The 72,089-nt window shown below is 39.0% G+C and overlaps 3 protein-coding genes across 3 annotated transcripts; 2 read left to right on the top strand and 1 right to left on the bottom strand.

The window, feature by feature from the left end:
- Positions 1-25,972: 25,972 nt before the first annotated feature.
- Positions 25,973-26,956, top strand: LOC137817098 (uncharacterized protein At5g64816). Its single transcript, XM_068620326.1, has 2 exons — positions 25,973-26,109; positions 26,355-26,956. The coding sequence occupies exon 2, from the start codon at positions 26,409-26,411 to the stop codon at positions 26,784-26,786; it is 378 nt and encodes a 125-aa protein (XP_068476427.1). The 5' UTR covers positions 25,973-26,109; positions 26,355-26,408; the 3' UTR covers positions 26,787-26,956.
- Positions 26,957-32,004: 5,048 nt separating this feature from the next.
- Positions 32,005-36,414, bottom strand: LOC137817097 (uncharacterized). The gene is made up of 3 exons (XM_068620325.1): positions 35,460-36,414; positions 33,135-34,856; positions 32,005-32,526 (listed from the first exon to the last, which is right to left on the bottom strand). Exons 2-3 carry the CDS (start codon positions 34,788-34,790, stop codon positions 32,356-32,358), a joined length of 1,827 nt encoding a protein of 608 aa, XP_068476426.1. The 5' UTR covers positions 34,791-34,856; positions 35,460-36,414; the 3' UTR covers positions 32,005-32,355.
- Positions 36,415-39,241: 2,827 nt separating this feature from the next.
- Positions 39,242-44,666, top strand: LOC137817113 (uncharacterized). Its single transcript, XM_068620343.1, has 3 exons — positions 39,242-39,314; positions 43,710-44,253; positions 44,321-44,666. The coding sequence occupies exons 1-3, from the start codon at positions 39,242-39,244 to the stop codon at positions 44,664-44,666; spliced, it is 963 nt and encodes a 320-aa protein (XP_068476444.1).
- The last annotated feature ends 27,423 nt before the right edge of the window (positions 44,667-72,089 follow it).

The raw sequence follows: 72,089 nt of genomic DNA, 5'->3' as shown, positions 1-72,089 counted from the left end.
AAGTTTTAAAGTCCTCATCGTATTTCCGCGATCGAAGGCACCAGCGATAATTAAAGACCTCAACGCTCTCGTGCGTCTTGAGGCGAGAAAGAGAAAAAGTCTTTAGTGCATCCAGGGGGAGGAGATGTACACCCTGGGCAAGTTGAGGTACCAGATAAAGTCCTCCTCGACTTTGAGTGAGTGCAGGCAAGATAAAGTCTTCCTCGACTTTGAGCGAGTGCAGGCAAGAGAAAGTCCTTCTCACCTCCGAGTGAGTTCAGGCAAGAAAAAGTCCTTCTCGCCTTTGAGCGAGTTCAGGCAAGATAAAGTCCTCCTCGACTTTGAGCGAGTGCAGGCAAAAGAAAGTCCTTCTCACCTCCGAGTGAGTTCAGGCAAAAAAAAAAGTCCTTCTCGCCTTTGAGCGAGTTCAGGCAAGATAAAGTCCTTCTCGACCTTGAGCGAGCGCAGGCGAGAATAGAAGAAGTCCTCCTCGCCTTGAGCGAGTGCAGGCGAGAACAGATTGAAAGACCTCTCTGCACAAGTAGATAGAGGCAAGGTTAAAAGTCCTCAGTGCATCCAAGGGGGAGGAGATGTACGCCCTGGGCAAGTTGAGGCACCAGAAAAAGTCCTTCTCACCTCAGAGTGAGTTCAGGCAAGATGAACTGAAAAGTCAGGGGTGTTCGTGACCTTAAACGGTGGGGAGGGAAGGAAAACGCCTTTCCCCCTTTAAGTGAAACATCAATATTGACTTAGTAAGACCAGAGAAAGCTTCCACGCTTATAGGTGGTGTGAAGGCAGATGAAATCCTTCTCGTCCTGAACGAGTTCAGGTATGGCGTGAAGGGTGAAAGAAGTTTAAAAGATAGCTAAGGTAGGTTCAAAGAGAACACCTCGCTATCCAGCTCATTGTTCTGAAACTCAGGGAGGTGGAGAAGGATCCGAAAGGCGCCTCTACCCCCCAGATGAGGGAACAATAGTCAAGTTATGAAGGCAAAGAAAGTTTACATCGCCAGAACCCTACGGCAATCAGAAGAGTCCCAGGCGATGACGAGAGTAAAGGTTAACCTTGCCGGGCAGATCAGGTAAACTGTATTGTGATACCAGTTTAAGTTGAAACCTGCTTCCTAGTAAGTAGATTATGTTGAGGTTTATTGCCTTAAGTTTGCAAGTTGTATTAAATGTCATCGTTTGAGAGTTAATAGTTGCTCAAGTTTTACTTTGAGTTAACAGTTTGACAAATTGTTATGAGATTAACAGTTTGCTCAAGCTTAAAGCAGTGAGTAAATGGTTGAGCCCGGGTATTGCTGAGTTAGTTTGTTTAAGCAAGTTTTACCGGTTATATTGATTAACCACACAGTGAGTAAGAATATTCAAAGAGAAGTATCAGAAAACAGCTTCCCAGCATTAAAAGTTATACAAGAGTGGCTATTCAAGTTTGAACACGAATGTGATCAAGTACATAAGCAGAAGAATTATATATAAAGTTTTTACAAACAAAAATGAGCGCCAAGTCTCAAAAAATGGAGGGAGGTAGTTAGTCTTCAGAGGGCACGATCTTCCCTTCCACCACCTCGTTACAGATTGATACCATGGAGAGGTCGAGCTCGGGGTATTGGCATGAGACTTGCTCCAAAGCGGCGTCGAACCCAGCGGCAAGGACTTGGGCGGAGCTTTGCTCGAGCTCTTCGGTTTGTTTCTTCAGCTCGTTGGTTTGTTTCTTCATCTCTTCAGTTTCCTCGCGAGCTCGATCAAGGTCTTCAGCAACCTTTTTGCCTTCGTCCCGAGCATAGGCCAGCTCTCCAGCGATCTTCGTGGCCTCCTCTCGAGCTTTCGCGAGCTCAGCCACGGTGTCGTCCCTCTCCTTTTCAACCTTCCCAAGGAGCACCTCCCAATCTGCTGACCTCTTTTCAAGGTTTTCCACCTTGGTCGCATCTGCTTTCATGCAGCCTCCAAGTTGGCCACCTTGAGCCTGTAAGGACCAGTTTGCTCTCCAACTCGATCTTCTCTTGAGCTTGGAGGTGCAGTTTTTGGCGCAGATCAGAGGCCTCCTTACGCGCGCCTCTTAGTTCAGCGTCCATGGCGTCCTCCAGCCTAGAATGGTCGATCTCCGCCATCATCAGATTGCAAGAAAGCTTTTCCGCCTCAATCCTTATCAGGCGGTTTGACTCCTTAAGCGCTGAATTCTCATCTTGGAGCTTCTTGTTGGAGTCCTTCACAGCCTTCGATACAATCGAGGGGAGATCCTCCGCCATCATCTTCAGCTTGGCTGTGAAGGGCCCAAGATCTCTTCGATGGAGGGTGGGAGGCTTGAGTTTGTTGCTGATGGAGGTGCTGGAGGAGCTTGGTGCTGACTTTCACCACCACCCTCTTGAGTTTGTAGCGCAAGGGGGGCTTCTTGGCGTGATGGTGAGGTTGGAGATTCGGTTATGAGTATTGGCGAGTTGTGAGCACCCTCATCTCCTCCTGGTGCGGCCCCAGCAATAGAGGTGGTTGAAAGAGGACCCTCTCCAGCAGATACGAACGGTGTGGAGGCGCTTGGAGGGTTCTCTATGAAGTTGGGGTCGCTGCTTTCGGGGGGTGCGACAGCCAAGGGTGTTGCTTGGACTGGTTGTGTTGGAGCTGGAGGTGAGGGCGGTGTTGGAGTTGGGAGTGCAGGTGGTGAAGAGGGAGCCACCCTTGTTCTCTTGGTGACGAGGCATCCTCAGTCGCCTCATCATCCTCTTCTTCCTGTACCACCTGAGGAGTCTTTCTTTTTGGTTTCCTCAAGATAAGCTTTTTCCTTTGAGGGGTGGGTAGTACCCCAGAAGAGGTTGCACCTCGGGGCGGGGTTTTGTCTTGAGTAGCGGCGATCGCCACCACTGGGTTAGGCACGGCTTGGGAGCCCGCCGCTAGCTTATGGGATTGGGCGATCGCCCTCAATTCTGCTAATTTCCCTTTTCCCAACATATTATCTGCATGAGGTAAAGAACAGTTGAGCAATCAAAACAGAATCAGATAATATAAGCATATTTATGCAGAGACAACATAAGCAATACATAGATGGAAAGATCATACTCAACACAGAGTAATAGAATGCCAAAGTAGAGTGGGGAAGACACTAAGTTAAGTATTAACTTGAAGTGAAGAGCTTGGTGTGGAGGTAGGAGCTAACCTATGTGTATTTCGAGTTGGCTTTCGAAGAACTCGTAGGGAATGATTGAGGCAGTGGGGAAGGTGATGTTGGCGGCAGCTACACTCTTCCAGAAGAGGCAAAGGTCCTTGTCCAATTCCCCCATGTTGTCAGGGCTCCTTGGTCTTTTGAAGTTGTCCTTAGCGTCCTTGTCCCCCTTGTGTACCCAATATAAGGGGAAGCCGTCGAGCAGTGAAGGATCTTGGTCGTTTTGGCATACCTTCACGAACTTCCCCTTCCAGTCTTTGTAAGACCGCTGGAAGATTGAGAAGATGGATCTCCCAGCAATCCGTTCCGACTGACCCAGAGGCGATCTCCATGGTTTTTTTTGCCTCAAATAAGAAGAGAAAGACGTCGACTGAGGCCGGTAACAGCAGATGTGCACAAAGAATTTGGAATGCCCTTACAAACGCCCAGCTGTTGGGATGAAGCTGGGCGGGGGCGATATTGAGCTCGGTTAGCAGCTCTCTCTCGAAGCGGGTAAAAGGAAGCCTAAGCTTCACTTTCTTGAACACGGGGGTGTAGATGAAGCAGAACAAGTCGTCGTTGCTCCCTTTATCGTCCGCACAGACCGGTTCACCCGGGAAGCAGGGCAGCACGGCCACTTTGCTATCATGCTCTTTACGGAAGGAAAGGTCGAGCTGGTCTCCTTTCCTTAGTCGGTGCACACCCAACTCCGTGTTTATTGAAGAAGTCTCTTTTAACAAGGTTGGGGTGGCCCAAGGGTAGAGTTCCTTGTAGTCTTTTGGAGGTAGGGAGGCTCCTCCTGCGATCGGCGGAGTTGCCTGAGTGGGATTGGCGTGAGAAGAAGTAGGCCTCTCAGCCTGGTTAGAAGGAGAACTAGAGACTCGTGCGGATTGCGCGCTGGTGGATGATTTGCCCCAGGAGCAACCCTACGTGCTTCGGGTGGAGGGTTTCGCGACGAAGAAGGAGGGTTCGCGGTGGACTTTGTGTGAGCCATCGCAAGAACTGCAAGGGAAAAAGAAAAGGGATGAAACGAAGATCACAGAGAACGACTCGATTGAGGACGAAGGAGGAAGAACGAACGAACAAGAGTTCGCTGGGATAAACGTTACGAGGAACGAAGTCTTAGGTTACGAGAAAAGGAGAAAAGGAAAAAACAGCCCACAACGTATGCTTTAGACAGATAATGGATGATGCAAACCATTAAAATGCAGCAAATATCCATAGAAGAAGTAAAAGGGTTACCTTTTTGTGATCGGATGAGTGTTGAAGGAAGTTGGAGATTGAGAGTGACGAGAAGCTTTGTGGTTCGCAGAGAAAATACTTAGAACGTTTGAGAGTGCAGAAAGATGATGGAACAGTGGAAGCGCAAAAGGTTTGAGGGTTTTTGGAACGTTTTCGGAAGCGCAAACGACAGCTGAAGACCGTTGATGAAGTCAGTGTCGAGTGATTAAAAAAGGGGGTTTGGTGGAGCGTCAGAAAGGCAGAGGGTACGAACGTACGGAAATCCGTACCAGCGCCACGTAGATTGACGATGACGTGACCTCTTAGTCTTTTCGCTGGACAAGTCTCAGCTTAAGACTGGGGGGCTTGTGTACCGACCAGGTAGTCGGGAGTGATGACGTGGCAGCAAGCGATAATATAGGTGTGTTGAGCGGAACGCCTGGCTGACAGAAGGGAAGTACATCGGGAAGTCTGTGTAGTCCCCAATCGTTAAGTTGGCGTTCTCCGATCTCTAGCATATTTAACTGGCAATCACCAGGCTTGTGTCTTAGTCGCGTATGTGTGCTTAGGCGACCAAATGGTCAGAGACCGCCGAAAGAGGGACATCGTCGAAGGATCAGGAAGGCTTGTTCAGGGCCTTCAAAGGGCACGAGTACGAAGGACGAAGTTATCAGATGATCTTTCTCTAGCCAGAGGTCGAGGCAAGGGAACAGTTTACCAGAACATGCATGATGTGCAAGTAATGCAGATCGTGATAGCGGCAGGCGAGACCACAAAGAAGGTGTGCATGGTGACACCCCGTGCTCGCCACTATAAGAGATCGCGCTCCAAGGCAGTTATGCACCGAGTTACTCCTTGCATGGGTAACTTAGTCGAACAGCCTGAAGAGTAGAAGTGACGCTCAAGTAGAGGACGCTCCAGATGGTGACACGTGTGCAGCTGGATGCGAGCCTCGTGTCCTGAGGTGTAACTGGTGATTCCATCACTGACTTGAGCGTCGGAGCGCGATCGGCCGCAGCGGCGTCACTCTGTCTTTTTCAGGTTCTTTAGGAGAATCGAGGTATGAAGGACGGAAGCTAGTATAGTGCAAAGCCGATCCAGAGGGAGATACCTTTGATGTGGCAAGACTCTTGCACTCGAGTCAACCGGCAGGATCAGGTAGAAATGTAAAGTAAACTCAAGAGAGACATGAACAACTCGAGTCCTAGTCAATCCCTTCTTTTAAACTTATTACTTGGGAAAGACAATCATCGCAAGATCTTTGCCTGGCACCATTTTAGAACATATGTCTTTATTTCGAGACCTTCGTTAGACGATGACTGTTTCTTCTTGTACCTCCATAGGTTTTTCTGCTGCCACCCCAATATGAAAATACCTCTTTAACCTTCTTGTGTCATCTCATAAAATAGCAAAATAGCTTTCGGATTATGTAATCTATACATATATTTAAAAGAAAAGAGACTTCTGGATTATGTAATTGGATTATGTAATTCGGAAGCTAAAAAAAACTTTCAGATTACATAATTCGACCTAAAAATGAGTTAATCCGGAAGTTAATTATGAATTTAAAAAAAAACTTCCAGATTACATAATTTGAAATATTACATAGGGGTATTTTTGGAAACTTTAACATTCTTGTGTCACCCCATAAAATAGTTTTTGGATTATGTAATCTATACATACATTTAAAAGAGACTTCCGGATTATGTAATTCGGAAACTAAAAAGAACTTTCAGAATACATAATTCGATCTGAAATCGAAAAAAGAGTTTTGGATTATGTAATTCAGAAGTTAATTATGAATTTAAAAAAAAAAACTTTCAGATTACATAATTCGGAATATTAGGGGTATTTTTGAAAATATGAAAATGTACGGAGATGGAAGAAGAATATATGGAGATGCAGGAAGAAACAGCCTGCAGAGACATGTAAGGTTTCTACTCATCTTGCCCGTGTAAAATCATGGGCCTGGCCCAATGATATTTATATCAAATATTATGACTAATGTCATCTTTCAATCTTTAGTTGGCCCGTGTAAAATCATGGGCCTGACCAATAGTTGATATTTATATCAAATATTATGACTAAAGACAGATCAATATCATGACTAAAGACAAAAGATAAATATAAATATATATATATATACAAATATATATATATATATATATATATCAAAATAAATATATATATATACACAAATATAAATATATATATACACAAATATATATATATATATATATATATATATATATACTTTTAACTCATATTTACACTATATTCTAAGATCTTACTTGAGCGTCAGTTCTTACTAATTTACGTGTTGGAGTAGCTCTCTCATTTTCTGAGAGCCTATGAAGTTTGCAGATGATCATTTGGAGGAGTTTAACCGACCTCAATTTAAGAACATGGTCAAAAGACTTACTAATTTACGCATCGAAGTAGCCTCTCATTTCCTTAGAGCCTATGAAGTTTGCAGGTGACCATTTGGTGGAGTTTAACCAACCTTAACTTAAGAAAGTGACTATTTGGTGGAGTTTAACTGACCTCAACTTAAAAACATGGTCGTTGGTGGAGTTTAACCGACCTCAACTTAAGAAGATGAGCATTTGGTGGAGTTTAACCGACCTCAACTTAAGAACATGGTTGGAAGACGTCCCTCTTGGAAGAATACTAGTTCTAAAATTCAATAGATTCCTTTCATTTTTATTTTATTTTTTATGCAAGACTCCTAGTTTTTTACCAATTATAAACCTATTGTAATAATCTCGACATTTCTACATAACATTGCGCAAGAAAAAAAAAACTCTCTCCACTCGACATTACATGACCTCCATTCGACAGTGGTCATACATCTCTCTTAATAAGCCTTCGTTTAGGAATGTTCCTTAACACCCTATACATAGATCCTTCTACCAACATCTATAACCAGACAACTCAATACATTATGTTGATGCAAGAAAAAATATAATGAAGACCTTCGCCCCTTTCCACCTCTGAACAACCTTTCAAAAAAAGATGAACTTAAAGGTTTGAAAGCCACTCCTTTGAATGCAACTCGAAATGTGGTCTTGCGAGAAGCTTGCAACCTTGAGTTAGTGTGACTCCTACCTCTATCGACCAATCACCCTTCTACCAACTTAACTAAAATGTGTACTATAATCATAAGATGAGCCACACCATGTAAGAGTGTTTCAATATTTGAGACCTAATTGAAGAGTTGGTACGATGAAGTTCTCTTAGTCATTTCGTATCATTGGCACAACCCGGCTTCGACACACAATATGGTTGAAGTCGGTGTCGGGGCCAGTAGAAAGGAGACTGAGAAAAAGGCTTTTGCAGCAGATTCCAAGAGTAGGGTTGAATATCCCAAAAGAAAAAGGAGCTAGAGCATAGTAAAGGGACCAAACTCATCAAAATCCTAGCTAGGTAAAAGTCAAAATAAATACCATCATATGAGACTTCACCGATGAAGGACCATCAAGCTCAGTTCAAAAGAGACATCTTAAACCATCGTTTTATTCACAAGGCTTTTCCTCTCTTTTGTCTTCAACTAATATCTAAAGAGTTTTATTCACAATGTTATTGTTCCCCCTTTCATCTCTATACTCCATAATTCTAATTCAATAAAAACAATTAATTTTCACATTAAAATTGGTTATAAAATTTAAAGTAATTTTAAATAAAGATCGAGATAATCTCAACATTCAACCAACCAAAACATCTAATCTAATATAAAAAAAACAATCGAAACATTCTAAAAATAACATTCAATCAAAACAATCTAAAAATGAATGTTGGCAATAAAAATTAATATAGAGAAGATATAAATTAAAAAGGACATTCAATCAAAACAATATGAATATATGCAATAGGAATTAATATCGGCAATTTGTGAGAAAACTAAATCAACAACGAAATTAACTTCTAATTAAATATATTAAATTTTTAATCAAATTTATTAAATGTTAACTTCTAATTAAATGTATTAAACTCAATCAAATCTATTAAATGTTAATTTTTGACCCAATCAAATATATTAATCCGTCTAAAGCCTATTTACAGATACCAATGCAATTTTATAAATACACGGACATTCTCAATATGTGAGAAAACTAAAATAACATATGATGACATACGAAGTTAATTTCTAATTAAATATATTAAACTCTTAATCAAATTTATGAAATATTAACTTATAATCCATAATTAAATATATTAAACCGTTTAAGGTTTATTTAAGGAAAGTAGTACAATTTTATAAATACAATAAATTCGAATTTTTTAAATTACAAAAATAACATTAATTTGTATAAATTTATTCTACTTACTTAAGTTTTGGAATATGTACCGTCCCGTATTCGGGCGTTGACAAAGTCAAGGTCAAAGTCAACGCCTGGAGTCAAACTCAACACAAGGCGTCGTCTGGGTGAAGAGACACCAAGTGCCAGCGTCGCCAAGAGGAAGCGTCGCCAAGGCAAGGCGTCGCCTAGGTGAAAGCGTTGCCAAGGCAAGGCGTCGCCTAACCAGGGCGTCGCCAAGATCAAATATCATTAAGTCAAGGCAATCACAGTACGGTTTCCCGATACCCATGGGTAGGAAAGACCATGGAGGGAGCGACGCCGTGGGAAGGCCTCAGGTTCCGATAATCCGGGGTGGTGATAAAGAGAAGGAAAAGGTGGCTTCAAGGCCATAGTGACAGCACCAGTGTATGGCAGCCCGACTCGTGAAGTACCCCTGCCGCCCCAGAGACGCCTTTGGGACAGATACGACTCAAGGGGAGGGTCACGCCCAGGGTAGCCAGGCGCAGGGTACGAGAGGAAGGCAGATACGCTCTCAAAGTGAGTGACTAGATGATTGGGGGCACGAGTTGGCACCCAAAAAAGTCATCCCTTGCGCAGTAGCACTCCCAAACAGGAGGACTCACACGTAGAAACGTCCCCAGATGGGCAGAAACGTCCCCAGATGGGCAGAAACGTCCCCAGGTGGGGTCATGGCGCGGTGAGGCCCTCCACGTGTACGACGGCCAGGTCAGAATAGAAACACCATTTAGTCAGGTACCAGGTAATTAAAGTCATTTAATACAGTTTCTGTTTCGAGCGTTTAAGGTACTATAAAGGCTCCCAAGCGTTTCAACGTCTTAAATGCGCTACGTTTTCTAATTAGACGCGCTAATTGAGTGCGTTACGTTTTATGATTAAAAGTGCTTTAAGGCGCTTTAAATGCTTGGGTAGTTTAAATAGCGCTGAGAATGTTGGAAACAGGGTTCGAACTTTTGGCAAATTTCCCAGAAACTCTCTAGTTGCTTGCTCGAGCCTTGAGGTTACGCACCTAGGGAAAGATTTTTGCTAGAAGGAGAAATATACACTAGACACAGTTTCCTTTTACCACCTTCAGAGTGCCATACGCGGTGCTCCGATACGGAGGTGCACAGTTTTTTGTGTTTCTTGCTGGCTGACTTGAGCGTCGGAGTGCAAACGGCTGCTAGGGCGCCCTTTTGTCCTTCTTTGTAGGATTTCACAGGTAACCGGTGGGAAGGAGTCCCTAGCTGACGGTTGAGGTCGCGCACGAAGACGTCCCAGGTCAACCGGACGGAATATTTGGCGCCCACCGTGGGGCCGATATAAAACATCAGTCCCATCACAAGTTCGAGAAGATCTACCAAGTTGTAGTAACGTTGGAGGAGGTTTGGAGAGACCGTGACAATGACCACCACAAGACGGGGTACTGCGCGCGCGGCCCCAGCAGAACTATTCATGCAACAGGTCCTGGAGATAATACGGGGGCTGCAGGAGGATATGGCGGAGTCCAAGCTGGAACAGGAACGCATGCAAGCAGATCTCGAAGCTTCGCATGAGAGGAATGAAGAGCTCCGTCGTGTAAATGAGGAGTTGCGTCGGGGTCTGCGAAATAATCGGGGGCAACGTGAACATGACGAGATGGAGAACCATTCCCCGCCAAGGGAGTTTTCCACTCCCTTCTCGCAGGAGATTCTGGATGCAGTGATCCCGAACACGTTTGCGGGGCCCAAGGTGATCTTTACCGGGATGGAGGACCCTGAGACGCACCTCGCTGCATTTCACACACAGATGGTCCTGGTAGGCGGCTCTGACGCTGCCAAGTGTAAGCTCTTTATGAGCACCTTGACTGGGATGGCTATGGACTGGTTCATCAGCCTCCCGAAAGGTCGGTCATATCACCTCTTTCCGACAACTGTCACGATTGTTCAGGGAACAATACCTAGCAAACAAGGTCCCGCCGCCGGTCTCCTACGATTTGTTTGATGTGAAACAGTATCAAGGAGAAACCCTAAAGGAATACATCAATCGCTTCGGGGCCCAAGTGGTAAAACAGAGGAACCTATGATTGTGTACGCGTTCGTGAAAGGCGTATGCCCCGGTCCTTTTGGAGAATCAATCATTCGCAACCGCCCTAGGACTTTTGCTGAACTGCGGCGTCGGGCGGTAGAACATATCGCTTCTGAAGGAGAGGTGTGCATGAAGCGCACCAGCGTCGTACCCTCACGCCTGAGGGGACTGGCGCGAGCTCAACCCGCCAGGGTCAATGAGACCTCGACGGGACGGAAGAAACCAGATGGGAGACGCCTCTACGAGGCCAGAAAGCCCCAGCCCCGGGGTCCTGAGTAAATATTTCGTAGTAGCCTCATTAGACCGTACATCTTTCTTGGTATATCCAGATAGTAGATAGGAACATAAACTGAAACATTCTAGAGCTACAAAGATAGGCAACAACCGTCAAATAAATAACAAGCACCACGTCGAAGGTCTTATTAGCTTCCTTGCTACGCTCGGATGAAGAATACTAAACCGGTATTTCTTGCTTTTTGCTATCAATTTTACCGTGAAATTCAATTAACGAGTCACACACTAAGCATGGCAATACTATCTAAAATGATTCATTTTATTTTTTAGTCGATTCAATCTTATAAAATAGATCAATTTTGGAGAATTAAAATCCAGTAATTTTGTATTTTTTTATAAAATCAATATAGGACATTGAATAATTTAATCGAAAAAAGACATGGAGATGCAGGAGCCGGATCGACCCATAAATAAATGATAGGCCAGAGGGATGGGCTCATTCGACTAATTAGTGATCCCTGGCCCTACCTAAGGATGTACTGCCTCTGGCTCGCATTCCGTCCCAGTTCCTTACCTCCTTTGGGTGGGGATAATCAATGACTTGCTCTAATGCACCTTTTACCTAGCCCTGTCATTCTTCATTTCCCCGCTTCTTTGTTTTCTTTGTCATCCCACTTTACCAGAGGAGTGGGAGTGGTGACTGTTTGAAGGATAATCAAAATTGCCTTTCTTTCGATCTACTTCCTCAATGTACAACTGGGCTGGGGGAGGACTTGTGCAATAAAAAAAAAATAGGAAGATTCTATGAATATCCCGGTAAAGACTCTTCTCAAATACGCAGTTGCCAGATTACACTAAACGAAGCCATTTGAAGTGTGCTAATGAAACCTTCTTTATAAAGAGGAGATGCCATAGGGTGCCCCGAGGATTAGAGCCAAGAAATATACATCACATCGATCTAGTTTCTGGTCCAGCCCAAATATCAAAATAACATTGCCATAAATATAGAAAATAGTATTTCCATTTATTTATCAAAAGAGGAGTATTCTTTAAAACCAGAATTGTCCATTGTAGCACGTGTGTCGCCCAGGGCATAAGGGGCATGATGACTTGACGTCATCCTCACCTTCCTCCGGCTTATCACCGGCAGTCTGTTCAGGGTTCCAAACTCAATCTTGGCAACTAAACACGAGGGTTGCGCTCGTTGCGGGACTTAACCCAACGTCTTCGAACCTGTGTAGACACCTCAACGAACTCATGTGGACACTCCTTAGCCCGAGCCGAGGACAATCTCTCTCAAATACACATTAAGATGTTGACCCGTTTTTCTTTTCTTTGCTGATTCCTCTCAATGAAATTTCCCATGTTGCAACAATCAGTTTATCGTCCGTTTTTTCATTTTATCTCGAGGTCAGGGGGAATGCCGCGGGACTATGGGAGTCGAACCCAATTCTGCCAAAACCCCCAACAAAAACAAGATGGAAACTGGCATACCAGTCTCATTTTCTAACGACTATTAAACCTGAATTACTACAATCACTAAAAGGTGGACTAACTAGCGAAAGAAAAATAGAACCAGATTCAACCTACCCTTTATAGCTCCTATTTTTTTTTCTTCCAATAAATTCGAAAAAATCACCCATCAAATATTGAATGACTGAGCACTCAAATCCTATCGCGAGTCTTGATACATAGTATCTTAAGTCCTTTCCACAACCACCTGGCTCCGGGTGGACCATACTCCACCTTTCGTCCAGTGGGTAGCTCCTGCCCCTAGCTCAGACTTCTACTTAAAAAAAAGGTGGTTGGACCTATGCCTACTATGTCTGTGAGGAAGTTGGGCTTCTACATCTTGATTAACCGGGTGACTCGTGGGATGAAATAAGAGTTCAAACGAAGCAGACTTCCCGGTCACTAATCACGATCAGTCATTTTGACTCTCACTGCTAAAAATTCGAGCAAAACGCTGTGGATACACTTTTTAATGCTTTCACCGAAAGTGTCAAAAAACTTACGGTAACACATCATTTTCCCTGCCGGAAAACTGGACATATTCCAATATAGTCGAGCAGGTAATTCATCGCCTTAGTAAGCTATTGCCTCACCAACTAGCTAATCAGACGCGAGCCCCTCCTCGGACGGATTCCTCCTTTTGCTCCTCAGCCTACGGGGTATTAGCAACCGTTTCCAGCTGTTGTTCCCCTCCCAAGGGTAGGTTCTTACGCGCCTTCTCACGCATTTTACAAATCTTCGACTACCCTACAGTTAACAACAAGGAGAAAGGCAAAGGCTTTGATTCCTGAACTCAGGTAGCTCAAGCAGAAGCAAGAAAGAAGAAAGTAAGGCGCACTCAATCAAAGCTGCCTTTAACAAAAACAAACTGAAAACCTAGATTCTTGCTAAATAGTTCCTTTTTCTTATCTCTTTATGCTCGAAATCGTACTCATTCGACATCGAATTTCATGGGCTGGGCATACCTTCTTTAGCTTAGCTCATTTTTCTCTTTCTTTTACTTAGATAGAGGAAGATCCCCGTAACTTCGGGAGAAGGGGTGCCTCCTCACAAAGGGGGTCGCAGTGACCAGGCCCGGGCGACTGTTTACCAAAAACATAGGTCTCCGCAAAGTCGTAAGACCATGTATGGGGGCTGACGCCTGCCCAGTGCCGGAAGGTCAAGGAAGTTGGGCAGGGTCAGTTAAATCGTCTGCAGGTACATAAACTGCTTGAATAGAAGTTATGGACCCTTCTTTGGTAGAAGTGATTCTTTCTTGTAAAGAACCCATTTCAGTACTAAGAGTGGGTTGATAACCCACAGCAGAGGGCATTCGACCCAATAAAGCAGATACTTTAGATCCTGCTTGTACGAAGGAAACTCCCAGTCAGCAACAGGTACGAGTCTTCCTTTCTCGAATTGAGGAGCTAAAGCAGCCCTTTCTTGAGAGATAGGGGAATGTACTGATTGGTAAAGGGCCAGTAACCTTGGAGGATGCCATGGCTCCACAACCTCGCTCTGATACCTGGTGTCACTTATAGCTTGCCTAGCTCGAGCTCGAGACTGACAGGGCAGGGCAGGGCAACCTGTCTTCTTTTTGATTGTTTTTTTGAATAATAAGAGGCTCTCTCATGTGAAGCTAACATGGCTGGCTACATACAAGTATAGCCAAATCAAGATGAGACGTGACGGACGGTCAGAGGCCGCAGCGGGACTATCATAGGAAAGCCAGCGGGAGGCGATAGCCCGGCCAGAGAAAGAACGAGGCCGGCGAGATACAATTTTGTGGTGGATTTGAAGGACCTGATCATCGTGCCTAATATAGCTGAGAGATTGAGGCGACCGCGAAGTCCGATAAGGTGTTGGGGCCTCGGAAAGACTCTTGGTGTGAGTTCCACGAGGCTTTCGGTCACCACATTGATAACTGCCTGTCGTTGGGTTACCAGCTGGATGAGCTGGTGAGAACCGGGTTTTTGAAGGATTATGTCGCAGAGCCCACAACGACCGCCACCTTGCCGTCGCCAGCGGAAGAACAAGCACACGAGACGCCGGTTCTCGGCGAGGTTCATACCATAGCTGGGGGATTTTCTGGCGGAGGACCCACCGCCTCCCAACGAAAGAAATACGCGAGGGGGGTCAACTCGATCGAAGAAAGAATCTCGGGTGAGCCGTGGGAGTCGGACCTCGTATTCACGAGAGGGGATCTCCGAGACGTGGTGCCGCACGACAATGACCCCGTGGTCATTTCAGTTGTCACAGCTGGGAGAAAGGTGCACAGAGTTCTTGTCGACCAGGGAAGTTCAGCAGACGTCATGTTCTGGTCGACATTCAATAAGTTGTGGTTATCCCTCGACCTTTTGAGGCCCTACACAGGATGCCTGTATGGGTTTGTGGACAACCAGGTGGAAGTCCGAGGCTACCTGGAGTTGAGGACTACGTTCACGGACGGAGAGGCCTCGCGTACCGAAAGCATCCGGTACTTGGTCGTGAACGCCAGCTCCGCTTACAACATCTTGTTGGGCAGGCCTGCGTTGAACCCGTTGAACGCAGTAGCCTCCACACGCCATATGAAGATGAAGCTGCTGGACCTCAGTGGCAAGGTGATAATCATCAAGTCAGACCAGGAGGAGGCAAGGAAATGCTATGAGAACAGCCTGAAAACGAAGAGAGGCGTGTTCATGGTGTATGAGCGTCCGCCGTGTGCAGACACGACGATGATTGAGGCGACGCCCGCGGCGTCAACGCCTAACGAGGCCATACCCGCGAGGGTGACGCCAGAAACAGATGCACCCATGGAGGAAGGCCTGGGCGACGCGGTGCCCGTGGAAGAGGCGGCGCCCGTCGAGGATGATAGCAGGGAACAACCGGCGGCTAACGCCGTGGAGAGGGAGATTGGCGACAAAACGTTTAGGTTGGGAAGTTTGCTGAGCCTAGAAGAACAGAAAAGGGTGGCAGAAGTGATTTCGCGCCACCTGGATGCCTTCGCATGGTCCGCCTTGGACATGCCCGGAATCGACCCTGATTTCCTGTGTCATCACCTCAGCATGGACGCCACGGTCCGCCCAGTGCGCCAAAGAAGGAGAAAGTTTAACGAGGAGAGACAGCAGGTGGTAAAGGATGAAACACAGAAGCTGTTGAGTGCTGGCCACATTAGGGAGATTCAATACCCCGAGTGGCTGGCCAACGTCGTCTTGGTGAAAAAGGCGAATGGAAAGTGGAGGATGTGCGTGGACTTCACGGACTTGAATAAGGCGTGCCCGAAGGACTCGTACCCACTGCCCAGCATCGACGCGTTGGTGGATAGTGCATCCGGCAGCAAGGTGCTGAGCTTCCTGGACGCATTCTCAGGGTACAACCAGATCAAGATGCACCCGAGAGATGAGAGTAAAACTGCATTCATGACTGAGACTTGCAGTTACTGTTATAAGGTGATGCTTTTTGGGCTGAAAAACGCGGGCGCCACATACCAAAGGTTAATGGACAAGGTCCTGGCGCCCATGCTAGGGAGGAATGTGTACGCCTACGTAGATGACATGGTGGTGGCGTCGCAGGATAGGGCACAACACATGGCAGACCTGGAGGAGTTGTTCGTCACAATATCCAAGTACCGCCTCAAGTTAAACCCTGAGAAGTGTGTTTTCGGGGTAGAGGCCGGTAAGTTCTTGGGTTTTATGCTCACAGAGAGGGGGATAGAAGCGAACCCCGACAAATGCGCAACGATTATCGCCATGCGAAGCCCGACGTCGGTAAAGGAAGTGCAGCAGCTGACCGGGCGGATGGCGGCACTTTCAAGGTTTGTTTCCGCCGGGGGAGAGAAGGGGCACCCATATTTTCAGTGCCTCAAGAGAAATAGTCGTTTTGCATGGACTGAGGAATGCGAAGCGGCTTTCATTAAGTTGAAGGAGTACCTGGCGACGCCACCGGTCCTCTGCAAATCGGTAACAGGTGTGCCCCTCCGACTATATTTTACGGTAACGGAACAGGCTATCAGCTCTGTGTTAGTCCAAGAGCAGGACCAGAGTCAAAAGCCCATCTATTTCGTGAGCAAGGCATTACAAGGCACTGAGACGAGATACCAAGCGCTGGAGAAGGCAGCGTTAGCGGTGGTGTTTTCAGCCAGGAGGCTCCGTCATTACTTCCACAGCTTTACGGTGGTAGTGATGACAAACCTCCCTATACAGAAGGTGCTGTAGAAGCCTGACGTGGTGGGAAGAATGGTGCGCTGGGCGGTGGAGCTGTCAGAATTCGACATTCAGTATGAGCCTAGAGGATCCATCAAAGGGCAAGTGTACGCAGATTTTATAGCGGAACTTTCGCCCGGAGGTGAGCAAGAGGTGGAAGTGGGCTCGCAGTGGCTGCTCTCGGTTGATGGCTCTTCCAACCAACAAGGGAGTGGTGCGGGAATAGTCTTGGAGGGACCCAACGGCGTACTGATTGAGAAAGCTCTGCGCTTCGCCTTCAAGGCAAGTAACAATCAGGCGGAATACGAAGCCCTGATAGCAGGAATGTTTTTGGCCAAGGAGATGGGCGCGCAGAACCTCCTGGTGAAAAGCGATTCCCAGCTGATTACGGGGCAGGTGTCGGGTGAGTTCCAGGCGAAGGACCCACAGATGGCGGCGTACCTAAGATACGTCCAACTATTGAAGGGAGCATTTAACGCTCTTGAGCTGATACATGTCCCAAGGGAGCAGAATGCCAGAGCCGACCTGCTTGCCAAGCTGGCCAGCTCAGGCAAGGGGGGTAGGCAGAGGACAGTGATCCAGGAGACGCTCAAAGCTCCGCGTAAATTCGTGGAAGATAACAGGGTGAATGTCCTCCAGATCTGCACATCAAGAGAGAGTCCAAGGAATCATCGTTCTCTGACCCAAGATACGCTGAAGACGCCCCGCATCAGCACGTACGTGGACATGCCTGAAGAAGGAAGGCAAATGCAAGTATGTGTCCTAACCGAGGGAGACACCTGGATGACGCCATACAAACGGTACCTGGCGGATGGGACTCTCCCAGTGGAGCCGGAAGAGGGTAAGAAGGTCAAAAGAAACTCTGGTGGATGGGGTGTTGTTCAGACATGGGTTCACGCACCCTATCCTAACGTGCGTAAGTGGCGACGAGTGTACCAGGATAATGGCGGAGCTCCACGAAGGCATTTGCGGGAGCCACGTAGGAGGAAGGTCCTTAGCCTCCAAGGTAATACGCGCAGGGTTCTTCTGGCCGACAGTAAAAGAGGACTGCGCGCGACACACCCAGCGCTGCAGGCAATGCCAAAAGCACGCTGACTGGCACAAGGCGCCGCCAGAAGAACTGCGATCCATATATAGCCCATGGCCTTTTCATACATGGGGAATCGACATCCTGGGGCCGTTCCCACTGGCGATAAGGCAGATGAAGTATTTGATCGTGGCCATCGAGTACTTCACCAAGTGGATAGAGGCAGAGCTCGTGGCACAGATTACTGCGCACAAGGTACAGCACTTTGTGTGGAAGAACATTGTGTGCCGCTTTGGCGTACCTAGGCGCTTGATATCCAATAACGGGACCCAGTTTGCCAGTCAGCAGTTGAGAAATCTGTGCGCTGAGGTAGGTATCAAGCAAGTGTTCGCATCAGTCGAACACCCCCAGACCAACGGGCAAGTGGAGTCAGCAAACAGAGTTCTGCTGAGGGGGTTAAAGAGAAGGTTGGAGAAGGCCAAAGGGGCGTGGGCGGAGGAAGTTCCAAGGATCGTATGGGCATACCACACCACGCCCCAATCTTCTACCATGGAGACGCCTTTCAGTTTGGTGTACGGGTCGGACATGATGATCCTGGTAGAAATACATGAAAGCTCACCACGTTTTCAAAACTTTGTGGCGGAGGAATCCAACGAAGAAAGGCGGGTAAACCTGGATCTACTAGACGAAGCCAGGGAAGAAGCCAGGATAAAAGCTGAAGCGATGAAGAGAAGAGTAGAGCGGCAATATAGCTCTAAGGTAAAGCCGCGATAGTTTCAGATTGGCGACCTAGTTATGAGGAAAGTCCACCCATACGAGCTGGAGAATAAGCTGTCTCCCAAGTGGACCGGACCCTTTAGAGTTACCGAGGCTAAGGGCAACGGTTCATACAGCCTGGAGACCTTGGATGGAGGTCCCATCCCGCGCAGTTGGAATGCAGCCAACGTGAAGTTTTATTTTAGTTGACTTATGTAAAACAGCTATGTAACAGTTTTGATAAAGGGGACGCTCTTTTTCCCCTTCCGGGGTTTTTTAATGAGGTCACCCAAATAAAAGAAAAAACAAGTTTGAGAAAAAGCCGTGCCTTGGTTTTCAGTCTTTATCTTTCTCCGTTTGAAGTAGTGTGAGGCGTCGCTAATAAAAGGGGCGTCGCCAAGAAAGAAGGCGTCGCCAAGAAAGAAGGCGTCGCCAATAAAGAAGGCGTCGCCCAGAAGAAAGGCGTCGCCAAGAAGAAAGGTGTCGCCTGAGTGCAGGCGCCGTTAAGGAACATGACGGAGGAAAAGCGCACAATATATGAGACGTATGCAAAGTAAAGCGGCGTTGCAAAAACCAAGTATGGTATAGTAAAGTTGATGTTACAAGCAGTGTTCGATACAAATGGGAGTAATGCGAATAGGGCAAACATTACAACTCATGCAAAACGCGAAAATAACCACTCTTCAGTGGCCATCGGAGTCAGCACGGGAAGAAGACGAAGCCCCGCTCTCAGTCCGCAAAGCTCGGGTAAGTCGCGTCCTCCGCTCTTGGTTGATTTTCGATCCTGCACCAAGGAAGATGAACGTGTCAGAGACACCATGAAGCAAAACACACCCAGATAGAGAATGATAAAGGCGGAAGTTTCTAGGGCAGTAACTCATACCTATATACTTTTCGAGAGTTCCGGCGTTGAACTCCAAACTTATCAAGGTGGCGGAGTCAAAACCTCCCGCCTCAGCGAGAATCCGGCAAACCACCTGGTCATTTGGGGCAAGCTTCTTGAAGGGTTTGGATTTGAGGGCCCTCGTCTCCCTCACCCAGTACAGTGGAAAACCATCCAGGGCGGAGGGAACGAGATCAGAACAGCAGACCTTGAAGAACCGGCCTTTCCACTCAGTAAAGGAGGTCTGGAAAGGGGTCAGGAGAACTCTGCCAGGAACGTTACTGAGAGTTACCCAGAGGTTGTGCCTTTGCCTCTTATCTCGAAGAAGTGAAGAAAGAGGTCAACCGAGGGTGCACAACCCAGAAACCCGAAAAGGATGTCAAAGGCTTTAACAAAAGCCCAGCTGTTGGGGTATAACTGGGCCGTAGCGACATTGATCTCCGTCAGCAGTTCCTTCTCAAACCTGGAGAAGGGCAGGCGCACGCCGATGGTTTTGAAAACCACCTGATAGAAGTAAAAGAAGGGGACCCCGTCGTTGGCCCGTTCATCTCCGCATACTGGCTCCCCTAGAGTGCAAGGAAGCACAGCAATGTCGTCATCATGCCTCCTCGCGAAGGCACGGTGATTATAGAAGCATGAATCCCCTTTGTGTTCCCTTATGGCCCTGGTGGAGAGTAAGCAGGAGCATTCGTCAAGAAGCTCCCTCGAAGCCCAAGGATACAGGTCCTTGGGGTTGACCCTGGGGGGAGTAGCACGAGAAGACATTCTTGAACAGAATCAGGGAGGTTTGAAGTTTTGGCAAGGGTAAAACGCTGGTGGGATCGAACACTGGAAGAACTCTTCGCGAGAGGAGAAAGGGTGCAGGTAGGTTACGAAAGGCGCAAAAATGATGAGGGCAGTTTCAAAGTTTTGAAGAATTAAATATTGCGGTTAGAGCGCCAAACGACGCAAATGGAAGTATTGCAGTTAGAGCACTAAACGACGCGAATGGATGCACCGCAGTGGCAGAAGATGGAAGGATGGCCCTGACACCACTGGTTAAACTCAAAAAACGTCGTATCGACAGAATGCCCAATGGTACGATGCGCCGTCGAGAGTGGGTCAGGGGCACAGTAGGAGTCAGGACCAAGTCGAATGACTGAATGTCCCATCAGCCATACAAGAAGCGCCACGTGGATGGCACAGGCGAAACCTTGAACTCTTCGCTGTCCTCAGGCGTCGACCAGGGCCAAGGTCAAAGTCAATGCCAAGGTAAAGATGATGCCCAAGGCGACGCCAGCATGAGACGCTCGAGGCGTCGCCAGGAAAGACGCAAAGGGCGACGCCAGCATGAGACGTTGCGGGCGTCGCCAACCCAAATATCAGCAGTGCCGCCTCCCCGATACCCACAGGTAGGAAAGACTGTGGAGGGAGACGAAATCGAAGAAAGCAAAGCTAGTTAGCGGCGTCGCCTCCCCGATACCCACAGGTAGGAAAGACTGTGGAGGGAGACGAGATCGCCAAACGCCAGCAAGTCACTGACAGGGTTGTTCCCCGATACCTATGGGAAGGAAAAACCATGAAGGGAACGACCCCCCTCCCCCAGAGCACTCGGCGTTTTAAACACCCGGGGACGATACGACGCTGCTGTGGCAGGCCTCTCCTTAGGCGTGGGCGCCGGGCACTAAGAATCAAGGGACGGATCGCTTTGGTGTTAGAGACACCCCGTGGACGATACGGCCCCGTTAGGCAAGCCTCTCCATGGGCGTGGGCATCGATGCATGACCTTCCCCGGACATACAAGGTCGCCCAACGCAATGAAAGAAACAGGTATAGTACAGGCAAACGACCGAAGCACGTGAAGGCAAAGAATGAGAGTAAGATCACACAGGCAGAATTCTATATCGCGACGGCACGAAAGTAATCATACAAAAACCCAGAGTTGTAACAAGAGTGCAGACGATTCAAAGAATTACAAGTTTATCAAAGAAGGTTAAAACAAGTGTAAAGGAATGAACTGATGATCAAGGGTGGCGGTTCAATCGTCCATCTCCAGGGGCACGACTTTTCCATCAACAATGTGGTGAGTGGAATCGCAGTTGGAAATGTCGATCCCCGGATTCATGCAGACAGCTTGGGCCAGAGCCTCCTGGAATCCCTCCTCGAAAGTGCCCGCCATGTCCTGGATGAGGGTCTTTTTGTCCTTCTCTAGCTCCTCAATGGTGGCGTCCCCAGAAGCTACCTGCTTCTCCAAAGCCTCCTTCTCCACGCGGAGTCGGCTGACCTCGACTTGCAGTTTGTCGTAGTCAGCCTGGAGAAGGCCCATAGCTTTGGCCTGGGTAGCCATTTCCCCTTCCATCCGCTCCATGCGTCAGCTTGCTCACAGCAGCGGGCCTTCAAGTCTTTTTGAACTTCTTCGTAAGCTTCGACTATGTCTTGAAGGCTCGTTACCGGGCGTAAGTCGGACTGGAGCTCCACCGCCTCTGCCAGTTGTTCCTCAGCCTCTGCTTTGGACTCTTACGCCTGCTTCAGGGTGGTTTGGTAAGCCTCGTTTTGGCGTCCCAGAGTTTTCTTTTCCTCCTCCAGGGCAGCTACCCTTGTTTCCAAGGCCTGGAGGGTTTGAGCTTGCAGAACAGCGTTTCTAGCCTGGGCGCGCCATTCAAGGGCCACCGCCAAGAAGGCCCCCAAGTAGAAAGGCATGCCCTCCTTCCTGTCGGTGCCCTCTGGCATTGTTCCACCACTGAAGCCCCTCATCAGATGCATGATTGGAGGAGGGATGGCGATAAAATCGGGGGCGACAGCGACGGGGGCAGGAGAAGCAGAGACCTCTGCCGGTGGCGGGGTTGGAGCAGACTCGGCGCCTTCACCTATATCCTCTTGGACGGTTGTGGGGGAAGGGAAGTAGCGCTGGGAGGGTTGTCCCTGAAAGAATCCTCTCCCTGGGGCGACGCCGCCGGTAGGAGGGGAACCCTTGCAGATTTCCTCCTCTTGAAGGGTGCCACGCCATCCGAGTCCTCATCGTCGGATATGATCTCCAAGACCCGTTTCCCTTTGTCGAGGGGGGTTGGGGCCGGCGATGAGGCCACGGCAATAGGAAAGGCGGCGATGGGCGGAGGAGAGCCAGGAGTCTGAAGCGCCTCAGGGCTAGGTGGGGACGGTGAAGATGAGCCTAGTGGAGCTTCAGTAGGGGTCGGTGGTGGCAGAGGCAGGGTCGATGGGGGGTTCGGGTCAGCAGCAGGGACAGAGGAGGCGCCCGCTTTGGCCGCACGGGCGTCCTTTATCGCCTTCGCCAGCATCATCCTTTTGGAGGCGCCCATCACCGATCCTACATTCAGATAAACCAAGCAGCAGAAGTCAAAGCCAAAGCAATTGTGCAAAATCACAAAACGCGTAGAAACGTGAAACGCGAATCACATGGCACAATGGAAAACAAGTGAAAGAAGCCAGAGAAACAAACATATAGTAGCAAGGCACAGATAACAAAAGATGGAAAGGGAAGGGTCTCCCTACCAAAATATGTGGTCAGGGCGTGAGCATTGTATTCGCTCGCGATAAGCTTCAACGTATCAAAGACGATCCCCAGGCCAGCCAAGGCCTTGCATACCTCCCTGTCAGTAGGGGATAGCTCATCCAAGGTTTTGGCCCTGAGCAGCTTAGGGTGCTCCGTCCAGTACAAGGGAAAGCCGTCTAGGGCTGTGGGGTCGTGCTTGGCGCAGCACACCCTAAAGAATTTTCCTTTCCAGTTTTTGTAGGAGTTCTGGAAGAGGGTGAGAAGGATCCTACCCGCGATCCCGGAGAAGCTTACCCAGAAGCTCTTCCCCTGTTTCTTCACTTCGAAGAAATGCAAAAAGACATCCACGGAGGGAAGGATGCCCAGGTGCCCGCAGAGGATTTGAAAACCCCTTACAAATGCCCAGCTGTTGGGGTGGAGTTGGGCGGGGGCGGTGTTAATCTGGTGAGGAGTTCCCTCTCAAAGGGCTTGAATGGGAGGCGCACCCCGACGCGTTTGAACACCGTCTGGTACATAAAGAAGAAGGGACTCCCCTTTTTAGGCCTGTCATCCACACACACAGGTTCCCCCGGTCGGCCGGGACGAACGGAGATGTGCGCGTCATGAGTGCGGCAGAAAGCATTGAAGTTATACAAGTGGGGATCCCCACGATGATTCTCCAGGTCCTGAAAGGATGTCAGGCTGGTGCACTCGTTCAAAAGTTCGTCGGGGGCCCATGTATAGAAGGCTTTATAATTGGACTTGGGGGTCTTGGGGGGAGAACCAGGCTGGGAGTTCGGGCGCGTCATGGTGTGAATAAATAGCTGGAGAAAGAAGAAGGAAAAAGCCTTTTAACAAAGTGATGCCAAGATAGAAAAGGGGGTAAAACCCCAGGAAATACCACCCACCGAGAAAACCCAGAAGGAAGGAGAAGGGAACAGAGAAGAAAGGAGAAGCGGAAAAACGCAGTAGTGCATAAATGTAAACAGTCCCAGGCAGTTCAATAAACCATGCAATGCGACGAAAGAGAAGAATCGAGATATGCAAAAATCATACCTTTGTTGTCGAAGTAAGGGAGGAAGGAGAGCACGAAGGAAAGAGCGAGAGTTGCAGGGAAAGGGTTTGAGGACGATGAACAGTGCGGAGATGCAGAGAGAATGGATGTAACAGTGGTGTGAGCGCGGGGTTTGGGGTAACTTGAACGTTACTTTTGCAACCCAAGAGGCGCTAATCAGGAGCTGTGAGATCGTGCCGCGTGTCAAAGGATTAAGCGCCCCAAGGGAGCGCAAGAGACTCCAGAGGCTGGCCGTGTGATGAGCCACGTGGCGCACGATTAAGCGTAGCCCCAAAAGGTGTTATTTTCCCCGCTTCAGAGGATGTCCAATCAGCCATTAAGAACACCCCTATGGTTCAGAGAGTGTCACGTCAGTAATTCGAGAATTGTTGAGTCAGCAGGGAATGACACGTCATCAGGGTGGCACGTGGATGGCGTGGGCGAGGCCTTAGTCTTTGCGCTGAAGACAAGTCTTCGGCTTAAGACTGGGGGGCTTGTGTACCATCCCGTATCCGAGCGTTGAGAAAGTCAAGGTCAAAGTCAACGCCTGGAGTCAAACTCAACACAAGGCGTCGCCTAGGTGAAGAGACGCCAAGTGCCAGCGTCGCCAAGAGGAAGCGTCGCCAAGGCAAGGCGTCGCCTAGGTGAAAGCGTCGCCAAGGCAAGGCGTCGCTTAGGTGAAGGCGTCGCCTAACCAGGGCGTCGCCAAGATCAAATATCATTAAGTCAAGGCAATCACAGTGCGGTTTCCCGATACCCATGGGTAGGAAAAACCATGGAGGGAGCGACGCCGTGGGAAGGCCTCAGGTCCCGATAATCCGGGGTGGTGATAAAGAGAAGGAAAAGGTGGCTTCAAGGCCATAGTGACAACACCAGTGTAGGGCAGCCCGACTCGTGAAGTACCCCTGCCGCCCCAGAGACGCCTTTGGGACAGATACGACTCAAGGGGAGGGTCACGCCCAGGGTAGCCAGGCGCAGGGTACGAGAGGAAGGCAGATACGCTCTCAAAGTGAGTGACTAGATGATTGGGGGCACGAGTTGGCACCCAAAAAAGTCACCCCTTGCGCACTAGCACTCCCAAGCAAGAGGACTCACACGTAGAAACGTCCCCAGATGGGCAGAAACGTCCCCAGGTGGGGTCATGGCGCGGTGAGGCCCTCCACGTGTACGACGGCCAGGTCAGAATAGAAACACCATTTAGTCAGGTATCAGGTAATTAAAGTCATTTAATACAGTTTATGTTTCGAGCGTTTAAGGTACTATAAAGGCTCCCAAGCGTTTCAACGTCTTAAATGCGCTACGTTTTCTAATTAGACACGCTAATTAAGTGCGTTACGTTTTATGATTAAAAGCGCTTTAAGGCGCTTTAAATGCTTGGGTAGTTTAAATAGCGTTGAGAATGTTGGAAACAGGGTTCGAACTTTTGGCAAATTTTCCAGAAACTCTCTAGTTGCTTGCTCAAGCCTTGAGGTTACGCATAAGGGACTAGGGAAAGATGTTTGCTAGAAGGAGAAATATACACTAGACACAGTTTCCTTTTACCACCTTCAGAGTGCCATACGCGGTGCTCCGATACGGAGGTGCACAGTTTTTGGTGTTTCTTGCTGTCTGACTTGAGCGTCGGAGTGCAAACGGCCGCTAGGGCGCCCTTTTGTCCTTCTTTGCAGGATTTCACAGGTAACCAGTGGGAAGGAGTCCCTAGCTGACGGTTGAGGTCGCGCACGAAGACGTCCGAAATCAACCGGACGGAACAGAATAGCTTTAAATATACCTCCTTTTAAATTTGAGACTTATAAATATCTTAGATGAAAACATCTATAGCAAATTAGCAATGCATGATAAATGATAGTAAGGCTTCTTCACTCATATAATTTAATGATATTTTTATAATTCATTTATATATTTGAAAGTTAAATTAATCTCTAAAATGATCAAATTTTGTAATAAATACTTCAAAAACTGTATTTAAAATATTTTTAATTGATTGATAATGCAAATACTTTTTCACTAATAATATGTTAAAACTAAATTAAAAAATTATTAAAAATATACCGAGACCATAGATTTTTAGGTTAATTAAGAACGCAGAGAAAGTACTGGACAAAAATACAATTATATTATCTAATATGAATTTTCTTTTCATTTCTTAAATGGAAAGAAAGCGAAAATATTTTATTTTTATTTTTTGAGGAAACCCCCCAAAGAAAGTTAAATGGTTCATTGTTGTGAAAAGTAGTGGAGTGAGGGTTTTACGCCGTAGAAGCACCACAACGTTGTCTCTGCCGCTCTTCTCCGCCACTCTTCTCCGCAGCCGGTAAATGCAGTATTGTCTTCACTCTTTCATTTCTTCACTAAGACAAAGCCACACACATTCGAATTAGTATCTTCTCTATTCAGTTCGATGCATTATATAAACTCCATTTCTCATTCTTTTCCGCTTGCATTTCAACACATTACTCTTTTTCTTCGCGCGCGCGTGTTCAGGGTTTGCTTACTGTGTACGACTAACAATAACTACTAACGATTGAAACTCTGTAACGTGTGGTTGCGAGTATGCAGTATGTGAATTAGAAGAAGAGGAGAATTTGTTCGTTCGTTGTGTGGGTGAGAGAAATGGTTGAAATCTGGTGGTCGCTTTTGGGGGCGGCGATCCCTGTGGTGGTTGCTGGGCAAGCGTTTCGGGTAAAGAAACGGCACGCGGAGGAGCAGAGGCTAAAGAGTGCTCGAGGGAGGGAAAGGAGTTCTGATGAAATTTTCGTGTGTGAGAGGGTTTGCACATCCAAGAGGATGCTCAAGAAGGTTGGCTCCTTCTCCAAAGACCCCATTCCCGATACCTGCGTCACGGTTTGTGGTGTTTCCGATCTTGACGCATGTGCTGATGCCTGTGCCCGCACTGTTTGTGTCAACCAACATCAAGTGCCAAATTGGAATGACATTTGCCTTAGGAGATGCCAGAGTGAATGCCTCAAACTCTCTTCCCAGTCCTCCTAGCAGGTGCTCGCTTGCATTTACTCAGTGAAATGTGTGCGTGAGTGTATGTATACTGAATACTGAGTTTTGGTACTGTGGTTTAATGCTTTATCTATCCCATGATTTTTACTATGAGTTCAGAATTATTGCAAAAAAAATCTATTGAAATGTAAATGGGGTTTATTCCATTAGGTGCTGGGTGCTGGTTCATTTTTGTTTACTGACTTGAGATCTAAATGTGTCTTTCTTTTCGTGCCTCTTGAAATTTGGAAGGAATTTTTATGGAGGATGTTGAGATATGGAAAGGGCAGAAAGACCTGGATGGACACTAACCTAAATGTGATGTGATCTTTCACGTTTTCATTGGTTTCCAAATTTGAATGTGTTGTCAAGTCTTTTAGATAAGTTCTCACCTTCAATGTCATAAAAGTAATCAAACTTCAGTGGCTTCTTTCTACTCTCTGTGTGGCTTGTGTCCATCTCTTCACACCATCTCTTCTCTTCGCTTAGACTCCGTTGGCAGAGAAAAAGAATAGTCCCGCCACCACCTAGACCTGTCTTCTCTATGTTTCTAAATATATTGACATTGAAATAATTTCCAACTTCATTCCTCGATATTAATTTCTGGGTATTCTTCGTGTAATGTCATGATCAAAAATGTCTATGCGGAAACGAGCAATTTTGGAGTGACAACAACCCGTTTGATGAAATGCCCAAGAGATGTCAAGTCTTGCTATATAGAATGCAAAGGCAATGATAACAAGATTGACCAAGTTTGATATAAGTGAAGAGTCTTTGTTCATATTATCTATAGAATGAATGAGTTGAGTTTCATTTAGCAGGATTTGAGTGCTTTATTTGCGGGACAAGCTGTTTACACCTGTGTTATCAAATATGGGTCATACTTTTTTATCCTAATATCCCTGAAATTAAGTCATTTGTTCTTCAATTCACAGTTACTATACAAGTATGTAGCAGGTTCTAGACTATGACTTCTGACATTTTTTTCATTTCATTGAATAAAATGACCCAAGTTTTCTATTTTATTCATATAATTATAATTTCTTAGGAATATTAGATGATGTAATTTTAGATAACAAAGGACAAGTATAGATTTCTGTCAAAAAACCCACCTCTGATTTAAGGTAAGAACTAGAACAGATGTTTTTCTAAGCATAAATTTGAGACAAACTCTTGGTTCTCACTATTATGAAGAATTAAAACTACAGTGAGCAATAACTTGAAAGATGGTGCTAAAATGTAAACCGAAAATTTTGGTTTTTGTTGGAAGAACCATTGCGCTTCAACGGAGGTTGGCATTAATTACTCACAGAACTACCACAACCATTAGAGAGTGAACCTGGAGGCATGGTCGCTTCTCTTTAATATGATACTATTTTTAATGGGTGTTAGTTTCTAGTTGAATGTATCCAACACAACATGTCACGTTTGGGTTATGTCCACCCAAGTCTTTCTCATGGAAAGGGTAAAGTGAATATCCTCTATGAAGTATTTTTTTTAACCAAATTTATATAGAATGTTGTGAACCTCTTCGTGGTTTTAAGCGACTACTTTAGTTTATCCCTTTAACTCCTTGGGCATTCAGAAGTATTTCACTTATTAATAATTTAGTTAAAGGTTAAAGGAGAGAATAATAAGGAGATTATCTTTGTTTGCATTTTGCAAGAACATACATATATCCAGAGTGGGGCTTTGAAAGACGAATCTCTATTTAGAATGGAAAGTTTTAATATGGTTGGGGCAAAAGAATTATCACTTGTATTAGTATAGTTAATCATAGTGCATTTTAATTAAAATTGATGGATGTGAATTTTCAATTTTCTAATTATTGTATTAAATTGACGGATACAATCAGTTCACATGCAAATATCTTTGTGATTTGAATGGGTGGTTATTAAGGATTACTTAGTAGAGTGAACTTGAGGACTTGAGTCTGCTCTCATCAGTTTTAGGTTGTAATCAACTGAGATAGAATAGAATAAAGTGGATAGTTCTTTCTACACCCAGATGTATTCGGTCTTGACGTATCATATCTAAAATTCTAATTCCTCCCTTGCGTTCCCTAAGTGTGTCTGATTAAACTCATGAAAACAGTTTTAAGATTCTTATAATTTTTAAAACTTGTTTCAATAAGCTTTATGCTACAGTTTAACAACATAAAGCTTATGCAGAAAAAAGTCCTAGAGTTCATCTCGTATGTTTTAATCCATTATCGAATCAGCGGGTCATAAGGTGCCCTGATAAATTGTTATTGAACAAGTGTTACTAAATTAGTTGTACAATAGCAAAGCTAGAAGACACTGATATCTCCTTTTGAGTTGGAATGAAGTCGAACTATTCCACTGGTGTTAGTTATAGAGTTGCGTTTTGTTGGAAAAACTGCTAAAAATACTGGAATCACTTGATATTTATTGCATTTACTACTGAAATCCTCTATCACTGGTAGTGACGATATCCTTTACAGCCTTACAAGTGTAGATCTGTACACGGAGAATCCTCTCTCTTTCAATCGTAAACTATGTACCACGCTAATGTGATAATTATCTATTTCCATTTTGTATTTCCTTCTCTGTCATTTCAAGAAGAGAAAGGGAGACACGAAATGAAGATAATCGATTTTAATTTGATATGATACATCTGGGGACACGATTTTGATCTTTTATAATTTCTCATCTCTCATCATAGCATAAAATTCTCAACAAATTATTAAATTGAAATTAGCATGGTAAAATAGTGTAAAAAGAAAAAAAAAAGACAAAATTGTACCCTTGCAATAATTGTTTTGTTTCAACTAATAATGACATTTAGACACCAGGGATGATACTTACCATATCTTTTCTTCTATAAAAAAAATAAAATCATCTCTGCAATTTTGAGAAGTTGAAAATATATGACAAGGATGGACGTTACAAACACCCTATTTTGGAGAAGTGTGCAGAATTGGAAAACAAAGTAACCGTGCTTTTTTTGGGCAATTTTTGGGTTTCCATGAAGGAGGACAATTTCTTAGATATTTGGGTTATCAAAGAAAATAGTAAAATTTATTCCGTAACTTAATTCATCAGGCTATAAATTCTATCACAACATACATCTTTTTTTTCTTACACATCTAATGGTTAGAAGTGTAAGGATGCATGCTATTTGTCACTCAATCATCGATTCACTGTAGTTCTTCAAGCTGATGTTTAATTCATTGTGTCTTTTGATTTAATGTTTCAGTGTGCAACTGTGAAAGGAACCAAGAATCATAAGAAATACAAACATTTGTTGACAAAAGCATGAGCATAAGTAGATGTGGACCCACATATTCCTTTTATATTCTGCAGTAGATAAAACTGAGAACAGTGAAGTGGGTTTTGGGAGTGTGGGTTCATACAGTTGATACAAACCTTCATAAAAAACTTGACTTAAAGAGTAACGTCAATTACGAGGGGGATATTCCACAAGATGCCTCTCTAAGCCACCAACTTCCATATGTGACAACAAAAATAGCATACTTCTGTTATCCTATAAGATGGCTTTATCTGTTTGAATCATATCCAATTCATATTTGTTTATTGTTTCAAATAAATATATGGGAATTGGGTCAGAGAGGATCCAAAATTTTTGCGATCTGCACAAACACAACTTTCTTCTTGTAAATGTTGGGATTATTAATAACGAAGTAATACTTCAACATTTTAAACATTGTCATCAACCTTAATTCAATTTTTTGTTACCAAATAATCATTTATTGCATTTTTCCTTCCTTCTATATTTTAAGTACACCACCTATTTTATTGAATTATCATAGTTAAACTTAGTTAAAGAGCATTTTGAATGCAGGTTATTTAATTTGCTTTTTTATGGAATTAATTATATCACCTCAACTATTTAAGATTTTTATGTGTACTTTTTTATAACACTAGAGTTTTGATCCAATTTAATCCTATTTTATTTACACTTCAACTTCAAAATATTTAATCTTAATTTTTTTATTATTATTATGAATAATTTCTTGTTATTGATTATTATGAATAATTTCTTGTTATTTATTATTGTGAAATATTTCTGACACAAAAATTACTATAAGATTCATATTTTCAATTTATAACCCTCCTTGTATTAGAGATACTCTACTATGTAGATGGAAGTGTAATTGTTTTTCCACTTGCAATAGATTAAAAATAAATTTAAAATTAATAATTTATGATAAAATAAAATTTTAGAAACAAAATTTATCTTCTTTTACTGTATGCGTAACATCGTATTACCGTGTATTTATACATGCATATACAAAATAAAATTTTAATTAATATAATTCAAAATATGAAGTTGTATAATGTCCCGTAATGGCTTCTTCGAACGCGCTTAAATTTGACATCAAAATATGTAAGGTCTGGGTTTTACATCTGGATTAAATTTGATTTACATGAAAATAGTATAAAACTTTTATTATTATTATTATTATTATTATTATTATTTACTATACTATTAGCATAAAAAAATTCATTAATTTATTGGCAAACAATGTAATGGCTTGAATTCATTACTGACATTCAAATAAATCAATTCCTCACATGCAATACTCGTGAAGGTACTGCTGTTTAGAGGCTTTCTAATTTATGCCAAAATGATTATTTTTATCAACTTTTATTACTTCAGAAATTAATCTCTCATCTTTTAAGCCTTTTCATTTAGTTAACATTTTGACTATGCTGGCTCATTTGTAATAGCTTTCTGTCACCACCTGCAAGTAGAGATTATATAAACATATCAATGTTAGGTTCCTTTAAGTAAATTTCTCCCTAACTCCTTTGAACCAAAAAAAAAATTGAGTTTGTCCTTAAACCAAAATTACTTTGTGTAAAAGTTAATTTGTAAAAATTTGCAAATTAATTTTAGTTAATAAAAATATTTATTTCATCTTTCTTTTCAATTTTGTTCTAAAAATGTTTATGGAGAAACTTATCCAAACATACCATTAATCACATTCTATATGCATACCTTACTGTGATGGGAGGCGAACTCTCCATGCTTGGTCCTATCAAAAGATAAGTTATTGAAAAGAATTGTAGTGCAAGAAGTATTCAGGTTAATGTTCTAATGAACATTTAATTAAAGGGAATGTATTTTCAGCATTGTAATTCCAAATTCAAGGGTGAATACAAAAGCAAATACAATAAGATATTGAGATATAACATTCATGGAACTAAGTAAAATGAGTGACACTTCAAAGTTTCCAACCATAAATGAGTGCTAAATGCTAATCCCATTTCTTCTCATTAACAACTGTAACAAGCTCAATCTCAATGCTATAATTTACCAAATATTCTGAAACAAACCTTTTACAAAATCAATCCTCTTCAACAAAAAAGAATGAGGAGAAAGATGGTTACAAACTATGAATTGTGAGAAAAGACAAACATAACTAATTCTCCTAAATAAGATAACATCTGAGTGTATTAAAATTACAACCCTACACAGAATGAAAACCTGATTAATGTATAAATCCTCTAAATCTTCTCTTCACTTTTTATAATACAGTAAGAGAATGATGACTGCTAAATAACCTCAGATCTAACTTTAGTTATGACAGATCCTGTGCAAGATTGGGCTGAAGAGTAGGACTTTGTGCATGAATTATTGCCACAGCAATGGAGAAAGACTGTAGTGCAGACAGAGGTGGATGAAAATGAATATAATATACACCATCATGAACATTAACCATCCTCAAGGTGGGGCCGAAATCGCTTGAACCCTGAAATTTGAGGGGTGTGATCATCTCATTGCATACTTAAAAAAACAAATTTAATTGTTCAATAAGAACAGAAAGTAATACACAATTACAGATAAACTTGGGAGAAAATGCATGAAGGTCATTTCCCCATCACTAAATGCTTTTATTGACAATTTGGTTTCTAACAGACCCCAATGATGTAATATCCATTCTACCATTCTAGTCGATCCTTCCTAGTGAGGTAAGGCTTGGTGATGGTGGCTAACATATAACTATAGGAAAAGAGATCACATATGAAAACGATCAAAAAAGTGTTGGAGATTCCAGATCGACTAGAAATTAAACTTTTCATAATATTTAACTCAATGCAAGCCTCATTTTATAAGTCCATTTTGTAAAGTTAAGTTAGACTTAAAAGTTCACTTCTTAATATGATATTAGAGTGATTTAAAAGCCTATCCTAACCAGAATTGATAATTTATGGAGAAATGCACACATTTTAACAAAAACCAATATTTCCAGGTCCCACACTCGTTGCCCCTCCCCAACCATATGATAATATGAGGTCACTAACATTGTTTAAAGAGAAAAGAGAAAGAAGCAAAATATAATAAGAAATATAAACAGACCTGAGTGACCAAATCAACTGACTTGCACTCGTATTGTGTATCTATTTTAGACATAACCTCAGGTTTGTTGGATCTTCTCTCAAGTACTGTCAGAGGGCACCCCTCATCCCAACCACCACAGTCACAGCGGCCACCAGATCTCCATCTATCTATCAGACTGGATGGTCCACCATTTCTGGTTCTTGGCCCACCATGAAAGCCTGCTGGAATTAAAATGCTCATGCTGGTTGAATAGTCCCCATTATTTTGAATACAACTTTCAGAAGGCACTGTGACTTCATTTCCACCAGACTTGTTAAGAAATTTTAAACCCCAACCCCCTCTTACTTTCTCTGGTCGTTTACAAGGAAGATGGCTTTTCACAACAATGGCAGCCATCTCTGGAAGAGTGTCACTCTCTAATAAATTGGTCCCACCAAGAGCATTCGGCTCCCACGGACAACTCTCTGTTATGGAACTTGATCCACCAAACTTTGAGACTGTTCTTCGTTTTGATGATGGGCTGGTTCTAAAAACTTGTGACACCTTCTTTGACAGGCCCCTGTTCTTCCTGCGATAATGCTCTGACGTGGACATTTCTCTGTCATTAATTTCAACGTTAAGGAATAATGTAAACTCTGTCTCCCTTATTCTACAATTGTTCGGGCAAAGGGTGAAACTTGTTGATACATTCATCTTCCCAACAAATGGCAAATCACTGTCGGGAATATGGTGACCCTTTTGGCCACCCTTGTTCAAATGAAATTCATACACATTGTCCACTGCTTGGTTATCCGTTGAGTTTACCTTCCTCGATTTTGCTACGTAGACCTCCTTCTGATCATCTGCAGAAAAAACAAAATGAGGAATCCCATGCTTCCAAGTACATTGGATCATTCCCTGAGATAGAGTAGAAGAAGCCGAAGACAACTGATCAGAACCAGTAGAGGTGGTGCTAGAAGTTGAAACAAGCCTTTTATGAACAGAAATGGAGCCATGCTTATGACTTGGTTTGTCCTTTTCTAATTTATACAACGAAGTGATAGGTAAATCAGTAGGAGAGTCCATAAAATCATAGCATACCAGTCCTTCAGGATCAGAAAAGTTCATCCTGTTCAAATTGTCACTTCTATGTGAAGCACCAAATTGCTGAAGAAGTGTACTATTCAAGATATTTATCATACTCTTGGTCTCCATTATTGTACCTAAACTCCACCCATCTCCACTATTACCACTTATAACTACTCTCCCACTCTCACTAGCCAGAGGACATTCAAAGACAAAATGCCCTGAACCATATGCATTTCCACCAAAAAATTTAGGTTTATTCAAGCTTTCTGATAAAGTTTCCATGTTTGTGGCCCTTAATGCAGTGTTGTGTATAAATTCCAGGCAGCGCCGGACATATTTCTCGTCCACACTCACCACATGCTTTGGAATCCTACTGTCCAGTCCATGGACACGTCGAACGAATATATCCTTGAAGAAAACTTTGCTAATTTGTGATTGGATAGCATTTACAGCTATTGCCCGTTGAGTGTTTGATCTTTTAATCATCTTCTTTAACTGTGATTTTGAAGACTCTTCCTCTGACATTTCCCTATCATTCAATAACCCAAGCAATGAGTATTTTCTTCTGTGGCCCTCTTTCTGAATCCATATGCCTGTATTTTCCATCTTCTCTATCTCACCATCATCTTCCTTCGACCAAAAATGAAGGATTGTATTATACAATCAAATAACCTGAAAGAATACAGAAAACCAAAAATATTGAATCTGTAACTAGCAGTTTATGCAAGTCTTCTATGTATATGACAAGCGACTTCTAAAAATTAGTCAAACATAAAAGATAAACGCAGATATAGTACGGAAAAACCAGAAATCCATTCACGTACAGATTGCATATGGACATGTTCAGGACTAAGAATGGGAATTTGCAGAACAAAATACTTACATATCAATAAATTTCATCAGAAAATTCCTTGACTAATGAAACTCAAAGAACCAACAATTCCATAACGTATCCAACAGATACTTCTTCACTCGGTTATAGTAAACAAACACACTTGCACTATCTAATATTCCATACTAAACAAACCAAAAAAGAGGCTTTAAAATATGTAAAGATGAAGAAAATAGGAAGCTTCCAACTTCCCTCATCTAACAATCTTCAAACCCAAAACACATAGTCAATCAACGTCTTATAACAGAAACCAACTAAATCCATAGCAGCAGAAGCCACAAAAGTGCTCCGGTAAGAAATAAATAAAACCATAAACGAAAAAAGGACAATAATAATAATAATAATAATAATAATAATAATAATAATAATAATTTTTTTATTACCAAATGAAGCTGGATCCGAGAAGGGCCAAGAACACCACAACGAAATTAACACAAAGCAGTAAGGCAGAAGAGAACTCTTTCAATCCTGAAAAGTTGAGCTTTTCAACCCCAAAACCAAAGAAAGAGGAGACCCAGTAGAGCCAAGGAGACAGAGAAATCAAAGCAAGGCGAAGAAAGCCAAGTCAGCACATGGGGGAAGGAAAATCAGAGAACAACCACCAGCGAATGTAAGGAAACAGTGTTCCAAAAATTGAGTTTTATAATCTTTCAACAAAAGGGTGCAGCAGTGTTTGCATTTGACACCATATTAGAGAGAGAAAGAAGGAAGAAAAAGCAAGGTGAAACAACAACAACAACAACGGTGAGAAGGTGAAGTGAAGGGTAGAAGACGGGGTTGATGATGGTTGAAAATGTGTACTTTGAGAAATTGAGAGAAAAATAAAAAAGGATGGTGAAGTAGGACCCAGTGGGGTGTTTGTGCATGTTCTGGGACAAGTGTGTAGGCAAAGAATTCCAACATGGATAAAGAAACTAAGGGAAGCATAGCAGTTTAGCATAGACTTAAGAGAGTCATGAGCTGGTACGCATGATAGGTATGTGACTCCACTAAAGCCAAAGGTGCTGCCGTGCCACTTGCACATATTCAGATATTACCATCTTCCCTTTCACTTTCCCTTTTCTCCGTTTCTCATTCTGAATCCCTTCAATTTTATATATTTTCCATGCATGTGATGGAGAGAGAAATTGGGTTACGTGGCACTTGGTCAAGTACATATATACCTTACCATGCTTATTGACCCCAGCAATTGACCATTGAAGCCTTCATCAACACAGATACACACAGAAATCCACTGTTAAGCACATGACACCACAGTGCCACACATTCTCATTCTTGCTTCCCTTTTGCGCCTACTTTCTTTATTGCTTTCCTACCATTCATTTATTCATTTATTTCTTGGGAGGCGTTGCAACTCATCTTATTTATTTCTCTTGTTTTCACCCAATCATTAATCACTTCCATAAAACTACCTTTTCTACTCGCCCAAATCATCTTCTTCTGCCCTGTAACCAAACATTAAACCCTAATTTTTCTCCCACACGCTTTCGAATAGTTTGACATTTTCAGGACTAAAAATTAAGATGCTGTATATTAGATAAATGAATGTAAATTTTATATAAATTTAAATTAGATTTAGAATCTATTTTTTAATATACTATTATAATTTATTTAAATAAGGATTTTTCAGTGTCTGATTTATTATTGATTTTTTAATAAATATATAATTTTAAATACAAAAAGAGTATTCATATCAATTAAAAATATTTTAATATATAAGTAATTTCACCTTTTTGTAAATCAATTTTATAAAATTAAATTAAGTTTAAATTTAATTTTTTAATGTTTATTAATCACTTTCTTTCATTTGTTTTTAAATCACGCAGATTGATCGATCAACAAATCCTAAAACTGGAAAAAGCTTATAGATTGCTTGGCAAACATAAAATTTGGAGTGGAAATAAATTAAATTGCACTAATTTTTATTTATTTTTATCAGCAATTAATGTAATGTGAGTTGAAACTTAATAGTTATTTATTGTAATTAAATGAATAGTATTGTAGAGGGCAGCCATTGAAACCCAATTAAAGCTGTGCCTAACTGTAAAATTACTTTACAACGGAATTCTTCTAGATCCTGCGTGTCTAAAATTTTAAACCTTTCTTTGCACGGGAACAAATATAATATCAACACGTTTGAGAGGAATAAAATGAATACCAATAGAAAAAAGATAGTTCAGTATAAAATAGAACTACATATACATAAAAATATTAAAAAAATGGTTAATTAAGACTCAATATTTAAGTTGTGAATTATAAGATGCCAAAACTTATAATGTTTCTCCCTCAGTGGTTGAGGCAGAAGACTTAAAAAGTGTAAGCAAAAGTTGTCCCTACTTAATTTAAGAAAACACTTTAACAAACAAATAAAGGCTTTTAAATAATAATGGTGTGTTTGCTAGTGGGGGAAATAAACTTGTTAAAAATGGAAAAGGAATGGAATATGAAAATCTAAATGATTTAGTAGAGTGAAATTGCGTGAAAATGTGAAAAGATGTTGGATGCTGTTAAAAATATTTCCAACCTCTTCAGGCTTTTAAATTTATTTATTTATAAATCAAATTTACTTACAATATTATTTTATCATGTAATTTTATTTAAATTGTATTTTAAAATTAATTTTTAATTTATTTTAAATAATTTAAAAAAAAATAAAAAAAATACCTGAATACTCACGGATAAATAAAAAAAATGAGATAAATATTTTTAAAGAAACGGACAACAGGTAGGTAGTACCGAACCTACTGCCAGTTGTTAACCCTAATCCTAATGTAAGCCTAATGCTAATGTAGTGTATTAAGTGTTGGTAAATAATTTATGGTTAAAGAAGACTTTGAGGTTATTCTAGATAAAGTGATCATTTCGTTGATATAACAATAATAATGATAAAAACTAATAGTAATATTGATAAACAAATAATATATCTTAAAAAAAAATACTATTTTTTATTATTTTATTCTTAATTTTTTAACTAAATAAATTATATTTTTCATTTTACTTTTCATCTCTGTTTTTTTCCTTTTCACTCACCACTCACCGTTTAAACCTGGACAAAATGACCTCAAACTCCGATTTTGACTTTTCAAACTATAATATAGGCAAATAATGTGAAAAGGTTTCACCTTTTAAAAGTCGTATGAGTTTGGAATGAATTTGCTTAAACAAAGATAAAGGTGTATGATCAAAAAAAGATTTTAGTGTGAGGTTGTGTGATCTTTGTTTATTTGTTTAGTGTAACAAATAATTTTTTTAGGGTTTAATTGAAGTCGTGCAACCTTTAGACAACTTTAAGTATGCAAAATTAACATTAAAATCGTGCCATCTTTACACAATTTCAGTTGAATTTGAAGTATATTGAAATCATGTAACCAAGTGATGACGGTATCTCATCATATTCTTTTATGTATTTAATCTGTGAATTGATTTTTTTTTAGGGAAATTTAATAAATGATGCAATGTGTGATTTTTTTTGACTATATGTATGTTAAATTGAAGTAAAAGTTGATTGTACAAATTATGATTTTATATGGAGTAAAAATAAATTAATTTAGTAATAACATATCAAGTGAAGTTTATTTTGAAGAAATTGAAAATTATGAAAATAAGTTATATTAAATATATGGAAATTACTTAAATTCCTTTTGATGTTTGAGTCTTATTTTGTATGAAAGTTATAATTTTGAATGGAAAATAAGAGAAGAATAAAAGAAAGTTATGAATGAAAATTGAAATGGAAGTTGAACTTCAATATTATTACAAGAGGGGAATAATTTATTTATGAGATGACGTATCATAAGGAGATCTTCTTCTTTATCTTCTAGGTCTTATTTCCTCGTTATGCACTATAGATGAAGGGAGGTGGAACTGCATCATCGTTATTATCTTTGTCATCATCATTGTTGTGAGCTTGACTATTTGGCACTTATGAGGGCATTGTCGAACTATAATAATGCATGGATGAGGATGATTGGAATGCAAATGGAGGAATGAATATGAAAGTTCTAAACATATTTGGTTGACTGGAAAAAAAATCTAATTAACCCAGAAAGATGTTGTATGATGATGGAACCCCCTACAATAGAGATTGAAAAAGACATGGGGTGATGGTAGTTCATGAACGTGCTGAGCGGTGGTTGTCGAAGACCAGAGTGAATGGATTGATCAAATGAATGGTCATGAAATTGTTGACCATGAGGAGAAGACCCAACATGTTGATAGGAAGGTTGGGGTTGTGGTTGGTAACTCTCGTGTGGCATGTCATACTATTAATAAAGAATGTAAATTATTAGAGAAGTAAAAATGATGAAAAATCGTTCAACCACAACATCCACAAAATAAGGAGATTGAATATCTAGAGTTTTGTTCAAGGACTTAATAACATAAATGGACCTAACTGGGCTTTTATCTATCTTTTTTAGGCCCAATAAAGAGAATAACTCTAGGATGAACAAATGCACAAAGTATATATGAGAAGATCTCCTGCCATAAAAGAATACTAGAGCCTTAGTCAAAAGACTATAAATCAACATGTTTCAACAAGGCCAAGTCATCATCATTTTGGGCCAAGCTTTAGTTTAAATAATTGTATAAAGTAAACTAAAATTTCATGGGTCATGTATTGGACCAAGTAGTGTAGAATAATTAGGCTATGAAATCAAGCCACATATAGTAGAATTATGGGCTTATATTTGAGCCTATGTTAGATTAGGATTTTCTCAAATCTAGCTAGGATTTAAATTGGGCTCCTAATGGCCCAAGAGAAACCCTAGGCTAGTTATACAAGGGAAGGGAAATTCTAACATGGGCTCCAAAGCTAGGGGTTTTGTAGCTTGTCTTTCATGTTTCACTCATGTGGAAGGCAGAACTAGAGTTGGGCTCCAAGGTTCAACTAGAAGCTCCCCTGACACTTTTCCTCTTTTTGATGACCAATCCTCATATAAATAGGAGTGCTCTCTCTTGTATTTTTCTAACTTGGAATTAGTAATGAAATGCTCCCATTTTTTGTCATTCTACTTGTTCCTAAGTTCTCCCTATGTTAGTCTCCTTCAAGACTTGGCCTAGATTTTTTCCTAGTGAGTTGCTCCCACCTCTCACTCTCATATTCCTTTATTCCACTTCCTCCATGAAATTCTAATGCTTTTAGAAATACACTTTCTCCAATCTTCATTCAAAAGATAAATAAATAACAAAACACTAGAAAAAGTTTCTATAAAAAACACGATGAAATTTGTTAATATGTGAGCTTACATCATCATCAAATGTTTGGTGTAATGGTGATATTGATTAGGACATCCAAGCCTAAGGGCATGGTGAGCAGCAACTTGACCAAGACATTCAAGACTTAGGTGGACCCATGACAAGAGGAAGGCTTAGAAAGGCCCATGAGACATTGCAGCACAAGGTGGTTAATCTTTTGGAGGCCCAATTGCTGAATTGCCCATAGTTTAAGAAGACTATGTTGATTACATGTACAACATGTTTGTAGCATTAAAATAAAATAATATTCATATTTTACTTCAAGTAGGATTTAAACACATAACCAGTTAGGAAGTATCTACTTAACCACTGGGACAAATGATCCTTATTGAAATATATGGATTGTATTTTCAGTTTTTATTTACTTACAAACGAGACAAAAACCTATAACTAAATTTGTATTTATACACTTTTGGAAATCAGAATGAGGATGAATATTTTGGAAATTTAAGAGAGAATATTTCTTTGCTAGGGTTTTTCCCTGCATCTTGCGATCTTATCAAGAATATCCATCAATTCTTGTGGCGATCATCCTCAGGCTTATCAAACTTTTTTTGTGGCACCTTCCTCTATTCAGGTTTTCATTGTTACTAATTTTAATTGATTCTGTTCTGTAACCCTAAATTCCTATTTCCATTGTTAGATCTATTTGGGAATCATATCAGATATGTAGCTGATAATATGGTTATGTACATCGTGGTGTCACATAAATGGTCATTACCACTAAATTGATCACCTTGAATAAGTTGATTATGTCAATCATTCCATAGTGCTATCCACCTTTTATGGTATTGTGACCAATAACTCTATGTTTGACCCCTTATATCTTCTTGATGAAGTTGATCTAGGTTTAATAGTCACTCAGGATGGTTTGGCGAAAGCCAAATTGTTGCCTAACCCAATCAGCTTGATGAAATTCAATTGTCGCAAAACAAATCAACGAAAAAACAATTTGAAAAATAGAAGAAACCTCATCAATAATCAAGAGAGTAATATTGTCCTTGGTGTATGGAGTCAAATAAACTACAAAACTGTACCGACTAGTCATCGGACATCGACGTTAGGGATCGACATCGGACCTCTCCAACAGAGGGAGAGATCAGACGTCGGTGGTCTGAGCAGTTATGGTTGGTCACGTAAGGTGGGCCCCAGAATTATACCAGTCACCAGTTAAAACATCAGAGATGGGAAGAAGCCCTAAGACACGAGGGATCCATGCATGTGGGGTGTATAGCGCATTCAGGCGCGACACGAGTGAATAACCCTTGGAGGCGCGAAGGCCCGTTAGGGTTAGGGTTTCTAAGGGAAGCTGCATGCATGGCATGTGAATACTTAGGGCACCCACAAAGCATATGACACTAGAGATTAGGTGCACAAGTTGGTACCCAAGCGACCACTCTGTTATTCGTTGCACTCCAGTTAAGGGAAGTTCTATGTGCCAGATACGCTAAGATTACCTAAATAGCGGCGCAGGGACATTCCCCAAGGAACCCTAGATAGGGGTAACAGAACAGAGCTAAACCCTAGTTTCAACCTATATAAAGGGTGCTAAGAACCCTAACAAGGTACACAGTTTCTAAGACTGAAACTACTTGATACACTTATTGTTTCTTTGCCCTAATACTGACTTGAGCGTCGGAGTGCAAACGGTCGTTAAGGCGCCCTTTGTCTTTGCAGGTGAGAGATTCTTCGAAAAAGGAAGTTCAATTCTCAGGCGGAGATAGGCGAGCCAGAGACTGCCGTTCGAGTCAACTGGTGAGCGGGTCAACCAGCAAGCGGGTCAACCGGCGAGAACCAAAACCATTTGGTTAGAATGACTGAATGACAATGATGGATAATATTGGTTGTAAGTTTAACATAAAAGATAACATGTTTTGGTTGTAATTGGTCCAATGTAAACCTTATTAGAGACATTGTACTGGTAGGTTGGTGTTGCATATGGGACTATGCATGTGACGACTTGTAGTAAGCAATATCATGTTTTAGGGTTTAGTGAAGAAGTTAGAAATATAGGCAAAGACATGGGTTTTGGGGAAAGTAATTGTTTTCTAATGTTTATACATTTTTGCAAGTGGAAAACCAAGTCAAACGGTAATCTCTTCTGTAGTTAATGGTGGAAAAGATGGAGACAGACACTTAATGTGTTCCCAAGCCCAACACTGATGAAGTAGCATGCAACCACCAATGTTGTCCTGATTGAAGTCAATGACGTGATCTAATGCACGATGCAGACATGCCAACACAGTTGAACCCTAATTATAATTGGAGGCATTATTCAAATCACCCAATAATAACCATAACAACAAATACATTAAATGCACTTGTTTCATTTATGTATCTGACATGAGTAAACTCATAATAAGTGTAAGAATATGCGCTCGTGCATATTAAGAAAGGACATCATCAGATGTATCATCGGGAAGTTGTTGGAAATTGTTGTTTAGTCAGGACAATCTTATTGTATTTCCTTTGACAACATTGTCGGGCCCAACAACTGACTGCATACTGACACTAGGTCGCCATTAGTCAAGTCAATCACAATTGTTTATCCATGTGGAAAAGGGAATGTATGTGTCTTTGTTCACCACCTCTCTTTTGAACTTAAAGCTTTGATGTCTCTAAAATCCATGAAGATTGCTTGAAGACTGGGTTGCTGCATATGGGCATGGGTTCTAGGTAGATTAGAATTTTTCAATCCACTCTTAGCTTAATCCAGAACTGAATCAATCAAGTTCTTTCAAAAGAAAAGTGTTTTTCAAAGTAGTGAAAAACAACCTGTTGATTTATTGTTTCAATCAGTTGTTTTACACTTAATGGTTTTGAAAATGATTTGAAAAAGCTGAAATTGGCTGACCTCACAGTCAAGGCCAATTTAATCGGTTGAATCCAGCTTTCAATCGATTGTCTTTTAAAAATATTAGCAGAATTGGTTAAGTTTGGTAAATCTGTTTTCCATGATTCTAAATTGTTTTGACCCTTGATTAAAAGTCTTAAACGTCTATTTTTGAGGCTATATAACTGATGTTTACATCTCGGATATTAAGAGAGGTCAGATTACCAAAAAGAATAAATTTTTTCAAGATTACAAGATTGCTTAAGGCTTTGCTTTTGTTTAGAGTTTAGGATTTAGGGTAATCCTTTTGTATCAGGTGTGATCTTTCATGTTCTTACTTTTATTTCATTTCATATTTGTAAAACTTGTAAGGTACTGGTGTCTATAGTCAGAGGGTGTTCTGACTGGTAGTGTTTGTGTATCAAAGAGGGTGAATGTTCTTGAATAGACTATCCTTTAGGGAGGGTGCTTCTATGAATAGACCACCTCTATTTTGTGGTGTAAACTATCAATTCTGGAAGGTTATAATGGATTTTTTTTGTAGAATCAACATATAAAGGGATTTGGGATGCTATTGAAAATGGTCCTTTTATTCCAAAAAAAGAAAAAGATGATGTGTGTGTTGAAAAACCTTGGTCTGAATGGACTGAGTCAGAAAGCAAGAAAGCTAAATTTGACTGGATTGCGAAAAATATAATAACATTTGCATTGAGTTCTGATGAATTCTTCAGGGTATCACAATGTAAATTTTCAAAGGAGATGTGGGACATCCTTGAAGTCACTCATGAAGGGACAAACGATGTGAAGAGAGCAAGGAAGCATGCTCTCATTCAAGAGTATGAAATGTTCAGAATGCAGAAGGGAGAGACAATCTGTGATGTGCATAAAAGATTCTCTCATATTGTTAATCATCTTATGAGTCTTAGAAAGACTTTTGAGAAGGAGGAGCTCAATATCAAGATTCTCAAATGTCTTGGTAGAACATGGCAGCCAAAGGTCACAACAATCTCAGAATCCAGAGATTTGACTTCCATGACAACAACTTCATTGTTTGGGAAGCTCAGAGAGCATGAGTTGGAGATGAACATGTTTTTTTTTCCAAGAAAATGAAGACAAACATGTTAAAAGCATTGCTCTAAAGATTTTTGGTCATAGGAGGTGTCAAGAATCAAGTGATGATAGTGATGAAGATACCTTCAGCCTGTTGTCCAAGAAATTCAGCAAATTCTCGAAGAAGAAGAACAACAAGAATCACTCTTCTAATAGGTACAGTAGCAAGGAGTCAAATGATTTTAACTCTAACAAGTATACTTGTTTTAGCTGTGGTGAGCAGGAACATGTCAAAGCAGATTGTTCCAACAATGAGAACAAAGAGAAAGCAAAAATCAAGAAAAGTGAGAGGAGAGGCAAAGCCAAGAAGGCATACATAGCTTGGCAAGATAATGAGGCGTCTTCCTCTAGCTCCCCCCCTCAGAAGATGCAAAAGTCAATCTGTGTTTGAAGGCAAAGGAAGAATATGAATCAACCAGTGTAAATTCAAACTCTTCCATTGATGTTGAAAATTATAGTCAACTTCTTGAAGCTTTCGAAGAAACTTATGAAGAAGCCAATAGATTGGCCCTCATAAACAATAAATTGAATGGTTTAAATAACTAGCAGAAAACTAGAATCAAAACCAAAAAAGAAGAGCTGGAAAACTCCAGAAATGATTTTGAAACTCTTGAACTGATTTACAAAAACTCTTCTTGTTAGTGTGACTTAAGCTTTTGTAAAAACTGTGAATCTCTTGAAAATAAGGTTCATTATCTTGTGAAAACTGTGGATAAACTTTCTGAAGAGAAATCCAACTTTGAGACTATACTTGCATCTCAAAACTGTGTCTTAGGAAAATCTGGACTTGATTTTAATCCACAAAGCAAGAATAGTGGCATTTTAAAACCTTTTTCAACCATTGCAGAAAAACAATCGATTGAAAAGTCGAAACAACCAGTTGTTTCTAGCTTTTATTGTGTGAGAAAGGTCATTCTATCAAGTTCTGTAAAGTGAGAAAAGTTTTTGTTCCGAGGGGTATTTTAAAGTGGATTCCTAAGAATCTTAAGGGTTCTTATGAACAAATTAATTCGATTGGACCAAAATTTGTAAGGGGAAGGGTTATCTAAAAGAATTCAGAATCCTTGAGCTAGAGAATCAAGTGTGAAAGAGAAGATTTGACCTGAACTTTTTGTTGCAGATCTTATTTGAATTTTGATTGCTTGAATGTCATGTGGATTTCTTTAATCATGTATAATAACTAATTGACAGTAAAACTTTCTCTAAAGAATAAGAGTTTTTTTTTAAAAATGATGTTTTCCTTCACATGAATTATGAATGATCTCATTAGATGTCTTTAAATACAAAATCACTCCTTTATGGAAAGGTAGTGTATGTATTTCTATTATGATTCTTCTATGCCAATAACCCTTGGTTTGTGAATCTCAATTGCTGTCATAGAAAAATAACCGATTGTTTTCACGAAACAACCGATTGTTTCCCCTCCGACAACATTGCATTAAATTGGATTCTATTCTCTATAGATTGCTTATGTTGCAGATTCTTTCACCAAGTTTTTCAAGTTAAATTGCATTAATCATGGGTCTGATTTCGCTCTGAAAGGAAGTTACATTGGTCTTAAATAAAATATATTCCATATCTTGGAAAATTAAGAGCCTTTATGAATAGTCAAAGTCTTCATGTGCTTTCCATGTGATTTTTGGTGCTGATTGACGTGGGACTATGTGCCTTTGAATAGACTCTTTTTCTTGAGGAAAACAACCCACTAAAATCCAAAATATGAAGCAGCTTTTGGTGCCTATATAACAATGCTTTATGCAGTTGTTTTTCTTCAAGAAATCAACCCATTGCCCATATCTCTTGTCTCTTCTCAAATCTACTACAATTTTCTTCTTGCTTTAGAAATCTACTTCTTCCCCCATGGATTCCACACCTCATTCCTCTAAAAGGATGAAAACCCGTGGAATAAATAGGGGTGGGCGCTTAGAAGGATGGTTCTCATGAGAGGATGAGAAAATTGAGAAGTATCCCATGAAACAAGCAGGAAAGTGATCAACAATCTAAAGCTTATCATCTTCAACTGGCTAAAGGAAAAGAAACTCATGGAAGTGATGAGTCTTCTGAAGGAACAACTGTTGAAAAGGTTCCTTGAAATGTCTAGGAACATCTACCCAAATTTGGTAAGAGTCTTCTACACTAATTTCCAAATCATTGGTGACAATATTTGTTCACATGTGAAATGGGTGGACATGGAGATCACTCGTGAAGTCTGGACTGCAATCATTGGTTTAAAACATGTTGGGTTGAGGATCAACAAAGGAAATATAGGTGTTGCTAAAGAATTCAACAAGATGCAGTTTTACAAGAGTTGCTTAAAAAATCCTCAATCAAGAATAAAAAGCTTTTCTGTGGGAGGATTGAATCTGAATAAAAGGCTTATTGCCTTCATTATCTCATGGATGCTAAATCCAAGAGGCAAAAATAATTCAATGCTATCTGAAGAGGACCTTGTGCTCATCTACTGTATTATGAACAGAGTGAATATTAATTGGATTCACATCATCAAGGAGCATATGCAAAAGTCAATAAGGTTAAGTGACTACCACTACCCTTATGCTATCTTAATTTATAAATTTTTGCACTATTTTGAAGTGGATCTGGAAGAAGAGCATTCTAAAATTGTAAAAACATCAAGTGAAATCAACGATGGATCCCTAAGCAAGATGGGATTTACCAAAGTCGGTGGAAGATAGGTGAGCAAAAATGGTGACCAAGCTGGCTCATCAAGTGAAGCTCACATTCAAGAAGAGAATGAAGGGGAAGCTGTTGCTATTGGTAATGAACCTGCTGGTGCCCATGAAGCTGGTCCAAGTGATGTAAACATTGAAGAACGAATCACATTCATGTCTCCATTTGAAAGGCTTGTGATGAATATGTTGGAAAAATTTGCACATGATCAAAGAACTCATTAGGAGTTTTGTGTGGCAAGGTTTCAAAGCCTGGATGAGCATATTGAGGCTATGCAGAATCAGCTATTTGAGCTACAATATGGCCAAGAAGATTGAAGAAAAATTTATGCTTTCTTTCTATTTCTGATTTATCATCTGAACAAATTTTCTCTCTCTTTTTAATGCTATTTTTATCCCTCCTTTTATTCTATTTGTGAAGAAAAATAGGGGAGAAGTATGTGGTTTGTATTGTGCTAATATCTACTACATATCCTGCTTTAAAACTGGTTTATATGGATTAGATAGTTGTTGCTTTACTCTGATAAAAACTGTTGCATAAACTCTGATTTGCACCTTACTTTCACTAGTTTTCGCACTAATTTTATTGATTTTCCTTATGAGAATCACTAAGTGAAAATTGGTTTTGTGGTGCTAATGATATCTGGAAATGATTAACTCTACTACATGCACATTTTGTGTTTTGCAAGTATTGTCAAATTCAAACAGAACATCCTAAGCAAACCAAGGATTTGTCTTCATCAAATATGGGTGTTGAAGATGGGAAGCTTTGATATGTCAAATCCAATGAAGTCTGAAGCTGTGTGATGTTTTAGGTTTAGGTTTTGGTTTGGGGTTTAGAAGATCAATTTTGAATCTCAGACAAAGCTCATTTCAATTAGTTTTAAAGATTATTTCCATGCAAAGGGAAAAATAACCGATTAAAGTTTCGAAACAATCGGTTGTTTGTAACTTAGCTGGAAAAGAAGGTTTTGAAACTGTTTTATAATTGACAAGAGCATTCAACCGATTAAATCATGGTTTTAACCGATTAAATGTATGACCTTGTAACAACTTTTTGAAAATCTGGTTTACTTGATTTGGTTGTTTAGATTTGCTTCAACGTTAGCATTTCACGTTTTATAAATATGTTTATGATTCAAATGTTTAAAGATTGATGAAATAGAAGCTTTTGACACTCTGAGTTGAGATTGATTTGAGAGTTTACAAAACTGTTTGTGAAAAGGTTTCTGCCAAGTTTTTAGCAAAATTGCTTTGTGCTTTGCTGTCTTTCAAAGAACTGATCTATAGGGTGTTGGTGTATTGTGATTTACCAGGTGTTTTCTAATCTTGTTCAAGTTTTTGTAGTTGTTCATATAACATTCTGTATAACTGTGTGAAATCCTGTAAAGTTAGTGTGATTCTGGCTTGAGGTGTGTGTTGTGTGCAAAGAGGGTGAGTAGGCTTTGTGGGATTCAAAGTCACCTCTTTGTGTGTGGTGTTTGTGTAATCTGTGATTGGTTGCATAGTGAAAACTCAGTGGTTTGATTGAGGACTGGATGTAGCTCTGTGATAGAGTGAACCAGTATAATCTCTGTGTGTAATTGTCTTTATGCTTCTCTCTATATCTGTTTGTATTTTCCGTTGTCATAAACAACCGATTAAATCATTTTTTTAACCTATTAAAATTCTGCTTCTGTTTCTATTTGATAATTTGATTAGCTTTCTGAATTGCTTTTCTGGGTTGATTGAAAAAGTTTTATTCTAAGCCAAGTATTTGTGAAAACAGTTTGAAAATAATTCACCCCCCTCTTGTTGTAGCTAACAATGGGGAGATTATTGAACTTAAAGTTTTGATGTCTCCAAATCCATGGAGATTGCTTAAAGATTGGGTTGTTGCTTGTGGGCATGGGTTCTAGGTAGATTACAATTTGTCAATCCACTCTTAGCTTAATCCAAAACTGAATCAATCAAGTTCTTTCAAAAGAAAAGTGTTTTTCAAAGTAGTGAAAAACATCCTGTTGATTTATCGTTTTAATCAATTGTTTTACACTTAGTGGTTTTGAAAAGGATTTGAAAAAGATGAAATTGGCTTACCTCACAGTCAAGGCAAATTCAATCGGTTGAATTGAGCTTTCAATCGATTTTTTTAAAAATCTTAACAGAATTGGTTATATATGGTAAATCTGTTTTCCATGATTCTAAACTGTTTTGACCCTTGATTAAAAGTCTTAAACGACTATTTTTTAGGCTATATAACTGGTGTTTACATCTATTATATTAAGAGTGATCAGATTACCAAAAAGATTAAAGTTTTTCAAGATTACAAGATTGCTTAAGGCTTTGCTTTGGTTAAGAGTGGAATAGGGAACTGTTGTAATCCTTTTGTATCAAGTGTGATCTTTCCTGTTCTTACTTGTATTTCATTTCATATTTGTAAAACTTGTAAGGTACTGGTGTCTACAGTCAGAGGGTGTTCTGACTTGTAGTGTTTGTGTATCAAAGAGGGTGAGTGTTCTTAAAGGGTTCAAGATCACCTCTTTGGTGTTTGTGTTTTGTAATCTGTGGTTGATTACTTAGTGGAATACCCAGGGGTTTCTGGGGACTGGATGTAGCTCTTGGTGTAAGAGTGAACCAGTATAAACATTGTGTGTGAATCTCTCTATCCCTCACTCCTTAAAATTGTTTGAACTGTGTTTTTACAAACTGTTGATAAAAACAATATGTTGATTCGCATAAACAACCGATTGATTTTCTAGAATCAATTAAAAACAATTTTGTTTCTTGTCTAATCTGATTGCTTCTTTTGTGCTTCTTCATTAGTCTTCATTCTTGTCAAATATTTTCAAAAATATTTTATTAAACAATTCACCTCCCCCTTCTTGTTTAAAGCCTTTAATTCTAACACTCTCCATTAAAGCAGTCACCAAGTGCACACTAATGCAAAATGTTTTTTACACGTGGATCGAAGACCTCCACATGGTTTGTTACAAATATCGCATGTTGTCGTAAATGAAGTAATCTTTCATTACCTTCCTTGACTGCCTTAGAAACATGTCTGAAGGAAGTCCCTTATTAGAAGTCATTGTCGTGGATAACCTAGAAATGAGACAATCATACATTGAATTGATACACTGTAATCTAACTCATTTCACATTTTAGTAACATGGAATAAATAATTTACAAATATTTACAAAAAGAACTATTACTAACACCAATTATGAAATCAACAATGTAGATAATAATAATTTTCAGTTAAACAAAAATTGAACTTGAAATGACTACAACCAAAAAATTAATGTCAAATGACTTAAACAAGAAAAAACATTAATTTAACATTTTATAAATAAAAACTAACTTTTCCACTAATCATCCATTTACATAATATCTATAAAACATAAAATAAATTAAAACATCTTGAAAGAAATCTTCCATAAAACATTAAATTAAAGTCGTACAAAAACAAGAATCACAACTGTTATTCTAATTGAAAGAAAGAAAACATGAAACCTAAATAAAAGCATCAAAATTACTGTCATAGCAATATTGGAAATAGAATTACAGATTTTAAACAAAAAAAATCGTTCAACATGTAGCCACCACCACATCATCAATTAGGAAATACAAAATAACAACCCCTAACAACATCACATTATCAATCAGGGAACAAGTCTTGCAACATAACCTGTTAGGGGTGGTCTCAACCTTCTTCACATACTTCTAGCCTTGGTTGTTGGCAATATAAGTGTTGTAAGAAATATGCCTTACAATGAAGTGAAAGACATTGCCAACAAAAGATTATTTGAAGGCACAATCACAACCTAAACATCAATGTGCCTTGTGGTCAAAGAGAGGAGACCGTGTGAAGTGAAAGATCTGTGTGAATGAAGACTTGAAGAGGACCAAAAATAAGGGACTTGGTTAAGGGAACAAGAGTAACTTTGAAGGCAATGTGTTGTAGTTGTTGGTGTCCTTTAACTTGAAATACCACCTACAAGAAATACATTTTCATATTTTTCACTATTTAATATTTTGCAAACTAAATTAGGAAATATTTTAAGTTACTCAAGCAGTATTTAATATTTTTCAATTTTTAAAAAAATTTTAATTGACAATTATTTTGGCGAAAAACTTTAATTAACCATGTGGGGCTACAAATTCAAAAATTCAATAGGTCATATACGAAATATGAATTGTTTTAACATAGTCTCCATGTAACAGGGACTAGTTGTCATAGAAAGGTAATCAATCAATCAAGCACTAAATGTTAATTTAAATTGAACTCAATTTTAGGAACCTTAATATATATCTTAAACTTTCCCATTGTATTGCTAAGGCATGACCATTGAATACTCAAATTCTTCACTCAACTTTTCTAGCAACAAATTTGATCAATCTAGGGTCAAATTTCATCAATCCAATAACCCATTTGACCATTCTAGCAAGGACTTTAACATGGATTCCCGGTATGTCGATGAAAGTTCTAGGATTACTGATGATGAACATATCATCATATGGTTCATGATTTTAGTGAAGATGAAGAGCAACACAAATTTATATCTCAGGAAGAAGTAATGTTGACATAAACAACAACACAAGTTCAATCGTTCAAGTTAGCAACCCAAAATATTCAATTTGAGCTCTCTAAATGAATGTGTTTTCATACAAAAGAGGTAATTGTGACTACAATAAAGCAATTTCACATTGATCAAGACTACAAATTTGTGGTATGGGAATCAAAGACAGACCGATATGTGGCATGATGATTATGACAACGGTTGCCAATGGTCCCTCTGTGCATCTTTAAAAAAAATCGTCATCAATGGGAAATTGAACAAATTGAAGCGCCATACACATGTTTGTCAATTATTCCAAGTCAAGATCGCATAAGTCTAGACTCCAAACAAATTGCCTCTATTGTGGTGAATTCGATACAGGAAAATATGTCCATCCCAATCAAAAGCTTAATTGCAGAAATTCAAAATCATTATGGTTATTTTGTGATGTATTGAAAAGCGTGGATGACAAAGCAAAATGCTCTAGCAATAAAATTTGGTGACTAAGACAAATCTTATAATCATCTTCCATGATGGTTGCAAGCTATCCAACAAATTCTTTTAGGAAAAATTGTACAATATGTAACTCGTTTGTATGTTGTCGACTGTATTCAAGATAACTCTACTTAAATCTTAGAATGTGTGTTTCGGTCTTTCAAGCCTTGCATTGATGAGTTAAACTATTGCAAACCTACAGTGCAAGTTGATGGCGTATTCTTGATCAGAAAATATCATGGGACTTTGCTGATTGCAGTTGTTCAAGATGGAAATAAAAACATATTTTCTCTTACTTTTGCCATTGTTGAAGGTAAAACAAAGGAAGTCATGATACAGTTCTTTCAATACAACATGTCTTAACCAAATGTGTGCCTATAACTGATAGAGGATTAATCATTTTGTTCGCATTACAATTTCTCAAAATTTCTTGGGAAGGAGATGGGTTAGCCTCAATGTATTGTATCTGACATATTGCATCAAACTTTAACAAAAAGTTTAAAAACTCTTAGTTGAAGAAATAACTGATAAAAAAAGGGTATTTTTTTTTCCTTAACTATCTTTATGTATGTTGATTACAAATAACTTAAGAAGTCTTAAGTCATTTTATTTATTAGATTTTCACAACTTATGAAATGAAACATCTCACTTTTTAAGCAAAATTATCAACAATGCAATCAAAATTTTGGCAAGCAGTCTCTTGGATAGATTAAATACCATTGGAAAATTAGACTCAAACATATGATGGGGGCAAGAGGTTTGACCATTTGACAACAAATTTAGTCGTTGTTTATGCCTATTGTCATTTACAACTAACCACATTTGTTGGACTAGTCTATAACCTCCACAACATTTTTAAAGCTTAGGAGGTCCAATTTCATCCAGTTCAAAATGAAGATTATTGGTATCCTTACATGGGTCCAAATTTAATACTCGACCCACACATGTGTCGAAAGTAATCTAGAAGACTAATCACTACTCATATCCATAACGAAATGGATAAGTTAATTCCAAATAAGTCGAAAAAATGTTCATATTATCGATTTGAAGGTCATAATAGGAAAAATTGGTCGTATAGACAATAACATGTATACAAGTGTACTATTTTTCTCCTCACCAAATATCTTTACATAACTTAACATGCTTAATTTTTTTACACATCAAATATCATACATTAACTCTCGTTCCTCTTCCTTTTAACACGCATACAATAATCATATTCAATTCAATTAAGTATTAATAAAAAAACACATGTATTAAAATTTCCCTAACACAAAAATCAATTCATGAATTAAACAAATAAAAAAAAATGATGAGGCAAAGTCGTCCCAAGGTTCCACAACTTTAGTATAATTCAAATACAACTGAAGTCATATGAAGAATGCACAACTTCAGTGTTAATGCTTTCACGACTTTAGTTCAACCTTAAAGAACAAAAATCGTCAGCACATAACACAACTTCACTTAATTTGTTAAAAAATTATTTGTTCCACTAAGCAAAGTCATCCGAAAATCACACAACTTCACCACGGACATTGAAGTTGTTCCACTAAGCAAATTCATCTGCCATGGTTGTTCTAGCAAAATAAAAACCTAGATTTGTTAGGTGATGAGGAGTTCCATTTGAGTAACTAATATAAGAACACATGAAATAAGTGGACCAGTTTGTAAGTTGCATTACCAATTACAAGTATGGCGTGAAGTCTGAAAATGTAAAGAGTAAGTAAGAACTAAGAACCTTAGCATCAAATTGTTGGAGCTTCCTTCTATTCACGTTTGGTGTTGCATTGCATGATTTTATAAGGATACATTGAGCTTTCTAAAGTTTCCTTCTGTTTGTGGGCCTTGAACCTCAGAAAAAGCGATTGCTCGTATGCCGTGTTCATCATTATGCAAAACAAAACCATTCACATCAAATATACTTCTCAGGAAATTGCCAAAGGCTTCATCACCATATATAATTTATTTATGTTATTTAGTTTAAATTTAAGATATTATTTTTAATATTTAAGATGGGATTAATTTAAAGTTATCGTTTGATAGTAAATAATTTAAGCGTCATAAAAAATAAATAGCGAATGTGAGGAGTGAGAGATAATCAATTTAAAAATAAATAAAGTAATTTTACATTAAATAAAAAGTATATTAAGAAGTAAAATATATGTACCTAGAAAAAAATAAAAGCTTTGTATATATAATCATAGATTATAAATAAATAAAATATGTTAGTCTTTTGCGTCTGTAGATTGGAAAACTAAAAAATTTACTTAAAAGAAGATGCTCTTTTAATATTCTTAAATCCCAATAGTTTAGCTTATATTTTTAAAATTTAACTTTTTAAATAAAAATGTACTATAACAACGATATTTAAAAGTTAGGATCTAGTTCAATCATAATGTTAATGGAAAGATACATTCAATAAAATATACATTTTTTTAGAGATAGTATTTTGTTTTTTTATGGACAAGAAAATATAAAAGAACATAAAATATATGAATGTGTTATTTTGTATTTGCTGTTAAGAAACACAAATAACAAATATTTAATAACAAGCACATCCCTCCTACAATCAAAAGACACTACAAATCCAAAGCTAGAACAAAAAGGAGGCACCAGATTCTTACAAGTAGATCTCTTAAAAATTATTCTGGGCACACTCTTTTGTTATGTGTAGCTTTCTTTTCTTTATTAAGTCTTCTTCATCACATCATAAGTCTTCTTCATCCACCTTTGTGAAAATTAAGGCACTAACAAAAACATTTAAAAGATGTAAATGAGCCATTCAATTCACACAAAACGGTAAGGATAAAGGTTTAAAAAAATCAAACTTCATTTTTAATGTGTTTACCCAACAAATTGTTATTGAGAATATTTGATCATCTTAGAGTCCTAATATTTTAACAAGTAATAGTGAATTACTCCATATTACAACTCCTAAAAATAAAAAATAAAAATATTTTAATGAAATGTGGATCCATGTAGGAGATGAGAAAATTTTGAAAGGTTGTATATGATGCATTTTACTATAAAGTTTTGGCAAAGTAATATTTTTTTTAATTAATCACAAATGGGTGTAAAAATCAAATTCATATAAATTTTAACCATGATGTCCATATTTTTATTTTTTAAAAGATTTTTTTGTTAATAGTTCAATGGAGAAGAAGAAGGAAAAGAAAAGAAAAACATTACTTGATATTTTGTTTTTTCAAGTTCAGCTACCACCACATGTATATATGCATGAGATGATGTATTTTCTGTTTTTTTTTTTTTTTGTGAGGAAGCGCATATGCTAACTTAAAAGTGATATGTGGGTTGAAGCTTTATACATACTAATCCTGCCGGTTGACTCGAGTGCAAGAGTTTTGCCATGTCAAAGGTACCTCCCTCTGGATCGGTTTTGCACTACGCTAGTTTCCGTCCTTCACACCTCGATTCTCCTCAAGAACCTGAAAAAGACAGAGTGGCGCCGCTGCGGCCGATCGCGCTCCGACGCTCAAGTCAGTGACGGAATCACCAAAAATCTAAGAGAGAAAAGCTAAAACTCAAGGAACAGTGCAAATGCTCTCTCAGCATACTCAAGTGTTCTCAAAGCGTAAAGAAGTGTTCTAAATGCGCGTACCTCAGAAGTTCGTTAGAATTCCTTATATACCTGTGCATTTTCTCTCTCCTGACGGTTACACCTCTGGACACGTGGCTCACATCCAGCTGTACACGTGTCACCATCTGGAGCGTCTTCTACTTGAGCGTCACTTCTACTCTTCAGGCTGTTCGACTAAGTTACCCATGCAAGGACTAACTCGATGCATAGCTGCCTTGGAGCGCGTCTCTTCTAGTGGCGAGCACGGGGTGTCACCATGCACACCTTCTTTGTGGTCTCGCCTGCCGCTATCACGATCTGCTTCACTTGCACATCATGCATGTTCTAGTAAACTGTTCCCTTGCCCCGACTTCTGGCTAGGGAATGATCATCTGATAACTTCGTCCTTCGTATTCGTACCCCTTGAAGGCCCTAAGCAGGCCTTCCTGATCCTTCGGCGATGTCCCTCTTTCGGCGGTCTCTAAACACTTAGTCGCCTAAACCCACATACGGCGACCATGACACAAGCCTGGTGACCGCCGGTTAGATATGCTAGAGATCGGAGAACGTCAACTTAACGATTGGCGACTACACAGACTTCCCGATGTACTTCCCTTCTGTCAACCAGGTGTTCCGCTCAACACGCCTATATTATTGCTTGCTGCCACGTCATCACTTCCGACTACCTGGTCGGTACACATACCTTTTTGCTATGGTACATATTTGGAAGGATTAAGAAGGAAGAAAAGATCTTTGCCCAAATTCTTAAGGTAGAATTAAGTTATTTTTTTCTTTGAACTGGTAAATGAATAAATCAGTTTATGTAAAATTATTCCAACTTACCCAGTGGTGATAAATTTAAATTGTAAATATACAATTATATTAAATAAATATAGAACAAAGTTATTTTAAGTTAACTAATGTGCATCTTACAAATTACATATACTATTTATAATTTTCTCCAAAACATTAAATGTCATAAAATTACACGTGGGGAGTAGCTATGAAATTCAATGTTCCTCTTGCTTTTCAAGGATGGGTTTGATTGGAAATTTTATGTACTATTATATCATATCTAGCTAGATTTAAATTGTAAGATCAAACCATTGTTTCTAATTAATAATTAGATAAAATAGAAAATTAAAATTAACGATTCTTACCTATATGAGAGAGTTATTTTTTTAATAAAAAACTATTTTGATTATTCTCTTATTTTATTCTAAAAAAGTGGTGATAGTGAACAAGATCGTATTTTATATTTAGAAATAAATTGAAGTTATGCTTTGCAAAGTAATTTTAGTAAAAATATATTTTAAAATAAAAACTGAAAAGAAATCACCTCATTTTTAAAAAAAATAAAATTGAAATCGTGGATTTAAACTGCATTTCAGTAAAAATAAAATTAAGTAACCTTGAATGCTATTTTGAAATGAAAAAAATTGTACACTTTAAATCAATTGCTTCCCATTTTTTAATTGTACTCAATTATATTTGGTTGCTATTGATTGGGAAACAAAATGTGTCAGGGAAAAAGTTGCTCTTGAATTATAATATGGAAAAAGTTTACTTGATACTAGTTTTTTTTTCTCTTTTATTTTTTGAATAAAAAAATATTATACATTTTTAATAAAAATTTATATAAAACAAAATTTTAAAATAAAATAAAAATATATTTATTATAATGTGAATATAGATATCACATCTATTACATCATACATTAGTCATTAGATTTTTCTCTGTAATTAATATACAATGTGGGTTGTTAAAGAGTCAAGTTTTATGGTAAAAGCTAATGAGTGATTATTAATTAGTATTTATATAGTAGTAAGATAAATACGTATTAATGATATAACTTTTTCTTTGGTCTGGACAAGGTATGTATTTGATTCTTATTTATTCTTTGTTTTATTGAGAATCATGTAAGGGTCTACATAATGCATAAGAGGGCTTATTAATATAATTACTATCGTCATTTAAATCATTTAAATGAAATATTCAAAACTTTTCCAATAATTAATACCATCAATACTACCAATGGGAGTATTCTTAATGTATTTTTGAAGAATATTTTTGATCTATTGAAGAACACATAATTAATTGGGTAACTTTTTATTATTTTGAACAATGCATATAGGGTTGTTGGAATATTTTAGTGAAACGTTTCTTTTTTGTTCCTTTAGAAAGTGGACAATAATTGGTTTTAGTGGAAGATGTTGGAGAAAGAAATGTAAATTTCATACTTTGGAGCCGTCTCACCAACAACCATTTTGAAAAATGAAAACAGAAAATACCTAACTTCTTGGTTTCCATTATTTAAATTCATATAAATAATCGTTTGTCTATATGACAAGACCAAGGCCAAGTCTAGTAAATAAATACTATAATAATGTTTTTTTAATATTGGGGTAGGAGGCAAATTTCAACCCAAAAACAGTGACACCAAAACGTTTAGTGAATTATTTTTCATCATCTTCTTCTTTTCCCTCCTTCAAATCTTTCTTGTCATTAGACTTTCGTTTTCAAAATCTCAATCAAACTCATCAATGAATAGAAAAATCTTTAACTTTAAATCATCTTCATAAGTCAATTCTAATATATTTTAAGTATTTATGATGATGCAATAATTGAAACAACCTTCAATTTCAAATGAATTATTCATTGATAATGTACATTTAATAGACATAGTTAATGTATATGTGAGATTGATTTGGACATGTCTCCTTGTTTGCTTACAAGGTTCCTCTGTTGTTTCTCTTTGCGTTAAGTATTGCTCATAATCTCCTTGATTGAAGCATCAAAGAGTTTTCCACAGATTAGATTTAGGTAGCTTTAGATGCATCAGATTTTCAGTTCTTCATTTTATTACTTTTTATCCACATACTGATTTTTTGTCATGTGAATTTCAGAGTTTGGCCTCTTTTTTTTTGTTAATATTTGTAGGCTTAGGAATCTAAACCATAGGATATCTACAATTGGGCCACTAGAGAAATTGCTTTCCATACCCCACTCCATCTAATCTTAGTATTACACAATTTTTGCTCTTTACACTTACCAAATCACTATTTATATCCCCTTTTCATTTTCTTTTTTATTACAAGAAATATTCTTTTGTACAATTTTTTTCAAAACACCTATTTTTTGTATTCATTTCCATTACTATATAAACCCTAGTCATCTCACTATCTTTTAAATCACATTTTTCTTTTTGGTTTTGTTTATTCTTTAAATTCTAATTTTACACCTTGACTCCATTTATTTTTAAACTCCTTACATTTATTTTGTCTTCTCTCTTTTCTTCTCTATAGAAAATATAATTTTTTTTTATCATACCTTCATTTTTATATAGAAAATATAATAGTTTTTTTTATCATACCTTCATTAGTGTTGTATAATATTACATACTTGTCCTCGTCAGAGAAGGAAAAACAATGATAGAAATTGAGAATCCAAGTTTCAAGAAATAAGATTGTGAGATACAAATAATAGAGGAAAATGTTATTATTATCTTTGTTTTTATTTTCATGTTTTTCTGTTTTATCTTTTTTGCTTTTCTACGACTTTATGTATAGAGTTTGTTTTTCCTTTATAAACTATATATTTTTTCTGCATGCAATAATAAAGTGTTTTTTGTTACGTTCTTTTTGTATGTTATTTTTTGGCCTCACCATGCACTTACTTTGGTGCAAAAATCACAAACTCCATTTTACCTTGATCCTACAATGCTTTCATCATGCAGAAAAGACATTTACCCTACCATGCATCATTGTATCAGTGTGGGTTCATCTCGTTTTGCTTCGGCCACCCATGCATAACACCTTTATACATATTCTTGTTTTTCTTTCGCTCTTTCTTTTGTTTCTTTCACAAGCATGTGGAATCTTTGCACAACAAAATACAGAACATCATGGACTACACACAAAATCCTTCAAGTTCCTATTATCTACACCCAAGTGAGAATCCTGGTATGGTTTTTGTCAGTCCTTAACTCAACGGTAACAATTATCACTCATGGAATACAACTATGAAGTCAACTTTTCTTTCCAAAAACAAACTGAAATTTGTTGACGGAAGAATATTATACCAAATAGGAACTAGCCTTTATATGATGCTTGAGAAAGGTGTACCGTCCGTCAACTCATGGATTACTCGAGCCTTGACAAACCAGGTCGTGTAGAGCATCATTTACATCGACAATGTGAAAGACTTATGAAGGGATACAAAATAAATGTTTTCTAAAGGAGATCATTTTATGATATCTAACATTCTTTAGGAAATACATTCATTAAATCAAGAAGAAAGAAATATTTCATACTTTTTCACTTATTTGAAAATCTTGTGGGAAGAGCTAAACTCTTTAAGACCCATGCCTAGCTATGTTTGTGACATACAATGCAGTTGTAGCCTTATAAAGAATGTGATAAAAAAACAAAGATTCATAACATGTTATATGTTTTTTGAAAGGCCTAAATGACATACATAATACTATTAAAACCTATATTTTACTGAAGGAACCATTGTCTGGTATAAACCATGCCTTTTCTCTTTTCCTCCAACAAGAAAAGCAACTCACTGGTGAGATTCTTTTTTATGGAAAAACTATCATTAATGTTTCTAACAGTCAAACCAGTTAGAAACATCAAGGAAAGACCAACATTAACACCTACAACAACAACTGGAAGACACAAAAAAGGGTAAGAGGATGCAATCTTAACTAAGAAAAATAGTGTAACTATTGTAACAAGACGAAGCATACAACTGAAAAGTGTTATTTCAAACACAATTTTTCACCTTGGTATAAACAAAAGAATGAACATCCTACTAAAAAAATTTCCATTGGTAGCAATCCTAACATCAGTGAAAGAAAATATGGTGAAACTTCACAAATCAACCAATAGACAGGAAATCAAAACAAAATTCAATTTACTCAAGAAGAAATGCAAAGGATATGGCATATCGTGCAGGAACCAAAAATTAATTCCACACACAAAAAATAATCTCATTAGTGAGTTTGTTGTTTTTTATTTAGAGAAAGGTAAACACACTAAAAATCTTTGGATTCTTGAGAAAAATGTCACATATATCTTGTCACTTCCACCACAATGCATATTATTAGTTCCTACAAGGATTAATTACCCTTTTAGTTCCTATATTAAGGGTCCAAAGTCAATTCAGTTATGAGATTTTTAAAAAGTTCAATATAGTCCCAATTTTTTTTCAAACGATTCAATGTGATTCCTTCTATTAGATTGCTCTCATTAAAACATATTTACCTCAACAATTTTGTCACTTCACATTCAATTATATGTGTTTCTATCACATTATATAATTTTTAAAAAGTTGGGACCACCACATTGAATTGTTTTAAAAAAGTTGGGACCAAATTGAACTTTTTAAAAGAAAGTTGGGGCGACATTGAAATTTTTAAAATTAGGGAGATGAAATTGATTTTCGACCCTTAATATATGGACTACAAAGGTAATTAAATATTTCTACAAAATTAAACTTGTTCTTGTTCAATTACCTAATGGATCACAAGTTACTTCTAATTACTCGAGGACAATGTACAAGAATTGATACGATACTGAAATTGTAAACTAATCTTTTGACATGAATTTTTTTCAGATCCAGAATATCATTTCACAGAAGATGATTGGGAGAGTTGAGTTATATAACAATCTTTATTAGTAAAGTGAACACGAGCTTGCTATTAGCTTTATTTTCTCTGAAAAAGAATATTTTAGTTATCATAAAAACAATAAGGACCTTTGGCACCATAGGCTTGGAAATATCTCAGATAATGTCTTAAATATATTAGCAACATGTTTCCTTATATACATTTTGATAAAAATAAGGCTGGTGAATCTTGTCACCTTGTTAAACAACACATATCCTTTCACTCAAAGTAATAATCTTTTTGTTCACATTCTTGATTTGATTCATGTAGATATATGAAACCCCATTAATATTCCTTTTATACATGAATACAAATTTTTTCTTATCATAATTTATGATTATAGCAAATATAATTGGATTTTTTTGATGAAAAGTAAAGCTGAAATTGCAACTGTTTTGTTGAACTTCATTATCCTTATGCAATATCAATTCAATAATAAAGTCAATATAGAACAATGGTCAAGAGTTTTGTCGGAATCATTTGTATAATAAATGGGAACAATACACTGAATTAGTTGTGTTGAAATCCCTAACAAAATGCTATTGTAGAGAAAAAAATATTAAAACATACTTAATGTTACCCATAACTTTTGTTTTATTCAAATTTACCTATCATTTTTTTCTTATGTTTTATCCCATGTTGTTCATCTTAAAACATAACTCCTTCTAGTGTTATAAAAACCTTCTTATGAACTTGTTCACATACAAATTGCCTAATCTTAAAACTTTGAAAGTTTTTGGATCTCTTTATTTAGCCTTTAATCTTGAAAGAAACAAATCTAAACTTGATCCTGAAGTAAGGAGATGTATTTTCATAGAATACAAAAGTGGAATGAAAGAATACATTATTCTTGATATTAAAACCAAAGAGGTATTAATTTCTAAAGATGTCATATTTTATGAAAAAACTTTTCCTTATAAAAGAACACAAAAGTATTGAAACTAATGTTATTCAAAAGCAAAATTTCTTTGATTTGGTCTTATAACCCTTTATTAGACATGACGTTGTTGCTGATAACACACAAACTGAAAAAATGAAAAAAAAAATCTCACTGATAATCTAAGAAGTATACAAGAAACAAAAGAACTTTAACTTTTCTAGAAGATTATCATCATAAAATTTCCAATGCCATTGAAATTACTTCAAAAATAAATAAAGTAAACTATCCAATATTTTGTCCTTATTTATAACAAACTTTCTCAGGAATAACTGCAATTCACCCTTGCCTTATCCATTAATCCTAAGCCTCAAACTTATGATCAAGTTGTTAAAATCTTTAAATGAAGTCAATCCATGAAGAAGGAAATTAATGCACTTGAAAGAAACAACACATGGGTGATAACTAACTTACCTCATGATAATAAACCTATTGACTTCAAATGAGTTTATAAAGTGAAATACAAAAGTATAAAATGATATAAAGCTCGCTTAGTGATGAAGGGATACAATAAACTTGAAGAAATTGATTATTTGGATACCTTCTCACCCATAGCAAAGTTGACAACTGTTAGAGTTCTTCTTAGCATTGCTGCCATAAAAAAGCTAGTTTCGAGACAATTAGATGTAGATGATGCATCCCTTCATGAAGATTTGGAAGATATTTATATGATGACTCCTCCTAGAATAACTAGGAGCAAAGATAATCAAGTATGCAAGCTGAGAAATCACTTTGTGGCTTGAAACAAACTAACAAATAATGGTTTCCTAAGGTTTCATCATCTTTACATAGCATTGGGTTTGTTTAATATATTTATGATCATGCTCTCTTCACCAAAGGTAATGCCTCCTCATTCATAGTCTTAGTTGTATATGTTGAAGACATTATAATTGTAGGAAATTCATCCGATGATACTCAAAAGGTTACTTCTTCTCTTGATCAGATGCTCAAAGTAAAAAATCTAGGTGAGTTGGAGTACTTTTTGGGTTTTAAAGTTGTTAAATCTCATAAAGGTTTTCATATAGGTTAGAGAAAGTACGTCCTCGGCATCCTTGTTGACACTAGTTTGCTCATTGCCAAGCATGTTTTAACTCCCATGATCAAAGGTACAAAGTCTCTTTTTCGACAAAGATGCTCCTTCACATATTTATGATAAGTCACTACAAGAAAAAATGGTTTAACGGGAGTTTATTTTTACATTATACAGGGTTAAAATCTCTATTAGGTTCTTTACCAGGGTTGTAGTTTCCTCCGCTAAGCCATCTTTGGGGAACGTGTTCCCCATAGTTTTTTTAAATCTTAGGAAAAGCCTTTCAGAACCTGATGTGAGTTGATTTTAGGATTGTTCATTTTATGGTGTGACACTTTACTTAGATTGAGATTTTAGGAATTTAAGAGTGAAGACCTTAGGAAAATCCTCACTGGACATTAACTTAACCAAGTGGTTAAGTAGATGTGAAGGTTCATTTCACAAAGGCAAAAGGAAAAGACAATTATAAGGTGAAAATGATGTTAGAAGGTGCAAAATACAAGAACATGATACAAAGAGTAAAAATGGAATGACAATGGAAGATTAAATGAAGGAAGGAGAAAGCTTATGTGAGGGATTTGAGAAGTGGAACACGCCACTTGGAGTGTTATTGGCCTCCAAGATAAGTGAAGATAGTCGCCACTTGAGAGCTCTCAATACTCACAAGATAAGACCTAAATGCTAAGAGGAATTAAAACCTCACTAACACCTCACACAATTTGTGCAGAGTAACTCTCCTTCTATTAATTTCAACTTGTAAAATACACTAGGTAGGCCTTCTATTTATAGGTGAAGGAGCCTTGGAGAACAAACTAATGGGGTAGGATGAGAAAAGGGAAAAAATGGGCAGCCTTAGGGTTTTACTTAGTCAAACCTGCATCCTAGGCTTGTCCTTCTAGAAACTATGTCAAAATGCCTTCTAAAAGGGCTAGGAACAAGCTAAAATGCTACCCACACCCCCTATTATGCTAAAGGTACCTTATTCTAGCCTATATTTGCTATTTAGACCCCCAAAGTGAGCCCAAAATTATTTACAACATTTTCTAATCATTAAGAAGACCAACAGGAAGAACTTTAGATGCTTTGGTCTTTGTCCAATTCTCCCTCTGCTGAGGTCTCCACTTGTATGTTGAGATGACTTCTCATAGTGTAAAGCATCCTTGGTCATCTCCTTGTGGGCTTGGTTTGCATCATGGGTTTTTAAATCTCAGGAAAAGCCTTTCAGAACCTCTTTTAAATACCATGGGTTTTAGAACCTCTATAAAATACCGTGGGTTTCAAAACCTTCGTAAAATACCATGGGTTTCAAAGCCTGTATTAAATACCATTGCTTTAGAAACCTCCGTAAAATACCATGAGTTTAAGAACCTCGGTAAAATACCATGAGTTTCGAAATTTTTGTAAAAAGACTTGCCGTTTGAAATAACCTTCAACCCCCTTTTCCACCATCTCTAACAATCCTCTTGATTTCTCTCTTCCACCGTAGACACACTAATCTCCAGCACAAACTCAATGGTTGTCGATGACAATACTAACAAGGAATCACAATTTCGCCACACTTATGTTTACTATACCTAAGGAGAAGAAACATTAAATAAGACACTATCTTCTTCTTACTCCAATATTTCTTCTTCCATCACCTTACTGCCCAAACTTGGTGTTTATCACTGCTTTATATATCCTAAATAATTGCATCATCTATCAGATGTGGGCTTTAAAGCGATGTGTATTTTTGGCTAAAGATTGCAAAAATATATTGCGAGGAGAAATTAACTTTATCACTTCTCACTTTCACAATGAATTAATTATTAGATGCATTTTAAAATAAAGACCTTAATTTAAAATATTTCAAAATTATGAGAATTGAATATTAACAATTATAAATAAAACTAAAATTGAACATAATATATGCACATCAAAAGCTAAAACAAAACAATTCAAGTTTTTTGAAGTATGAGCTCGTAACAAAAAAATATTAGGAATTATATAAACCAACTACTATCAATCATAAAAAATATGCAAATACTGTTGAAATACTTATTATCCAAGATTAGTTGTTGATATACTTATTATCCAAGCTTATTTACTGAGTTTTTAAAATAATTTTTTGGAACTTTAGAAAACTTATTTGTAATGTAAAATTACACTTTCAAAATTTAGAGAATTTAGTTATAAAATATATTAAAACTATGTAGTTTTTAATTATTTATTTATAATAAATTTAATTATATTTATTTATTGAAGTTTGAAATATTCAAAGTATTTTTATTGAGGTTCTACAATAAATCTTTGGAATTTAACAAAGGTTAAAAAAATCTCCGTTATTTTGCTGAGATTTTAGAAAAAACCTTGAAATTTAATGAATGTTAAAAAAATATCCGTTATTTTGCTAAGATTTTAGAATAAATCTTTGGAATTTAACAAAGGTAAAAAAAACTCTCTGTTATTTTTGCTGAGGTTTTAGAATAAACCTTTGGAATTTAACTAAGGTTAAAAAAACCTTCGTTATTTTGCTAAGGTTTTAGAATAAACTTTTGAAATTTAACGAAGGTTAAAAAAACCTCTGTTATTTTGCTGAGGTTTTTGAACAACCTTTGGAACTTAACAAAGGTTAAAAAAGCATCCGTGAATTAAATCAATCCCTAGGGTTATATCAACCTCTGCTAAATAACCTCCAATAAAACCCTTTTTTCTTGTACTGAAGTAATAAATTGTCCTTAAGGATGAATATCAAACGCACAAGGAACCATTCTAAAATCTCAAGTATAACATTCACTAAATATAAAAAAATGTGTAAAATTTTGTTTGAAAGGTTGTTTGTATAATGAATTTGTAAAAAAAGTAAATAAAAACAAAGTAAATAATTTGGATGATTCAATTGGGAAAATTGGGATTAGGGTTAATCCTTCTCGCTCGTTTGTATTTTTAATGAATAAAAACATATAGCATTCCATCTTGATTGAAATTGATGCACAAATAAAAATCTTTCAAATCAATTCCTCGCATACAAAATTATTAAGAATGAATCCTAAATATCGATTCCTCGCATATTTATAAAAACTTTTTATCATTATGAACAAATGTTATAAAGAAATTAACATTTCAAATCTATTCATAGCATTCAAATATGTTAAGCATTACCATTTAGGTCAGATGCTTATAAGTACTTCCAGTCAAATCTAAGGATCAAAATCATGAATAAAGATTCAAACTTTAAGAATAAAATGACAATACCAATCATTAACTAAGAACATAATATTATAAATAAATATCACATCAATACATAAGAGTTTAAACATATTATTCCTAAACCCAAAGGGAAGAATTAACCACTCATATTGGCCATTACAAACATGAAAAGCAAGAAAAGAAGATTCAAGGTGTTTCTCCATGACGTCTGCCCCCTCTAGGATTTTCTATCTCTCAATATCCTCCTAATGATTAATGATGTCTAGGTTTATGCCTCACATCTTCTATTTAACTTAATTGTGCTTGGGTTAAGTGACATCTCACTCAAGTGAAATATTGCTTGCTTAAGTGAATTTCACGAGAAAAAACTCAATTTCACTAGAGTGAACTCCCTTAAGCGAACCTTGGGCAAGTGGGTGAGTTCCTCTGGACTGATCTTGCTTGGGCGAGTTTGGGCGAGTTTTCAGTTTTCCAACCTTTTCTTTTCATCTTGTCTTTAACTTTTCCATTCTACTTTAGCCCTTTTATCTCCATTTTCTCATAGGTTTATGAAATTAGCACAAATGTGGGAATAAATCGTTCATATTATTCCCTATTACTCCATTTTTCAGCTCAAGGGCTTCAGTGATTTTGAATAAGTTGCTTTTCAAAACACGCGATGCTCCGCTACTGGTTACTGTATCTTCCTTGGTTCTTCTCTCATAAGTTCAAAATAAGAAAAAACAAACCACTATATCTTGTTCATCTTCTGAAGACAAGTATCGTACTTTTCCAACCATCTTGTGTGAGATTCAATGGCTTACATATTTTTTAAGAGATATTAGAATACATAGTACGATTCAGTTTATCTTTATTGTGATAGTTAATTTGCAAGACACATTTCTTTTAATCCTAGTTTTCATAAATACACGAAACATATTTGTTAAGATTGATGGCTTAAACAAGAGGGGGGTGAATTGTTTCTAAAACCTTTTCACAAATATATGATTAAGAATGAATCTTTATCAATCAATCCAGATAAACAATTAAGAAGGACAATTAAACAAAAATTCAGAAAATTGTTTCAGTATTTTAATCGGTTAAAAACACAATTTAATCGGTTGTTTATGTTACAGAGACTAAAGCAGTTTGTAAGGCAGAAATATCAACCAGTTGAAAATACGAAATAACCGGTTGATTATGACAGCATATCAAATATCAAACAAATTATAATAGAGAGTTAAGAGATAAAGAGATTCACACAAACAGATTATACTGATTCACTCAACCCTGAGCTACATCCAGTCCTTAAAACAACCTCTGAGTATTCCATTATGTAATCAATCACAGACTACAACAACACACCACAAAAAGGTGACTTTGAATCCCACAAAGCCTACTCACCCTTTTTGCACACAGCAAACACCTCAAGCCATAATCACACTGACTTAACAGGATTTTACAAACAATTTTACAAAGTGTAATTTTTACAATTACAAGAAACTAATAAAGGGTAGAAAAGACCTGGCATTACTGTACACCAAAAACCCTATTGATCAGTTCTTGAATTACAGCAAAGCCCAAAAGCAATCTTGCTAAACTTGGAAAACTTCTTTTCACAAATAGATTGTAATATCTCTTTTTAATCTCAAATCTGAGTGTTAAAACTTGTCTATTTCTCTGTATGAAACATTTGAAAGAAGGCTATATTTATAACCTTTGAAAAGCTATCGTTTAAGGCAGATTTGAATAAGCTAAAACAGTTTTTCAAAAAGCTGTTATGAAGACTCACTTTTAATGGTTGAAACCACGATTTAACCGGTTAAATGGTTTCAGCAGTTACACAACTGATTCAAAAAATAGTTTCAAAACTCCATTGCCAGATAAGTGACAAGCAACCGATTGTCTCAAAACTTTAATAGGTTGTTTTTCCCTTTGCATGGAAAAACACTTAGTTCTTTAAAACAGACTTTGTGTAGGAATCAAGACTGCTCTTACATAAATTCTAAACACTCTAAACTACACCCAAACCAAAAGCAGCATGACTTCAAGCTTCATCTTGGATTTGAAACATCAAAGCTCTCATTCTCTACAATATTAAAATTGATTGTCATGTCATTCATGAGAATCTTCAAGCAAAATTATTTCATCTTCTTTCCATCTCTATCATTCATCAACTTGTAGATATTTTTACTTAATAGTCCCTCGAGGAAAAAAAAATCATCTATACCAAACTTGGTGTCCTTCATATTCATGGTGGGGTTATTGTTATTGTACCGACCAGGTAGTCGGAAGTGATGACGTGGCAGTAAGCGATAATATAGGCGTGTTGAGCGGAACACCTGGTTGACGGAAGGGAAGTACATCGGGGAGTCTGTGTAGTCGCCAATCGTTAAGTTGGCATTCTCCGATCTCTAGCATATCTAACCGTCGGTCACCAGGCATGTGTCATAGTCGCCGTATGTGAGCTTAGGCGACCAAGTGATCAGAGACCGCCGAAAGAGGGACATCGCCGAAGGATCAGGAAGGCTTGTTTAGGGCCTTCAAGGGGTACGAGTACGAAGGACGAGGTTATCAGATAATCATTCCCTGGCCAGAGGTTGAGGCAAGGGAACAATTTACCAGAACATGTACGATGTGCAAGTAAAGCAGATCGTGATAGCAGCAGGCGAGACCACAGAGAAGGTGTACGTGGTGACACCCCGTACTCGCCGCTTAAGGGGTCGCGCTCCAAGGAAGCTACGCACCGAGTTACTCCTTGCATGGGTAACTTAGTCGAGAAGCTTGAAGAGTAGAGGTGACGCTCAAGTAGAAGGTGGCTCCAGATGGTGACACGTGTACAACTGGATGCGAGCCATGTGTCCAGAGGTGTAACCGTTAGGAGAGAGAAAGTGCTCAGGTATATAAGGAACTCTAACGAACTTCTGAGGTACGCGCGTTTAGAACACTTGTTTACGCTTTATAGAACACTTGAGTACACTGAGAGAGCATTTGCACGGTTCCTTGAGTTTTAGCTTTTCTCTCTTAGTATTTGGTGATTCCGTCACCGACTTGAGCGTCGGAGCGCGATCAGTCGCAGCGGCGCCACTCTGCCTTTTTCAGGTTCTTGCGGAGAATCGAGGTGTGAAGGACGGAAGCTAACGTGGTGCGAAGCTGATCGAGAGAAGATACCTTTGACGTGGCAAGACTCTTGCACTCGAGTCAACCGGCAGGATCATCAGGCGCCCACCGTGGGGCCGTGTAAAACCTGTTTCCCATCCACAACGTGAGTTCTTGAAGTTTCTGAGATTTTTGTGTGGTTGTGTGCTGGTGCAACCATTTTCGGCATTTTCCACCGATTGTTTGAGTTTTCATTCGGCGTTTTTCACCGTTCGTTCGGTGTTTTGATCGGTAGTTTGACGTTCTTCACCGTTCGTTTGAGCTTTTGTTCGGTGGATTGAGGTTTTTCACCGCTTGCTTGAGTTTTGTTCGGTGAATTGAAGTCTTTCCCCGTTCGTTTGAGTTCTTGTTCGGAGAGTTGAAGTTTTTCGCCGTTAGCGCGAGTTTCAATCGGTAAATCGAAGACTTTACCGTTCGTTCATGTTTCTGACCGGTGAATCAGGAGTTTTGAAGGAGAAACAGTAGGTTTGTGCTGAGATTGCAAGTTTCTGTGAAGGTTTTGCATCCGAATCGATCGGCGTGCTGTTGTGGTTACGTTCTTGGGAGTTCTGTGGAGTTTGAGAGGTTTTTGCCGATTGATTGCTGGATCGATCGTCTCGCTGGTGAAGGTTTGGTTCGCTGAAGCTTGATCTGTTGATTTTTCATGAGAAAGATGAGAAGCACACGTTCAAGCCCCGTTGTGCCAGCTGCTGCAGAAGGCGCCATGACCATGTTGCAGATGATGGAGATTATGCGTGCGTTGCAGGCAAATGTGGAAGCATCGCGCGTAGAGCAGGTGAAGATCCATGAAGACCTGGTCGCCTCTCAGGCCAAGAATGAAGAGCTCAGCAAAGTCACTGAGGAGTTGCGCCAAGCTCTTCAGGAGCAGAGAGGACGCACAATTGTTGAAGAGGTCGCGCCGTCATTGCCACCGCGCGTTTTTCCAATGCCGTTTGCTCAAGCGATCACGGAAACGCCGATCCCTGCGAGCGTGGTACCTGTGAAAGCTTCTTTCACCGGCGTGGAGGATCCTGAAGCACATCTCACCACGTTCCACACGCAGATGATGTTGTCAGGAGGCTCAGATGCTGTCTATTGCAAGATGTTTGTGAGCACGCTCCAGGGAACAGCGCTGGAGTGGTTTGTTAGCCTGCCTACAGGTCACATAACCAATTTCCAGCAGTTTTCAAAGCTTTTCGTCGATCAGTACATTGTGAACAAGGCGCCACCAAGGGTGTTTTATGACTTGTTCGACATAAGGCAGTACCAGGGAGAGTCCCTCAGGGACTATTTGAATCGTTTTGGAGCACAGATGGTCCGCTCGCCTGCCAAAGACGAGGAGATGTTGGTGTACGCCTTCAAAAAGGGCGTGCTGCCGGGACCTTTCCGTGAGGCGCTGATTAGGGCCCACCCCGCCACGTTTGCTGAAGTTAGGCGACTTGCGGTGGCCCACATCGCCGACGAGAGTGAGGTCGCCGAGAAGAGAGGGAGCGTGGCCCCTGCTGGGCCACGAGCCCAGACTGGAATCCAGCCGCAGAGGGTGTTGGAGACGATGGCGGCCAAAAAGGATCAGAGGACTCGCCATCCTTATGATCCAAGGAAAAACAAGGGAAGGGGCCCAGGGCGCCCCAGGGAGTTCAATCGCCCACCAAAGTACAAGTTTGTCATGGGGTTGGCGGATCTGATCGCCATTCCCAACATAGCAGCCAGGCTTAAAGCGCCTGAGAAAGTGGGCGACAAGGTGTTAGGACCAAAACCAAACGCCTGGTGTGAGTTCCACCAGAGTTTTGGTCAGACCGTTGATTCGTGTTTGGCCCTGGGTTACCAGCTCGACGACCTGGTCAAGAGCGGTTTCTTGAATGATTACCTGCTGGACAAGAGGGCGGGGGGTGCGTCGAGCTCTCAGCCGGCGAGTAGTGAGGGTCAGCAACATGAGATGCCCACTCATGGCGAGATCCACACCATCGCCGAAGGTTTCTCGGGTGGTGGGTGCACTGCATCACAGCGGAAGAAGTATGCAAGGTCTGTGATGGCAGTAGATGTGTTTGAAGATCACTCGTCAGATGTGGACATTATGTTCACAAAGGAGGATCTCAGGGACGTTGTGCCTCACGACAACGATCCCATAGTTATCTCGCTAGTCACGGCGGGAAGGAAGGTTCATCGGGTGCTGGTGGACCAAGGAAGCTCGGCAGATGTGATGTTCTGGCCGACTTTCACCAAGTTGCAACTACCCCTTGACCAGCTACGACCCTATGGAGGATGCTTGTATGGGTTCGCTGGCAATCAGGTGGAGGTCAGGGGGGTACATTGAGCTAAGAACAACGTTCACGGACGAGGTGGCCTCGAGGACGGAGAAGATCAAGTACCTCGTTGTGAACGCCCCCTCAGCGTATAACATTCTGTTGGGAAGGCCAACCCTCAACAGGATAGGAGCTGTGCCCTCAACCAGGCACATGAAGGTTAAGTTGCCCTCGATGGAGGGGGTGGTGATCGCATCAGATCAGACCAGAAGGAGGCGAAGAAGTGCTATGAAAATAGCCTCAAGAATAAAAGGTCAGTAAGTTACATCA

The sequence above is a fragment of the Phaseolus vulgaris genome, unplaced genomic scaffold, assembly GCF_000499845.2.
Source record: "Phaseolus vulgaris cultivar G19833 unplaced genomic scaffold, P. vulgaris v2.0 scaffold_16, whole genome shotgun sequence".
Classification (NCBI taxonomy): Eukaryota; Viridiplantae; Streptophyta; class Magnoliopsida; order Fabales; family Fabaceae; genus Phaseolus; species Phaseolus vulgaris.
This window is presented reverse-complemented; position numbering and strand designations above follow the sequence as displayed.

Bases quoted from the DNA above. Each gene is read 5' to 3' on its own strand.
- LOC137817097 (XM_068620325.1), bottom strand. From the start codon at position 34,790: ATGGAAAATACAGGCATATGGATTCAGAAAGAGGGCCACAGAAGAAAA. The intron at 32,527-33,134 runs GTCTGTTTATAT...CTCAAATTTCAG, and splicing joins CAGTTGATTTGGTCACTCAG to GGTTCAAGCGATTTCGGCCC.
- LOC137817098 (XM_068620326.1), top strand. From the start codon at position 26,409: ATGGTTGAAATCTGGTGGTCGCTTTTGGGGGCGGCGATCCCTGTGGTG.
- LOC137817113 (XM_068620343.1), top strand. From the start codon at position 39,242: ATGAATGGTCATGAAATTGTTGACCATGAGGAGAAGACCCAACATGTT. The intron at 39,315-43,709 runs GTAACTCTCGTG...TTTTTTTTGTAG, and splicing joins GAAGGTTGGGGTTGTGGTTG to AATCAACATATAAAGGGATT. The intron at 44,254-44,320 runs GTTTTTTTTTCC...TTTTGGTCATAG, and splicing joins CATGAGTTGGAGATGAACAT to GAGGTGTCAAGAATCAAGTG.